At 36.4% G+C, this 63,388-nt stretch overlaps 6 protein-coding genes across 12 annotated transcripts; 1 reads left to right on the top strand and 5 right to left on the bottom strand.

Moving 5' to 3' along the window:
* Positions 1–1,072: 1,072 nt before the first annotated feature.
* LOC103704432 (magnesium transporter MRS2-F-like) lies at positions 1,073–11,503 on the bottom strand. The gene is made up of 6 exons (XM_039132726.1): positions 11,042–11,503; positions 10,135–10,350; positions 7,833–7,961; positions 6,991–7,136; positions 3,090–3,225; positions 1,073–1,656 (listed from the first exon to the last, which is right to left on the bottom strand). Exons 1-6 carry the CDS (start codon positions 11,447–11,449, stop codon positions 1,372–1,374), a joined length of 1,320 nt encoding a protein of 439 aa, XP_038988654.1. The 5' UTR covers positions 11,450–11,503; the 3' UTR covers positions 1,073–1,371.
* A 3,331-nt stretch (positions 11,504–14,834) lies between these two features.
* LOC103704387 lies at positions 14,835–34,344 on the top strand. 2 transcript variants are annotated; one of them, XM_008787650.4, is made up of 11 exons: positions 14,835–15,189; positions 15,267–15,501; positions 15,645–15,792; positions 16,443–16,547; positions 18,193–18,350; positions 23,896–24,058; positions 25,451–25,587; positions 25,794–26,481; positions 28,736–28,848; positions 31,161–31,416; positions 33,846–34,344. In XM_008787650.4, the coding sequence occupies exons 1-11, from the start codon at positions 15,021–15,023 to the stop codon at positions 34,152–34,154; spliced, it is 2,481 nt and encodes an 826-aa protein (XP_008785872.2). In that variant the 5' UTR covers positions 14,835–15,020; the 3' UTR covers positions 34,155–34,344. The 2 variants fall into 2 exon arrangements, with proteins under 2 accessions (XP_008785872.2, XP_008785873.2); XM_008787651.3 differs by lacking the exon at positions 14,835–15,189 and having other exon boundaries at positions 15,393–15,501; positions 15,635–15,792; positions 33,846–34,268.
* LOC103704431 (pentatricopeptide repeat-containing protein At4g08210) lies at positions 33,938–38,666 on the bottom strand. Of its 3 annotated transcripts, none has more exons than XM_039132714.1 (3): positions 36,045–38,665; positions 35,131–35,379; positions 33,938–35,060 (listed from the first exon to the last, which is right to left on the bottom strand). In XM_039132714.1, the coding sequence occupies exon 1, from the start codon at positions 38,387–38,389 to the stop codon at positions 36,320–36,322; it is 2,070 nt and encodes a 689-aa protein (XP_038988642.1). In that variant the 5' UTR covers positions 38,390–38,665; the 3' UTR covers positions 33,938–35,060; positions 35,131–35,379; positions 36,045–36,319. The 3 variants fall into 3 exon arrangements, with proteins under 3 accessions (XP_038988642.1, XP_038988646.1, XP_038988651.1); XM_039132723.1 differs by lacking the exon at positions 33,938–35,060 and having other exon boundaries at positions 35,067–35,379; positions 36,045–36,240; positions 36,318–38,666; XM_039132718.1 differs by lacking the exon at positions 35,131–35,379.
* A 5,075-nt stretch (positions 38,667–43,741) lies between these two features.
* Positions 43,742–48,152, bottom strand: LOC120112821 (pathogenesis-related thaumatin-like protein 3.5). Its single transcript, XM_039132702.1, has 3 exons — positions 47,807–48,152; positions 46,514–47,183; positions 43,742–44,047 (listed from the first exon to the last, which is right to left on the bottom strand). The coding sequence occupies exons 1-3, from the start codon at positions 47,859–47,861 to the stop codon at positions 43,918–43,920; spliced, it is 855 nt and encodes a 284-aa protein (XP_038988630.1). The 5' UTR covers positions 47,862–48,152; the 3' UTR covers positions 43,742–43,917.
* Positions 48,153–50,406: 2,254 nt separating this feature from the next.
* LOC120103746 lies at positions 50,407–55,119 on the bottom strand. 4 transcript variants are annotated; one of them, XM_039132698.1, is made up of 3 exons: positions 54,958–55,119; positions 51,300–51,779; positions 50,407–50,755 (listed from the first exon to the last, which is right to left on the bottom strand). In XM_039132698.1, the coding sequence occupies exons 2-3, from the start codon at positions 51,753–51,755 to the stop codon at positions 50,603–50,605; spliced, it is 609 nt and encodes a 202-aa protein (XP_038988626.1). In that variant the 5' UTR covers positions 51,756–51,779; positions 54,958–55,119; the 3' UTR covers positions 50,407–50,602. The 4 variants fall into 4 exon arrangements, with proteins under 4 accessions (XP_038988626.1, XP_038988628.1, XP_038988629.1 ...); XM_039132700.1 differs by having other exon boundaries at positions 51,300–51,776; XM_039132701.1 differs by having other exon boundaries at positions 51,300–51,776; positions 54,971–55,119.
* A 2,165-nt stretch (positions 55,120–57,284) lies between these two features.
* LOC103704383 lies at positions 57,285–59,841 on the bottom strand. The gene is made up of 3 exons (XM_008787644.4): positions 59,035–59,841; positions 57,934–58,119; positions 57,285–57,829 (listed from the first exon to the last, which is right to left on the bottom strand). Exons 1-3 carry the CDS (start codon positions 59,524–59,526, stop codon positions 57,539–57,541), a joined length of 969 nt encoding a protein of 322 aa, XP_008785866.2. The 5' UTR covers positions 59,527–59,841; the 3' UTR covers positions 57,285–57,538.
* Between the last annotated feature and the right edge of the window lie 3,547 nt (positions 59,842–63,388).

Below are 63,388 nucleotides of genomic sequence, written 5' to 3'. Positions count from 1 at the left end.
TGCAAACATATAGTGGGTTATATAAGGATGCAGGGCTGCTGATAGCCATGCCAACCTTAATAACATCAGCTGAAGTGGTGAACGTTCTATGAAACAGGCATTGCGCTTCTAGAGTATGGTTTCCCTACTCTAGGCAGTGCATCCAAAGCTGGATAATTTTCGCGGGACTGCAAAGGTTTCTTTGATGTGAAGAACTCCATCAATGATTTCGCACTCAAACTTTTCAATTTTCACAAGCAAGGTTTGAAAATTGAAAATTAGTAGCCTTTCAATCTCGGGCATAGATATGGAAGCAATGCACAATTTGTTCCCCGAAGAGTCCTTATCAGTTCCAGGTCAAATAAAGCAACCAAGGAGTTTCTAATTTGTTGTAGCTTAGAACCAGAGGCGAAATTGTGATTGTTTTGTTTGCCATTGTTGCATCTGGGTTATGACTAGAGTCTAGGAACACTCGAGGAAGGCTACCGATGATCTAGTAATGGATTGCAATCCACAATTTTGCCATATCCTAGAAGTACAACCTCTTTTGAATACAGTCTAGGGCTCAAGTTCCTTTACAAACGTTGAGCAGCTTAGTAGATGCGATAATGTTCCACTGTGTATATGTGAGGAGAGATTGATATTTATCTGCTTTCCTTGAAAGAACTTGCTTGAAACCAAATAATTTAGTAACAAGTGTGTTTTAATTTGGAGCCCTGCCAAAAGAAGATGTGAAATATTGCAGAGATTAATGGATAACTCTTTTGTAGGACAATAATCTCACCTTTTTTTCATAGATAAGCATCTCTTGGCAAGGGCAAAGAATTCCGACATCTAAGAAGCAACAATCCTTTTCGCCATTTCAATAAAATTATAGAAAGATTTGATTCTGAGGACAGAAAAGAAACTGATTTATAAGAAGGATTTTGACACTTTAGGATCACATAATCTTAAAGCTGGGAAATGTCATGATATGTCACTAAATTTAGCATATATCACAGCCTTTTTTTTTTTTGATAAAACATATATCACAGCCTCAACAAAACAGCATGAAAACAAATTCAAAATATTCAAACTTTCAACAACGAAAAACTAAATCAATGAACAGCAGAATAAAACACAATCATTAATTTGAAGTCTCACAACAAGCCCAGTAATTACATCCGTTAATTATACTACTTAAATGTTCAGATACAACACAAGGTAAAAATTTATGAACCTATATAATCCTTCATCATTTTTCTGGGAGAAACTGTAATTGAACCATCAATCATCGGACAAAGAGCTTATTTTTTTAATTGGCCATCCTGTTGGTGTTTCCAACACGGTCTCAAAGTTACAAGTGAAAAGCACCTTCTGTCTGAGCTATATGCTCCCTCAAAAACTGTGATATTATTGCAGTAGTCCACTTTTCTTGCCCCATCCAATAGCAAAGACATATAGAACAATACAGCCACCTATGGTGCCAAAGGTGGTCTCCCAGAATTTGATGGAGGGAGCGGGAGCATTAAAGAGATCAATTTGGATATTCATACCAAATAAACCGACTACTACAACGCCAGCAGTGAGTACCATGGTTGCAGTGCTCAGCATGACTCCCATCTGCAGCAGTTGATTCTGTTTCTCATCCAGCATGATGTTGATATAATCTTCAGTGTCATCGACATACTCCCTCAACTTTGTGCACATAAAAGACACATGATTAGATGGTGATTAGTGAAACATACTAGCATTGCTTAAGGCCATCGGCCTGTAACTAAATCTGCAGACCTAAGCCCGTTCTAGGTTCATATAACTATGGATTTGGTGTGGATGTAGAGGCAGACCCAAGAAGCATCTCAGATCCAGGATTGGGTCTAGCAAAAGTTTAACTAGGATGCAAACCAACCCATCCATATAATTAATTAGGGTGTAGACTATCTTTTATGTACTGAAAATGACCCAGATCTGGACCCAACAGTTTACTGGGTCTATAATGTATAATTTTACACTTGCAACCTTCATATTTCACATAAAATTGATTAATTATGCTTTGAAACCACATCACTTATAAATTGTTTTGAGGGCCTGAAAGGACTATAGCTTGCCGAATAGTGAGGCATTCTTGGAAGTGGATCCAGACCTGCTCTGAACCCGAAGTAGACCTAATGACCGTAATGTTGGGTACATGTTTTAACATATCCAGATCTGAATTGTTGAAATCAGTGTCCCTTATAGAACCGCTCATACCCAGACCCAGATCTGGCATGACTCTTGAATGAGTATGGTTTGGGTTAAAATTAGAACTGAGCTCCCTAGCAGGTCCATGTCTGAGACCAGGTTGGAGGCACATGAATCCAACCTGAATAAACAGCACCCAGGCATTACCAACTTTAGAAAGGACTAAGGAGAAATGTGATTTTTATCACATTTTGAAAAGTTCCTACAGAAAAGCATGTCAGAGCAGTGGTAGTGTTCAGAGTTGTTTTATTCTATATTGATAATGGACAAACTTCAGTACTAGGTTCTATGTACTTCTCTGAGAAGGATACAAAAACTGAAGGTAGTCTTCTTGGCTGACAATCTGCATTATCTTTTGTTTGCACCATAATTCTTTCAAATAATCATTACTTGAGAATGAGAAAGAGTTCAAAAAAACATAATAATGGATTAGAAACCACCATTTGTATATGCATGAGCTTGTGCATGCATACACAGGACATAGCCCCTCGCGGACAACATCTTAACCTACCTCTAGCTAACCTGATTCACTAGCAAAGCCACAGTTGAAGAATGATGAAGCCATGCCCAAACACAGACCAGGAAATAACATAGCTAGGACTTGGAATATCATCTAAATGGTGATATCGTTTTGCTGATCACAGTCATTGGAGAATATTTCTAGGACCATTAGCTGTTCACGAGTGATAGATTCCCATAAACAGTGTCTTTAGAAGACACCAAAATTTCAGGTGTTATCCTATGATCAAATACTATCAATAGTTTTTGCACAATTTACCTTCCGCATTTCCTATCTCATGAAGCCTGATGGTGATTATATCAAACTTTTAATGATATATGAAAATATAGCAAGATACTTAAATATCATAAAAAGGGGAAGTACTACATACATGGGATAGTTTGTTCAAAGTGCCATCAATCTGCACAAAGTAAGCCTCTAGAAGCATCTCCAATTCCTCAATGTTGGGTTTAAAACAGCCTAAACTTCCATGGCTATACTCTGTCTCGTCTTTGAAATCTTCATCCCTGAGTGCATATATTATTTGATGCGAGGAGCTTAAGAACAATGATCAAAAGGCATATAATGAAGAATTTCACTGAAATAAAACTACAGTAAATTCTAGGAAGAATCTTCATAAGGATGTGCTTGGATTCATAACCAACAATTTCAACACAGATCAGTAGGGAGAAATTTTAGTAGTCAAGCAAGTTAATTTTTTTTAAAAAAAAAATAAATTACCAGTTGCACTGAACTAATGCAGCACAGAACATTGAAGAACGAAAGATAGATGAAGAATCAAAGTTGCGAGCCTTTTGGACAAGCAACCAATAGTAATATATACATATATGTGACAAGCAAAGAGTCAAGTTGTCCTTGCATCCCTTCCTATTTGCTTCAAACTTCAAAATTACATCTAAGAAGTGCAAAGCTGTGAACCTGGAACAGCAAAACCAATATTGATGACTACAAACCCTAGAAGAAAATAACTGAGTTACTCTTGTACATTTTATTTAACGTAGACAGGCACAGCCACACTGGTGGTCACACCAGACAAGATTGATCTAGCAATTGAAAAACGCTATTGCAATTCCAATCCAGGTCATGGTGCACCAGCATATTCAAAGCCATGAGATACATCAAACCCTTGCCCGCTGAGTTTAGGTTGAGTAGATACTCAATAAATGAATAAAGCCAGGTCTACATTTTTTTGTGGCTTGTAAGGATTTGTTATGATGATGAGAGTCTTCCTGCTTAAAATTGTGCTCCATATCTGACCCTATTTTGATGCGAAAGGGCTTGGATATGATGACAGTGATGAGTTTTCAAATTTGTACAGGGTTGGTTCATGCCAATTTTGTAAGAATTTGCCCACATTGTATTAGATATGATCAGAAATACTACTTTACTTACAAGCCAGTTCGAGTTTTGTCATTTTTGTGTGAGTGGTTAGTACTAAATACCCTCCTTTGTTTAAAGGTCACAGGGTCAAACATCATTGAGATCTTGAATTTATAAAGTTATCATAAGTGTGACACTAAGTCAGCACTTTGACATGACAAACATGGCATGGAGGCTCCCGAAGTTAAACTTTTAATCATGACTCTAAACTTTTGGCTGGGAATTGTATCCAGCCAGTAAATATAACCACACATACAAACACACACACACGTATATATAATGCCTTATGTATAATAACGCAAAATGATGAGCAAATGGAATCTCATATTGAACAAATGGAATGACAGCCAACATTTAACTTGGGTGGGGGGGGGGGGGGGGGGAGGGGGGTGCGTGTCTAAATTGATAAGGCCATTCCATCTATAATTGAAGTTATTAAATTAGAAATGCATGCTGCACAATGAAGTGGTTAAATTAGTTTCCTATTGAGCTACTATTTACATAGCAAATCCATATGAACATCTGAAATCTATAATTTGATCCATATATGGCTGGAACTAACCCAATTATATAACAGCACAACATATAATCATCATTAAAAAATTCAGTTGTTCCTGCTTGTTTCAAGACCACTCACATCAAGAAAAAAAGAATTTGGACATGGACATATATGCTAAATGATAAGATTTTTTTAATATATATGAATAGCCACTAAAAAGGATAAACCACCAGACAGATCATGAGCAACAGGTTAACAGGAAACCACAACTTTAAAAGGTAAGAAAAAGCCAATCATCTGTCATCGCTAGGTATCATCTCAATGTGGATCTGATTCTCATTCCAAGCTTTCTGGTAAGAAAATGTAGTTTATTCACAGGCCGCGACAGTCCTACTCCAAAACAGTTTAGGCAATAAATAATTACCTCATCTTTATATCATTGGGATGTGAGTTCTTGTCCTGAGCCCGAACGACTGTTGAAGGAGGCTCAACAAATCTATCAGATCAAGGGGGAAATCCTCCATAAACAGGAAGATCTGGATAGAGGAGGAGGTTGGCTTTGGAATGGAGCCCAGTTCCTAAGGCATAACACTGGGGCCGATTTTAGTAAAGAAACGCTCCATAAGATCCTTCAGGATCTGGAAAAGGAGGGTGCAAATAGCACCTACTTTCATTCCTTCCACAAAGCTAAAAGAAGGGATTGGGAAACCATATTATTTCAGCCGCAGCAGTCAGGAGAGGTAAAGTCAAAGGCAATAAAGATAGAGTTACCCAAGACTAACTTACTATCCTTTGCATGAGACTGGGTTCTTAGCAAAGTGTCGCTCAGCTCAACTGGGTCTCGCAATCAAATCACTGGAACTACATCCCCATGAATAGGACTTGAATTGAATTTGCTGAGACAGGAAATGATGCTCACTCTCCACTATGGATTCTGCTGCCAATAGGCCGCCTTCGATCTGCTAGCTCTACCTTTTGAAAACGAAGATGACGGACAGATGGATGAATGGAGAACTACACTAAAGAAAGTAGCCAGGCCAGCCTTTGCTAAAGGAAACAGGAGAGAAGATGCTGGTCATGAATGGGGCTCACCAGCAACAAAGAAAGGTGAGCCAAGGACTGATTGGACGACAATCAACCAGTTGTCTCTCTGTCTTTCTTATGTTCCTCTCTCACCAGGTCTTGAATTCTCTCTCTGCTGCTTGTTGTGGGAAAGAGGTCTGAAGGCACAAATAAGGGTCTGTTTTGTATTGCTTGCATTTTTGAAGGGTAAATGTTCTTTGAAGATAAGCAATTCTTCACTTGTTTGATGTTTAGTAAAAGATAATCTGGACATATGTTTTAAAATCTATCTGGTCTCAATAGGGTTGAACCTGATTTTGGTAGATCTGAATCCAAATTTATTAAGATTTCAATTTGAACTAAGAACTTCAAGATGACCACAAAATCCTATAATTAGGTTTGCTTGGGTCCACAATGAGTTGATTAAATTTAAATTTATCAAATTCATGTCCGCTTCCAATATGTCTACCATTAAGTGAGAAAATTCATCATTTCTTTGTGGAAACTATGCAAGTGTTCCATATAAGCATAAGCCACAATCTAGTTCTTCTAGCTTGTTCTAGCATCAGATTTTTTGGCTTTGGCTTCAGGAATAATCATTTTGTATCAATCATTACCGAACACAACATTTTTTCTTAAGAAGTGACCTTTTCTCAAAACTTTATAAGTTGTAGAAGTGCTTTTCTTAAGCAACACAGGACATACCCAAGCCTGTTTCTTAAGCAACATAGGCTGTAAATGCCATCTCATGACATCCTGTCAACTATTGTTACATTCATATCAACGAATGATATATAACTTACTTCGGTTCAAAAGAACAGTCTGCACTCTTTTGTTCCAAAAGTACCATGTGTGACATGCTAATGACTTAAATAGTCCAACTCACTTATAATTTTATGATTATCATCAATGCACTCTTTTTTTCATAAGAAGTTAAAAAAAAAACTTTATAAGATGTAGAAATGCTTTTTTTAAGGGAACACAAGACACACTGCAAGATTGTTCCTACGATTATACATTGTAAATGCCATGTCATGACATGCGGTTAACAATTATCACATGCATATCGGCAATTGATACGGAACTAATTTCTGTTCAAAAGAACAGATCATACTCTTTTATTCCAAATGTACCATGCGGAACATAATAATGACTTCAATAGTCCAACTAGGTTGTATGATTATCATCATTGAAAAATGTATCAAATTATGACAGCCTTGATTAAAAACCCTTTTGATGATAATACTTATAAAGCTTTATAGAATGTATGACTGCAATACTCTTCTTTCATGCCATTTCCAATTTACTATAAACAAAACAATACAGTTACCTATCCTCCTCCACTTCAAATGAATCATGGTCTATATCAACTCTTGATGAAGATTCACCAATTCGTTGTTGAGCAAGCTTCTCTGATAAATACATCTCAGCCATATCCATGTCATCATCTAGTAATTGTTCAAGTTCATCCCTCACCTGTTAAACATATAATAACAACTTCTTTCTTAAAAAATGATATATAAAAAGTCATAAGAGAAGGAAACTGAAATAATTATAATTTAGCAGCCAGGAAAAAAAAGAGAACACAGCGAAGTAGCAGTGTTACTCAGACACTTCAAAATCTTTTCTTTTGATGTGTCTGGACAGCTGGAGACCTACACACTTCATGACACTCTTTCACTTCAAATCAGCAGATTATAATGTCATCATGGTTGGACGACAACTTTTGACCTTTATAAATTGAAGTTTTCAAGTCTAACAAAATATTTAGCAAAGGATTTATGAATGCTATCAAATTACATGGCAGTTGGTCCAATAAGTTATTCATCATATACCTACAGTAGCACATATTCTAACATTCCAATATAATATAGACGTGTCCTGGTGTCCAACATTTTGAAAGATCATGTGTCCGACTCTTCTGGAGAGTTGACATTCATATCATGTCTAGGTAACATTGCAAACTAGACACTGGTGCTTCACCAAGCCAATTACAGCATTAAAGATAATGGGCTCCCTTAAGCCCAAAAATGTTGAGCTCAAATAGAGAAAAACCATCACCAATTTAGACAAGCATAACTAGATATCTGGTCAGGTTAAATCATTAACTGTTCTAAAATGTTGCTATATTGCAGATGTTGCATTTAACTCTATAAGATCTTGACTTCTTACCTTCTGCACACGCCCTGAAATTGTAACCAAACGACTCTTGATTTGTCTAACACGCTCAAGGTTAAGTGTACTGATTTTTGAGGTCAACTCATCCAAAGCAGGATATGCTTCTTGCTCTAGAGTCGATGTCTGAAATAGAAGAATCAGTAGTTCAACAAATAGATATGGAGAGAACTGTATCAAAATAGTGCTTGGCAGTTGCATATAGATATCATAATATTAAAAAGATAAAGTTAAAAAGTATATGGAGAATGAATGGTTAAGAAACATATATGAGATAGATAAAAAATTAATAGTCTGCATAAATGAGATAGATATAACAATTTAAGTGCATCAAAACTGCAGTATTATTCTAGTAAAATAAATCGATAGATGCTTAAGCTTCTTCTGAATGTGGTTCAATATCAACTGGTAGCAAGTGCATGATACAGTAGAACAATAAAATGTTTCAAGGCTCCCATTAAATATATGAATAAAACAGGGATAGAAAAACTTGCTGATAATACATATGGAAGAGAAGTAACATGTGCTAAAAGCAGGTATGGCAAGAATAGTAGGTTCCAACCACAGTGTGAGCCACTACAAAGTCAATCTCAAGCATATACGTATGTATCTTGGCATAAAATTGATTGTTGATGCTACTCAAGCAAAGGCAAAATTACATTATTTTTAGAATATATGAGGAAGATTACAGCTTACCGTTAATTTAATAATATGAATGAAAGATTTAGAGAAATAAGGTTATTAAACTTTGCAGAAGAAAAAGGAACATTGGAAATGCAAACGCATTGAAAAGTGGACACAGAAAAAAATGGAAAGATATTTCTACAGCATTAAGGGATCAGGACATGCCTTTGAAATACAAACGAAAATTCTTTAAGGCAAATAAGGCCTGAAATATTGTGCAGTTCAGAATTTTTAGTCACTTTTCATGTTCCAAGCATAGGAGCAACAAGAATGTCATGGTGCATGTTCAGTGAAAACACACAAAGATGGATGAAAAACGAGCGCATCAGCATCAGCATGAAGCCTCATCAATTTAAAAAATATGTCAACAAATCTACTATCATTTTGTACTCTAAGGATAAGGGTTCGGATATATTAAAACAGTTTCAAAGGTGGAGGAGATTTGTACTTGTTCCTTCTTTTTAGCAGAATGGTGGAAATCCACCACAACATTTTATTGACATATGAAATAAATTAGGGGCTAAAGCCAAGAAAGGAGAGATCGGAAAATAGAAGGACAAATAAAAGAAGAAGAGAAGAGAAGAAAGGGCGAAGGTGGGGAGCCCAAAACCAAGCAATCAATAGTCTAAAATAGGCCAACCAACAAAACTGAACCCAAAGGAAAGCATACAAATGATCCCCACCCAAGCCTGCTACAAAAACAACTCAAGCACAGCTAAAAATACACCCCCTAAGCCCAAACAACAACTAGCCCAACCTAACAGGCTCGCTACATTCAAATTTCAAAATATAAAGCTCTTGACACCCGACCCCAAACACCTGACGCATGTGAACACAATGTTGGCCGGTTTGAACTAGTTGAACTAGGCAACATGCTGAATTGTGTCATGACGTATGCCGCACAACCATTACCTCCCCAGCTCCAATGCGTTGATGTCATTGCCAATCGTCGTGCCTTCCCTTTGCCTAAACTGGCACAACAGCCACATCTCTAGCACCGGGCAGCTCCATCGCTGCTCGATGCTCTTCCATAGTATCTTCCTTGCAAGTGCCTCCAACACCAACTTCCACAAAGGGCCAAGGAGCCCAAAGGAGGAAAACCTAAGGTCTATATTTATTAAAAAGGTTTTTCTTCCTTCCCCTAAGCAAAAATGTGGCAAGCCACCCCACATTTCATTGATAAATGAAATAAGACAAAAACAGAAAAGAAGAAAAGAAGAAGAAGAGAAAAGAAAAGAAAAGAAAAATAAACAAGAAAAGAAAATGCAGGAAAAGTTACGACTAACAAATATTATATGACCCCAGTTAAGGATGAGTTGCGTGAGGATTCACTTAACTGATCCAAAATATTTGGCAGTAGGTTTGATAATTTAAGTCAGTCTACCTGATATCTTAAAATAAACAGAAACAAGGTAAAATGACATAGGGATAATGTGCCAGACAAAACTATAGTGCAACTAATATCCAACATGACAAACATTTTAGATGGGTAACAGCTACAATATGACAAGTCCAAATGTTCCAAAAAAAATATATTATCATGCACTAGTCTAGTGCAATCAAACAGCAACATAAATCAGAAAGAATTCCTTGGATTACGAGGCAATTCACATACCTCAGATTCAAGGCACCTGCAAGCAGACTCAAGGCAGACTTCAAGTGCCCTGAACTCGAAAGGTAGCACCTTAGTTCCACCATGTTTGCATGCATCCATTGGGTTCGTAGGGCTGCCTTCTGGAGTTTCACCAGCTGACATATTATTCTGTTTAGTTATTCCCATTGATGCATCTTTAGCCATAGCCTCTCCATCCACATCACTGGACTCTGCAGCCTTTATATTGAACATTAATAAATAAGTGCCAATTTTGTTGGTCCAACTTTCATTGAAGTGAGAAGATTACTGTAACAGGTTTTGAATTATTATGTCCAATGCAGTAAGCAAGGTGTCACTTCATCTGAATAGTCAGAAACCATTAACCAAAATAATTTACAGGCTTAGTTAACATACAAACAGTCATTGCATGTAAATAGGTTCTTTACGCTTGCATCAAAATCTTAGGACAAGCAATTCATGAAGAACGCATATTTGAACTTCCATCTCCGAGATTTGAACCAAACAAGCTTATCTGATATAGAAATATCAAATAAGATAGAAAGATCGTATAGTGTTTGATCATTCATACATAATCAAACTGCTACTGCCATATCAAATAACAAATGTATAACATCCAATTTTTAAGAAAATGAATATTTGAACAAGCGTACTTCTCAAATTAGACAGCAATTTCGTGCAATATCTTCGATTCCTCCGATAAATTACCAAATAATTTAAAAAGGTAGCCCATTTGTTTCCCAGAACGGAGTAAAAACACCAGAAAAAATCGGAAGAAGAACTTGATCATATTTTCTCAGTCGTCCACCAACAAGTAGAACATAATTTTGATAGGTTTTAAGAAAGGGAGCTATCATCTTATAACCAGCAGACAATCATGATCTTTTTCTTTAATTTTCCTAGGTGATACCTGCTGGGGAGCGCCGTAGGAACTGGAGACCCGGGATTGGAGATCCTGGACGAAGGGGGCGACCATGGGATCCTTGGAATTGGGGATGAGCACCTCGGTGGCGGTGATGATGGCTTTGATGTGCTCCAAATTGATCACGATAGCCCTCTCTCTCCCCAGGATCGTCGACGGGTAGGAGAGCAGGGGATCCAGGACCCTCAGATCCCGCGCCGGGAGCCCCGTCCGCCGCATGATCGAGTGCTTCCCGACCTCTTCGAGATACGCTCCGCAGTCCGAGACCACCAGCCACGCCCGGCTCGCGGTGCCCTTGCGTCTCCCGGCCGCCTGTTGCGCCGGGGGCGGCGTGGCGCCGGCCGCCGGAGGTCGGTGGTGGAGCTCGTCCTCGGGCGCTGCCTTCGGCGACCTCATCGTTGCTCTCGTGGTCTTCGTGAGGAATCCTCTGCGAAGCGGAACGTGTGGCGGGGCGGCGATTATTGGAAAATTTATACCCTGCACCACGCGCACCACGTCAGCAGTGCACAACAGGAACAAAACGAATTAGATTCGCGGGGCAGCGATCGGAACCGCGCGCCTTGATGATGGGCCCACATAAACCGAGAAGCGTGATTGGTTGCTTTAACGCCACGTGGTGCATGGTGCAGGGTATCATTTCTCTATTAAACGGTGAGGAGGCACGTGGATGATTCTATTTTTGGACAGCGTGGATGCCCTTTAGGGTGGCATGATAACGGTGGCTACGAGATGGGAACTGGTAATGGTTGGACTGGGTTTGATAAGATGCCTCCATGGGCACAAAAAAAAGATACATAATAAATGCTTCCTCCAGAAGAGGGTGGCTCCGGTGACGGAGTATTGACGAACTGGGATTCCGGAAAAATGTGATAGTAGGAAATTTTTAAATTTTTGATCTTAAAATATTTAATTTGAAAATAAAATTTTATTTTTTTCTCAAATAAATTTATATTTTTTAAATTTTAATCCTTAATGGCATTAAATATAAGTATTTTTGCATTTATAGATATTCTATTTTTGCAAGTTCAAGTTGAGCTTCAAAGGTAATAGATTCGTGATCGCGTGCATATATGCTCGGTTGGTCGGCTGTATAGTGCATATGCACGTAGTAGGGCATAATATGTGTGGCATATTTTACCATACATCTTTTATAACTTAAATTTGAATTTTAAAATAAAACTTTAAGCATTACATATGAAGTCTAATTCTTTATTAAACTTCGAACTCATAATGTAAACATTACACTAACTTTCATTTCGAATTAAAATTTGAGAGCACCAGAGCTAGCACTGATGGGCCATTAAGGCTTTTTATTTTAAGAGAGCTGTTGAGATCTTTATGGACCTCTCCGATGGTTATTTGTACTAAACCTACAATAAAATTTCAGTTTTTGGTCTTCGAATTTCATATCATGATCCATTCAGGGCTTATGCTACTTGGTCTAAGAAAGAGGAAATCCCCACTCACTTTTCGTTTTCCACTCCTTCCAATTTATTTTTTGGCTATTCTTTCTTTTAATCTTCCTAACATTTTATTTGGGTAGCCGGAGGAGTTGTTGGGTACTCCTATGCAATTCCGCTTATGTGAGAAGGATCAGGCTAAGCAAGTTCATTGTATTTTGGGGATGATTTCACCATAGACCCTCAAAGAGGGTATTGTATATTATAAACAATAAATTAGCTTTATAGACAAAGAGAAGAACTATTTTAAACTATAATGTAAATGCTAATCTAATGAGCAAAGGTAATAATTATTATCCTTGCTTACTTAATACAAATTTATTTGATTTTTTGTTGCTTTTTTCTTTGATTACATCATCTTTTTCCCCATTACAACATAATTTTCGATAAGAAGTATGCCAAGCAAATTTAAACAAAATAGTAGTAAAAGTATTACCAGCTACTCTATGTTGGTTTGATATATATTTGTTGTTTTAACTCCTTTGGCTAGATTTTTTTTAAAAAGAAATTTCTTTAATAATATATATACATTTATGCTACCAATACCTAGTGCTTATTTTATAAATTTTTATTAGAATGCCAGGGTTTACTATTGTATTTGATCTTGAGATCTAGATCCCAATGTACATGGTTTCGCTAGTGTTTCCATTAATTCAAAGCATTCAGTATGCAACATAATATGGCAGATATTTTACATCTAATAATTTACATTAAGAAGTGCCCTCGGCTGTAAAAATAGCTTGCTAGCTTCTGAAAAATAACAAGATCTCGCATAAATGCCATGGAATGCTAGATGGTATAATGTTATACGGATCTATGCATTTGACCACAGTTATAAATTACTATAGGAATCAATGGCAATAACTAAGGTTAAGAGCAACCATGCAAGCCGTGCAAATCAGCATTAAAAAGGCATGGTTATAAAATTATTATACAAATAGAATTCTAATAATCAAGTTTTTTTGGTTGCACTATTTCATGCTAGCCAAATAATATAGATACCTTTTGTTTATCTACTTATAGGTTCAATTATTGCAACCAATAATGCTATCTATATAGGGCCCATTTGATGGATTATGCTGTATAATATACTAGAAGGAAATGACGTTTTGGAGGGCAAACCTTTTTTTTTGGAATGTTTATAAAACTAGATTTGAATATCTAACTATTATCTGTTATATTTTCCATACACAACATAATGCATAAAACTTTAGAAGAACTATAGATATTAATATTCTATATATATAGCTCTCTCCTAATTATTCATAATGTCGTGATAACGTTCTTATGCTGGGATTATGGATGTCTTGCATAGGCAATCTATTCACAATATTTCGTTTATTCTATTTTATTTTTTATTATTACTAGTGCTTTAAGATTAGAATAGCCTAGTAGCTAGTAGTTGACAAAAATTAGAAAGAACTATATAATGCGTTCTTGCTTGTTATGATTGCTCTTCCTAGTTCTATCTTTAATTGTTGAAGATTGATGTCATGCTAACAGTTCTCCATATAAACAGTACTTGCCAGGGATTGCTGTTGCAGTTCACTTTATCCAAGTATCTTAACTTCCTATCCTCAGCAACATTGTGTTTGTATAACTAAGTAATTAGATTTTGTTGACTTTTTTTTTTTATTTTTTTATGAAAGAGAGAAAGTTAGGAGAACCTAACTTATAGTCATTAAAAGTAAAGAAAAAGATCAGTATATACATTGGTGACTCAAGTTGGATAGGTTCCAACTCAGAGAGCTAGAATCTAAGGGAGAGGTTGTTAGAAGGTTAGATTGTGGAGTAAGGATAGGGAGGAAGAGCACAATAAAACTTGCAATTGGCTATGGGAGGTGAATTCTTTGTACAAGAATATAATTCAACTAGTTTGTGCGAGGAGACTTCAAAGTTGAAGAGGTAGTTGTTTCTTTGCGTGCATAAGCACTAAAAGAACACTGACTACTATAAGAAACTAATAGGTGAATCAAATCCACCGTAGACCTAGGATGAAAATCATCATAATTTTTTTTTTAATGTTTAATAGCAACACAATCTAGAATGATTTCATCTTAGTTCTAAAGTGGATTTGGTCCACCTAATAATTTTTCAGCTGCTGAGTTGTTCCATGCTGGTTTAAGATCTCTTTTATTCTTGGAGGCTTGTATAATATAGAAGGGACGATGGTTTATTCTGCTACAATAGAAGGGACATTCTTCAGGTGTAAGACTTGTATAATATAGTTTCTCATATATAATATATAGCTTCGATGGCAAAATTTTATCAGAACTTTACGGTGGCCGTTATTTGAGCCGATCAGTAGGGGCAGGAGTAGTAATAAGAACTTTCTCGCCTCTTCTTAGCGCCGTTCTCATCAGCCGCCACTCCCCCATCTCTCTTTTCCTCTTCTCCTAAGAAGTCTATAGCGAGCAAACGAAGGAAGATAGGAGAAAGGAGCCCCCTTTCTGTAGGGAAGCAGGAGAATAAGTAGAGAAATCGAGCTAAGAGAAGCTACGGAGGATATGTTCACTGTTGTGCCGCCAACTTCTTCTTCCTCCTCCTCCCTCCGACCCTTTCTCCGAGTCCAATTCCCTGCCAGGAGGTCGCCGGACCGCCGCCACGGCCGCCGTCTCGACTCCGTCCTCCAGTCCCTAGGCGGCGGCCGGTGGAAGCTCACCGACATCGACCCAGGTGCACTGCTTCTCCCTGAGCCCTAAAGGCGACGCCTTTCTCTTCTTTGTTGCTTATTTTTTTAGCGCTGCTGGTAGATGTGGTACGAGAGAGGCTGAGCTTATGGCTTGGCAAGGCGCAGTCGCTGATCACGGAGGTGGCGACGCCGCTTGTGAAGCCTGGGCAGGGGAGGAAGCCCGCCCTGGAGCGTCAGCTGGACAACATGGCCGTCCAAGAAGAGAATTTTATGGCCTCGGAGTTGACTGTGGAGCGGAGGACGCCAAAGGGGTATCTCTCTTTTGCTGCCGTGGTCTCCATCGAGCAGTTTGGGAGGTAACGGCAAAGACTTTCTCACCAATTTTGCAACTTCTTTCGTTTCTTTGGTGGTCTTGGTAACATGGGTGGAATCTTCTTCACATTTTTTTGTAATTATTTCTGTTAACTGTGCTCTCTGATTGCTCCAAAGCATGGTGCAGGATGATTGGATTGACAGGGAGGAAGATGCAGAAGATTTTTGAAGCACTTGCTCCCGAGCATGTTCAATATGATGCCCGGAGTTTGGTGGAATATTGTTGCTTTAGGTACTTGTCAAGGGAGAGCTCTGACTTCCATCCCAGTTTGAAGGTCTGTGAGTGCCACATAGCTTAACATTTAAAACGAATCTATCCTTTGCATGCACTGGAATGTAAACATTGTGTGCATTCTCAAGCTGTTACATTCTGTAGGTTCACTGCATATATTGTGTCAATGAATACTTTTATCAGCTTATTTTTTTTCATAAGGTAACTTGAGTGAATTGGCTGTGCCACTTGAATAGTAGTTCTCTTTTGAGAAAACAGATCAAACGATTTCGAGAATTTGTAATATAACCAAAAGGCAAGTTATTAAAATATAGGGATTGAATGTCAAGTATTATGGATGTCTTGAAGTCAACATGAACAGAGGGAATCCTTCTGTTTTGTCGAGACAAGGTTCGAATCTGGGGGCAGGAAAGGGATGCCAATGCCAACTGCTGCAATAAGACCAGTTGGATAGGATAAGATTTTTGCTTGGAATATTTTTCCATATTTTGTTTACGATAGACTGGCATGCATGCGGGAAACTGTAGAATCACATCCAATTTTTCAGCCATGATTTTTATTCAGTTAATTTAGTAATTTATCACATGGTCAACCTAACATTTCTCCCAAGTTTTGCGCAAAGCCATTAATATAACTATTGACTATGTTCCTGATTGTTCTTTCTGGGACTTATATTGGATTGTATATCTACAGGAGCTTGCATTTCAGAGGCTTATTTTTGTGACTATGCTTGCATGGGAGAATCCATACACTGGAGATGGTGATTCACAATTTTCACTAGATAATTCTTCTTTGCAGGTTAGTTTACATTTCTCCATGTTTTTTCAAGCATCATTACATATAAGCATGTCTTCTGCGACACATGAGCTGCTATTAGTGATCAACACCAATTTGAGTGTTGCAAGCACAGTTGTTTCAAATCATATAGTGTAGGGATATCTCATTAATCATGTTACCTGGATTGCTAATATTAAGTGCTACAGTAGTCACATATGTTTGTAATATGATATCGATGATCAGGTCGTGGCCTAAGTGTTTAGATGGATGAACTGCTGGATGAACATAATTGCTGCCCCGAGTACTGACTTCGACCTTCTAGAAATTTATTATACAGATCAAAGTTATCACATATAATTACATCTTCTTCATCTAAGATGTTTACTGTATCATGTTCTATACACACACACACAACACACACATACACACACACACACACACAAACACTTGCTAATGAAGGAATAATGCTTACCTTCACTAACAAAGGAAACAAATGGTTTGTCCCCTCTTCAGATTATGAAAGTTAATGTGCTTTGCTTCACGAGATACTATCAGAAGCCAGAAGTTAATTGTAGACCTTTAAGTTGTTTTCTTTTTTCTTTTTTCTTTCCTTATAAATCTTTCATGTAAAATATTTTTATATTATTCCTGACCATATTTTTTTATTTTTGGAAGGAAATATTTTCAATTATAGTAATCCTTTGCATATGCAAGTAGAGTCATATCACGAGTTTCACTGTCTGCCTACTAATGACCTTAAAACACAGCTAGAAACCAATACAAGTAAAATAGGGTAAATTATGAAAGCATATACAATTCTGTGTCACCTTAGTCTGCATTGAGATGAAACTAATTTTGTAGACTTAAACATTTCTCAAAGTATAGTAGTTTACATCTTAGTGGACTTTGTGGCAGATGAAAATTAATTAAAACCTATTAAATCATTCTATACTTTGATCACGTGCTGTTATAGGATTTTAACAACTATCATTGATTTTAACAGAAGTTAGCGATAACAGTCGTTTCCTTCAACTTCTAGACTATCACAAATTTAGTCAAGTAAAATTGCACTGACTTGATTCAAAGAATTTGCCTATGATAATACGTCTTTGATTGTTTAATTGGGAAAAAAGACTTCACCTACTGTTATTTCTCTGTCTGGTTGAGGGCCAAAGAAGGGTTAAGTAGATTAAAGCCCCTTTAATTCAATAGTTCCACTTTAACCCAACAAATGCTGGAAAACTAACAAGCTCATTCTGAGAGCAGAGCGCACATTCTAAAAGGTTGGTAAAACTACTTTTCCACCTAAACAGGATTAAACTATTCCACCCTACAGGATGGAGTAACATATTTCACAGTAAAGTAGGTTAGGATAAGTTAAACTATTAACTCCGGATTATCTTATTCTGCAACCAAACGCAGCTTAGTAGAGCTAATATTTCTTCTTTCATCTCCTCCTTTTCTGCATCCCTTTGGATTCTTAGACTGTATAAAAATATATATGAAGTTGGGAAAGAAAAGTCACTGGATGAGCAAGCTGAATTTTCCAAGTCTCTTGTTTCATATTTGAATTTGATAACATAGTTCTGTGAATTTGGAATATGTAATAAGATTATATCAGATTAATATGTGTTCTTAAATGTTGATGCCTTTTTTTACCATTTAGAGGAGACTGGTTGGGGAGCAGGCCTTCGTTCGAATTGCTCCTGCTATTGCAGGTGTTGCTGATACATCAACTGCACATCATCTTTTTAAGGCTCTTGTTGGAAATGAACAAGGACTCTCTTTGAGCATGTGGATGACATACCTTGCTGAACTTTTCAAGTAAGTATCCCTTCATTTGGTCCAAAATTTTGCATCTTGGTTCATATATATACACTCATTTCTTGGAATTCCTGTATTTAGATGTATTTAATTTGCAAGATTGGTGTTCATCATGATTCAGTTCTCTTAATAAACATCAATCATGGAAGTGATGTATTTGGATCTTGCAAAATTTTTCATTAATTGGTTGTTTTAATCAATAATTATAATTTGTTGACCAACTAGCTTATTAAAAAAAACAAAAGTTCCTTTTGAAAGACCAAAAGAAACAACCTGGACTGGAGAAATGAATCATTTCAGAATATGGCTTCACAGCTTTACTAGAAGACTTTGATTTGAGAGTTTTATGATTGACCGAAGAAAAGGATGGACTCAGCTGACCCAACCAGTTTGGGATTAAAGCTTAGTTGACTTGTATGATGGACCTCAACTCAGTATTAGCACTTTGCAATTTGCATGTAGGAAATCTGTCTCAATGTGCATTGGTCTGGATTCCTGACCGAGGCCAATTGGCCAGTGGAGGCCTACATTGGTGTATTTAGGTAAAGTTGAAAATCAGAACATGTATGCAAAAGGAGAAGAATAAGGCAAAGCAATGAACTAGACATGAATGGAAAAATATGTGATGATATTTGAAGCAAGTATATGAACCGAAGATTACCTCAATAGTCATCCCGTCCATTTCAAACTAGAGGTTCCAGGTTTGAATCTTGAGTGGCATATACTGAAAAATCCAAACCCAGGTAATTCTAATAGAAATAGATCTTCCTCTCCTTCTCACACAATAAGGGGACTGGGAGGGGGGATATTTGAAGCAAGAATCTGAAACCTGCCGAAGTGAATTTAAAAGGAATAAGGCCCTGTTTGGGGGAGCTGTTGGCAGTAGAGCTATTGGAAATAGAGCTGTTGGAAGTAGAGCTGTCTGAAGTAGAGTTGTTATAAAAAGTTGTTTGCTGTTTGGTAACTATATTTCTAAAGTGCTGTGGCGCTTTAACATGTGTTTGGTAAACAAACTGAAAAAGTACTTTTGTGTGACAAAATGACCATAAAGGACATTACTAGTATTATAAAACAGAGCATAATAAAATATAATATGTATTAATACATAAAAATATGATATAGTATAATATTAATATAATATAATATAATATTATTATAATATAGTACTATAATACTGTGTACTATAGAATAATAATTTAATATAATATTAAATTATTTAATATAACATATCAATATATTATGGTATAATGTAATATAATATTATATTTATAGTATAATCAATAATAAATGTATAAAATATTATAATTATTAGTGTAAATTCATTTTTTATCCTTCTGATGACCATTTGCAGTTAACCAGCGGCAGTCTCGACGGAAGGAAGCCAAGACGGACGCACGTTGCCGTGGGCGGACGCCGCCGCTCAAAAGGGCACCCCATGATTTCCAATATCATCAAAAATATGAGCATAAATTAATTTTCCATAATATAACATAATATTAAATTATTTAACATAATATATTAACATATTATGATATAATGTAATATAATATTATATTTATAGTATAATACATAATAAAGGTATAAAATATTATAATTATTAGCATAAATTAATTTCTCATAATATAATATAATATTAAATTATTTAACATAACATATTAATGTATTGTGATACAAGGGGCGATCAAGCTCCCGGCGGCGCGACGACGGGAGGATGGGCGACGAAGCCGAAGAGAGAAGCTTTGAGGAAGAGGGAGAGCGGTCGGGGAGAGGGAGAGGTGGTTGGGCGAGGGAGAAGAGACGGAGGGAGTCAGGGGCGGCGACGGGGGAGAGGGAGCAGCAGAGGAGGATGGAGAAGAGGAAGACGATGTCGGAGGCGGCGGCGGGGGAGAGAGAGCGGCAGAGGAGGAGGGCGTTGGCGACAGCAGTAGGAGAGAGGGAACGGCAGAGGAGGAGGGAGAAAAGGCGGAGGGCGTCGAGGGCGGCGGCGAGGGAGAGGGGGCGGCGGCGGAGGAGGGAGAAGAGGGGGAGGGCGTCATGGGCGGCGGCGGGGGAGATGGAGAGGAGGGGGATGGGCGGAAGAGGAAGAGGAAGAGGAGGGTGATGGGCGGAAGAGGAAGAGGCGGTGGATGGGCCACTTTGGGAGGAGAAAAGGATTTTTAAATGGGGGTACTTTTGGTAAAATAACAGCTTTCCGACAAAGCTGAAAACAGCTTTTGGGGGAAAGCTACAAATTAGAGCTTCCCCCCAAAAGCTGTTTTCAGCTTCCCGCAAAAGCTGAAACAGCTTTTCTGAAATTTTACCAAACATCTTTTTTGTTTAAAAGTACTTTTGGAGGGCCAGAAAGTGCTTTTTGGCCCTCCAAAAGCTCCCCCAAATAGGGCCTAAATGATCATGTAACAAAAAAACTCTAAACGGATACAATTAATATAACAGATGCTTTGTATATCTGAACACAAGGTTTCCAAATTCACATTATTATGTGGTAGGGGCCAGGTTTCCTCCTAGCAAGATTGCAACTCTCTTTTAAATTCCAATGAAATGAACTGGTTATGTTGAGTAGTACTTAAGTCATGACAAATTAAAAATTAACTCATCGCTCTATATAACAAGGATCACGGTTTGGATTATACTGTTTTGTAGAATATGCATTATTGCAAGGTATGTCTCATAATAAAGAGGTGAACATCATTTACCAGCTTGTCTTGGTGATAATGGTCTGAGCAATTGCAGGTTATAGTGATAAATCATGCCATGGGCTGGCATGGGTGGTCCCGCATTAGAATAAGTTAAAATCATTTTTCAGGCTCCTTTTAGTTTGATTTATTTAATTCTATATTAAGTTGGTATTTTATGAATTTGAATAGTATATTGTCCTTGTTTATGCTATGCCTTCATCTAAAACCTCACTCCTACTGGCTAAGGACCGGCATAGGGCACACGTTGCAATACTTCCACAAGTGAACTGGGTTGAACCTATCCAGACCACTCTAAAATCTCCTCATATGGACCCCCTATTGCTTCGAATCAAGATCATAGGTGTTTTTAAACTTTTCTTTTTGTTATGGTTCCAGCGGATACCGTGTGTCGATAGAGTATTTACTGCTTGTAGATATATTGTTGGCCAGCAAACAGTATATAGCTCTACCAAGATTTTTGAAACCATGAATTTGAGTAACAATTTGATTTGGGCACAGTTAAAATCGGGATTGTTTGATGTGGAAGATGTACTATGCTTGCTTGTAATGATGCATGGTATGCCATAGTCCTTGCTCCCAATTAACTAATACTTTAATAAAGCGATTCCTCTCTTATATTTCACCATTCTTATTTGTTTTATGCACATGGATATGGGTTTCTTACACTTATTCTAGAATCTTTTTTTTTTTTTTTGAGAGAGAGAAGAAACATTCTAGAATTATAATTTTGTAGGCTGCAATTAGTGTTGCATGGACATGGACATGAGAATAAAATACCCACGTGTCCAAAAATCTGCCATGGCAAGAGGTAAAAAAGAAAAGTAATTTTAACTAATATATAATATATATAAATATTGTTTAAAAAATAGTGAAGATATTATTTGTTAAAGTCTTTCCATGTAAATGGTTTTCACACAAACTTCCCAAGTAGCTTAAGGATTTTAGAAAATGACACCTGTAAAGTTTTTTTATTCCTGCATTTTTTTATCAATCTTTAAAGAACCAGAAGTTAAATTTGAACTTCTTGTTGGAAGAGTCTAACTTTTTGCCAATTTCTAAAAGTTGCAGCAAGAAAAATTTGAGTGTCCAATCGTCTGACAACTATCCAATTGGGACACATATCCGTTGTGGTTTATTAAAGCTAGATATGAGTGTCCAGATAACAGAGCCTGCAATATTTAGCTAGTTAAAATGTAAACCTTGTGTGGAAAAATAAATATACCTTGACAAGTAATAGCATGCATGATTTTCAAGAAATGTACTTTCCATGCAGCTTAACTGTTTAGTAGGAAAGTGCTTAAAAGCTGGTTCAATTCTTTTTCTACAAAATCGGGAAGCGAGTGAGAAACATAAGGGATATGCACAGAAAAATACACAAACATGTTCCTGTATGAAAAAGAGGGGAATGCTTCCTACTTTGGAAATATGTCTTGTTTCCCACATCCATTTCCCAGGGTTGCAACTATGCTAACATCTAGGTTTTCATTTTGGTACATCACTTTAGATTTTTCAGACCCAAAACTTAAAGTTGACTTAACCAAAATAACCTTGACCATAATTAACAATGTCCATCTCATCTATTTGCAGTTGGCATAGGTTATACATTGCCATTTATTTGTGCCAGGGGCTTTATCCTCTACCAAAGCAATTTTTTGCTAATCCCTTTTCTGGGATTGTGTTCGTGTATTCATAGGTCTTCCTTTTCTGGGCTCCTCCCTTTTTCCCTTCATGCAGCTATGGCATCATAATCCATCTCCATCACTTCATTCACAATTAGTGTGTCGTTCTCCTAACATCAAAAATTTTATCAACTCTCAAAGACTACATCATCCATGTTTTTCAGGAAACCCATCTGAGGATTCTTATGTACGTTGTCCTTACAGATTTACCCAACATTTGAAGCTAAGTAAAACTTTTATTTTGCTGTTGTTTTGGATTTTAAAAATCTTTGATTTGAAATCAGAAATTTGTTCTAATTTCATTAAATTTGTCCAGTGGTCTTTGTTCTTTTACATACTAGATCTAAGATATGGTGTGAACTCCTGGGCATATATTTTATAAGGGACCTCAATTTACATTTTATATATTACTAAAATAGCATCCATACATTTTGTTTGATTCAACCAATGTCCTCGAGTTTTAGACCTCTTCCTCCATAGTTTCATCTCAACTTTCACCCTTGTGTTCAGTTCATCTGTTATTATAGCATTGTACAGATCTAGAAAATTCTTGGAATATGAACAATCAGATTATCTATGATAGGATCACTAGTAGAATCTTATCAGTGTCAGTGTAGTTACTTTCCATTCTTGTTACATCCTCTCAAGCATATCTTTAATGGTTCTGAAACAATAATTAGTCTATGCCTTCTGTCATTAGCACTCATCAAATATTCTCCAAACTTTTTTTTACTTGGCAAAAACCATGCATAAGTATCTATTCTTCTTTGTATTCTTTCCATCAATTTCCTTGAAAGGAAAATAGCTTCAGTTGTTAATGTTTTAGGGTTATAGCCAGTTTGATCAATTGAAGCTGTTGCCACTGACCATAGATATTACTCTGTGGTCAACTCCTATAAATCATTTGACTCATAAGTTCCATGGTGGTTATGACAAATTTTGTAGGTTCCCATTTTCTTATATCTAAAATTGATACAAGATGCTTCTATCCTATTACAGATATAACCACCTAACATTTTGTTCTACTAGAATGATTTGTTGCATACTTGTTTTCTTAGTGACCATTTTAAATATTAAATTTTGTATCTTGTGTATCATTTTTTATATTCAATTTTTTTCATCATGGTGCTTGGTGTAGATCTTTGCTTATAGACTTTAACTATTGTATAGGGTACATCAGGGAAGGAAATCATACCAAACTGGAGATGTTTTGTTGTCTGATGAGCAACTTCTCTGCATAGGTTCCAGTAGGAAGCGGCCTGTTTTAAAATGGGAGGATAACATTGCATGGCCTGGAAATCTGACTTTAACAGATAATGCACTATATTTTGAGGTATAATTGTTTTTCCTCTGTGGTTCTAGTAGATGTGCTTGTTTCCTGGCCATCTGACAAACAGTCATGCTATGCTTGTCATTTATGCGTATGTATTGCCTAGGAGTTTCTCATTGCAAACCTATTCTGTAAGAATGCTCACTTATAAGTGTAGAAAGCACATGTATACACTTACATGGAACTCACTTCTTGTAAGGAACTATCCTAATGTGAACATGCTATGGACCCATGTACAGATGCTATGGTAAATACATTTTATGTATATATTCAGAAAAAAATAAACTGATAACACAGGATGCCAAGTGTTAAAGTGTCCTCAAGCGTCAACACTGCATCCTCCAAATATATAGGCATTTGTTGGGGGGTGGGGGTGGGAGGAGAATTATATATGCTAACAAATGAATTATGGAATAGCCATGAGTGCACAAGTTATTTAAGTTATTTGGTTTAAGAGAGTCAAGATGTCTTGAGATACTAAATCGGTAATTTATCATGATAACTTTAAATTATAACATAAGGGCACTTCACTTATTACTCGTATAATTATAATAACTTTATAGTTTATACTAAAAACGTAAAGAGAATCATCTTGAAATATCCACCCACATAAATTTAGTAACTTTATATTTAAAACACAAGGACACTTCTCTTAAACTGTCCATAAAACCTTGATAACTTATATTAATAACATAAAGACACTTTGCTTGAAGTTTCCAGCACTTGAAATTAAGAGTCCCATACATGACACTCCAAAAAGAAGTTTCCAATTGTTGGGCACATGCCACATCCACATGCCCAAAAGGTCTGACACTTCCAAAAACCTGAAAAATGAAGTGTCCAGGTAACATAGTTTCTATGTTTTGCTACATAATGATTACTCGTACTTCCACCAATCGAGTTTTGTTTTGTTCAAAGATTTTGATTTGCAACTGCTTCTTGATAGGGTCCTTGCTAGGAAAAGTTGTTATTATTAAAATAATGTTGCTGACATAAAACAATAAAATAAGCCTAGCTTAAACAGGTAGTAGCTATTATATTTTAAGTTTTTCCTGGCAGAAACATTTACTTGGAGTTAAGAATATAGTTGTTGCGTTGGTTTTCCTGAAGAATCTATCAATGGCAATTGATGCTGGATCTTGCTGAAAGAAACAGGAACATCCATGTACTAATAAAAATTTTAGCTTGTCGTTTCACTGCATTTTCTTATTCCAGTATTTTGTGTGCCAATAAAATGTTTTGTAGTTAGCTATGATAGATCACTTTGTTCCATCTACCTGCAACCATGCGGTGATGTTACATGGTATCTGTTCTTTTTCTTCCGTTCATGTATTTCGTTAACTTGGTTACTATAAATTGCCCACAACTGCTCCTCCTTTACATTGATATTGGCAGGCCATTGGACTGGCAGGTACTAAAAAATCTATCAGACTAGATCTTACACATCATGGTTCACGTGTTGAGAAAGCAAGAGTTGGACCATTTGGATCGAAACTTTTTGACTCTGCTGTTTCTGTTTCTTCTGGACTTGAGTGAGTGTACTTAACAATTTCTATTCATCTTGTGTTTCTGTGTCTATCCTATTTGCATGCACCAATCATCTCTTTGCATCATGACTATGATTGGCTTGGTTGTATGGTAACCAACATCATCAGGATGCTATTTTGTTGTCTTATATGTATTGATACATTATTTGCTTGGAAGTGCATAGTAGATCTGATGGTTCAGTTTTGATCAGGTCAGGAACTTGGGTATTGGAATTTGTTGATTTTGGTAGTGAAATGAGACGAGATGTCTGGCATGCTTTTATTAGTGAGGTCATTTCATTGTATGATTTCATACGAGAATACGGACCCTCTGATGATGATCCATCAATTCATCATGTGTATGGTGCTCATAAAGGAAAGAGGAAAGCTATTAGAAGTGCAGCGAACAGTATTGCAAGGCTACAATCACTTCAGTTTATTCGAAAGATGTCTGAGGATCCAGCTAAGTTAGTTCAGTTCTCGTATTTGCGAAATGTACCTTATGGTGATGTTGTTCTTCAGACCTTAGCAGTAAATTTTTGGGGTGGGCAATTAATAACAAATTTCAAGCAAGCAGACAACCAACAAACTCAATGGGTGAAACATTCTGAAGATCCTTCTGGTGGCAATGCTCATGTGTTTGACATAGATGGAAGTGTATACTTGTGCAAGTGGATGAGATCTCCAACTTGGACATCTGGTTCTTCAGTTTCCTTTTGGAGGAATTCCTTAGCTAAACAAGGGATTGTATTGGGCAAAGACCTAGTTGTAGCTGATCTGAATCTTGTAGAAAGGGCAGCATTGACATGCAAAGAGAGAAGCCAAATGGTCGAAAAGACTCAAGCAACAATTGATGCTGCTATGATCAAAGGAATCCCAAGCAATATTGACCTTTTCAAGGTATTTTTTCCTACTCAAAAAACGTTCTAAATTCGGAGATCTATCAGGGTTTATGATGAAACCATGTTGCATCAGGACTATTTGTCAGATAGCATGCATTACATATTAGAAGGTCAAGTGTTCAAGTTAAAAAATCCCTTCAAGGACTTAGCGTGTCAATATCTGTGCTCTAAATCCAGCAGATTATCTATAGATAATTATCTATCACACCTGCTTAAAGAGTTCAACTAAATCTGGAGTAAACATGTTAAGAAGTCTAGGATTGTCAATGGTATTTTATTTTAGTTCATTGAAATTTTCTTCTGAGCTAAAATTTGAGTGTATTTCTTCATCATTTTCAATTCTGATCTCTTGCTTTTTTGTTGTGTAAAGTAATTTGTGATACAATGATATATTATGAAATAGAATAAGGGAGAGTACAAATTCATGGCTTATCTTTTTTCAGATGCATGAATACAAAGTTAACATGGCCTGAGCCATAAAAAGAAATTTAAAAAATAAGAAAATATTGGGAAGAAAACTGGGAAATACATATCTCCATCAACACTACTTTCACAGGGGCCACAAAATCGACTGATTATCCTGACTCCATCTATGTTGGTTTGGCTTCATGAGGCAAATAACAATCCATCAAAGTTTAAGAATGTTTTATGCCCAATTTTTGAACTGATGTCAATGTTCAATTTTATTTTCTCCTACTTGACTATGTTACCTAGATACTTCATTTTTTAGGTTTCTAGAAGTGTACCAACATGACATGTCTGCGCGATTTTGAAGAATTGCTAATGTCAGGAAAAGTGTCTGACGCTTGGCACTTTTTCCTTTTGGAGTGTTATGCAGGGGATTCTTAATTTCAACTGTTCTGCACTTTAAGCTAAGTGTCTCCACGTTTTTAGTATATATAAGTTATTAAGATTACATGGACACTTCAAGCGAATTGTCCTTAATATAAAGTTATCAAGGTTGCATGGACACTTTAAGCAACGTGTCTTTATATTTCTAATATAAAGTTATCATAATTATATGAACATTGCAAGTGCCATTATATTTCAATATAAAGTTATCGCAAACTATATCAATTTAGTATCTCAACACATCTTAAGTAATCTTAAACAGAATGACTTAAAACAACTTGCACATTCATGGTTATTATATTAATTTGTCCGTTAGACAGCACATATAACTGTCCTCACCCTTTTTAGTTCTCTTTTTTTCATAAGCATGCAAACACAAACATAAAATTTATGTATCTAGTCATAAACATGTATATACATACATAAATCAATATATGTATGTGTCTGTGTGCTTGTGCCTGTGCCTAGTTTTTTGGAGGCTGTTCTGTCTGACGCTTTGACACTTGGCAAGTGTCTAGGTGACACTAGGACTCGGTCACGACAACTTTGGACTGACAAGGGCTTTCTACAAAGCATATAATGCTAGTTGGTAGGTTGTAAACTTAGTCATTCTTAATTATTCATTCCCCTAGAACCTATTCTGCAGATTAGAGTATCATATCCTTCTCCCTTTGTGCATCTGTTTTTTGTTTTTTGACATTTTCAGGATTATTGTATATTCATTTGTCTATATGTCTACTTATTTATGGCTGCATGTATGACTGATGAATGAAGATATGCATTCTTTTCCCCAGACAGGTAGCTGTCCTTGCATTCATGTGATTCCCAAGTCTGGGACCATCATCAATAATGTTTTTTTTTTAATGTAGAAAATATTGGAAAATAAGTGTTAGGGATCAACTGAAATAAACAACTGCATGTCAAGTGGCTTTGTGAGATTTCAAATGAAAATGAAGTCTTAGTAAAACTCAAGGGGCTTTTGATATCCGAGTGACTATATTGTTATTTGGATCACTACGAAGAACAGATGCAGGCAAAGAAATCCAAATTTGTTACAGAAGTAGGAGGAAAGTTTATGGGCTTATGGACTGGTGTATGATGCTCAAGCATATGCAGAAATATTTTTATATTTCATCTTTATTCACATAATGAGAACTTTCAAATTCTATTTGGTATTTTTAATATCATCCTTTTTATCAAGTGGTATTAACTTGTTCATTGTTGAAATAAAGTGCCGTTTTCTCTAAATGGAATCCTACCTTCTAAGCTCCTTCCATGTTCATTGTTGAAATAAAGTGCCATTTACTCTAAGTGGTCCTAGCTTGTTCATTGTTGAAATAAAGTGCCATTATCTCTATATCACCAGTAAGATAATTTATTCTTTTTTTTTGGAAATTCAGGAGCTTATGCTTCCATTTGTGGTTGTTGCCAAAAAGTTTGACAAACTAAAGTGCTGGGAAGAGCCACGACTGACTATTACTTTTCTTGTATTTGCCTATACCATTATATTTAGGTAAGCAGTTTTATTTCAATGCTTGATGTTTAATACAGTCTCATAAAGAATTCGGATCAGAAAAGAAGGCAAATAGAAACATTAATTACTTCTGGGTGACATTGCACCATTTATTTTCTTGGACAGGATCCCTCATAGATGGGATCCCCCTTTTCCACATGACAATTGTCCGATGGAATTATGTATCACACTAAATGTACATTCGGAAGTGCTGTTTCTGAATATCTGCTGTATTTCAAGTTTGATTGACAAAATTTATTTGCTTTTACTTTAAAAGATTTCACTCTAATAGATTTGGTGTTTGCTAGGATATTGAAAATAGTTGTAGAGAACTTATGTGGAACAAATGTTTTTGGATCAAGGTCTCAGATGGCTAATGAGATTTTTAGACTGATGATAAGAGATCTACAATCCTGACTCTCTTGCTTGGAAGTTATAGGCTTGAATGTCAGATAAAAGCTCAATGTTGCCCCTGTCATGATAGGTGTAGGTCTTTGCCCAATCCAAGTTCTCATTGAAGCTCAGGCTTTGCAAGAATTATGAATTTTAACCATTTATAGTAGCATATGTTTTTCTTGGTTGCTTTCTTTTAGGTGTATGTGCTACCACACCTTTTCCATAAAATGGACTATATCCGTCTGCCCTCATTATGTTATTTAGCTAGGGCGCATGTTTACTTCTCAAGGTATTCATCTGTTTATAAGTTTCCAGAGTCAGAAAAACAGAGGCCAATTTCAGTGTACTGGGAGATCTTGTTGATAAGTAAATGACTGTATAAAGGGCTAGCTTCAATATTCCCAGGATACAATTTTCTGGCCTTACAGATACTAGTATGTTATTCTGGATTCAATGTCGAAAGCGATTCCTCTTCTTCAAAAGAAGACCTTGGGTTCCCTGAAGAAGAACAGAACCTTCCAGCGGCAAGCCAGATGCCGCTGAGGAAGGGAAAGATCCTACCTGATCCTCGGCCGCTGTCGGCCAAAGAGAAGGGTAAGGAGATAGATAAGGTTTAAACAGGTCTATCTATGTAGCTGGCTTCCTCACAGCCCTTAGGATAATTCCACTTTTATTGTTAGGGTATGACCTAGTACATCTTAATCATTCGATCTTTTTCCATTAATTTTTGTTGGTCCTACTTCTTCTTACTTATCCAAGAATAATAGGCTGTTCCCATCCATTAATTCCCATCCATCTAATCTAGCAAATCATTATGTTCTACTTCTTGTTTCTGTGGAAGTAGGGTGGTTGGAGGATCTAAACAAGAAAATTAGGTTTGGTTTCTGTTGTTGGTTCACAAATCACAAGTCAACTTGAATGTGTAAAAATAAGGTTAAACTTTGTTTCTATTAAAAGAATTCTTTTATGTGCACATATGTTGACTTCTTTCCTAAAAGTTGGAACAAGGAAGTCATCAATTTATTATAGAATTTATCTGGATTGATACAAGACTATTATAATATTGGCTCCATGGAGATCTGAAAATTGAAAATTGTTGTTTTGTAGATATTTTTAATTCTTCTTCTCCTCAATATTATGGAAAAAGAAGTTTCTGACCCATTAATTCCCCCTCCTGCCTAATCCTTCGAATCAGTTTTTCTTCTCCACTCTGATCTTGTTGAAATGGAATTAAAGTCCCTTCATTTTCTTCTATTGGTTTTAGATTCCTATATCTTTTTCTCCTTTCCCTTACCAATGACTCCTATTTAACCATTATGTTGATTATTCCAAGACAGAATCAAACTTTGTAAGCAGTGGATGAATAATATAATTTACTGAGACAAACTACTAACATACTGTTTCTGTATTTTCATCTTATCAATATGGTACGTATCCAATGATTCCGAGCAAGCAGCCCTTTTCTTATCAAATTTATACAATAACATGCTTTAGTACTTCCATTTCTCATGGGGCAACTCATTTAATTACTGAGATCCAAGTGGAACTCAGAACACAGTAGAATTACAATTTAGGTCCTTGAGACTACTCTTAGAATTTGAGTGAAGAAAGAATTGTGAGCTCATAATATTTATCGGCCATGCATTTATAAATGCCTTTTCAACACCTAACTATATCTGAACCTAAGGGGTAACCATGGGTATCACACATGTAGAATGTACACGTGTTTACAAATACCAAGAATTAATTTCTTAGTTTCAAACTCTTTAGCAATTATTTATCTTCAAAATAGGTGCTGCTTTCTGTTTTGTTTTTGCTTCTATATCAATCAATCATGCTGCTTTAGAATATATCTTTAGTTTTCTATGTAATATTATATGCTATTTTATGACCTTTTCTATGATTCTTCCTGTCAGAAATCTGCTCTCATATGTTTTCCCAGTGAGTTTAATGATTATGGCTACTGCAATGCTATTGCTTAAGGGGCTTAAAGAGCAAGGCCGGTTGGGGAGATCTTTTGGTAAAGTTACAATACATGATCAACCACCCTCGAACACAATCCAAAAGATCATAGCTCTTAAAGAAGCAATGGCAGACTTGGAAACTTATCTCCAGAACCTGAATGTTTCGCTTCTGAAGATTCGAACAATCATCTTATCAGGTCAACCCGAGGTATGTGACAACATAGACCTAATTTCATTTGTAAGTAGCAGACTTGCTTATTGTACAATCTAATGAGGCATCCTATGATTTTATAGGTATCTGAAACCAAATATACCTAATATAAAACTGAATTTCGTTTTAGATTGTTAATGTTCTTGATAGTGATAACTGTTCTGAAACATCTATCATTTCTACCTTTATCACCACCAGCCTTTTGTTACTTCTTTAGACTTTTATAACATTTTGTAGCCAATTGTTAAAAAAAGCTAACCATTAACATTTAATTGTCAATAATATTTGCTTTTAGATTCTCTCTCTTTATAGGTTTGTCAAGTAAGAATTTCTTCTTGGTGGTACTTTACTATTTTAGTCTATTTATGCATTCACTCCTGGCCCTTTCTGCTACATATCTTATGAATGCAGTTATAACATTCAAAAGATCGATCAAAAGTATATAAATACACTATTTTTGTAGCCTAGCTATTTTTTCTATTTTACAATTTAATATAGGGGCTATCCTTCGTTTTTTAATTAAAAAAAATTACAATAGGAGCACCACTGACAGACTGGAAGAAATGATGCTAGAAATCACCCATGCTAAGCTCTTGGGAAACACCATCCAAGGATTTGAACATAACCCTTGCGCCTTGGTGCAACCAGTATGGAGAGCCCACTTTGCAGGGTGAGACTTCATTAACTAAGAGTTAGGAGATTGCATTTGCAAGGTTACCTGGTGCAGCTACGATAATGTCAAAAATGAGAATGCATTAATTTATCAGGCATTTTATAGTATACTTTAGATTTTTTTAAATAAAATTTTGGTTAAGCACGCTTCGGTTTGTTAAGCAAATATTTGATGATTCTAGAATTTTAAAGCGATACTGGGTTTCACTAGATAGATAATCCGCATAATACTCGTGGTACCTTTTCAACCTCACGAGAAGGGGGAAGTCCAAGAGAAACTTCCTTGGAGATATTAATTATTCCAGTCCACTTTAAGTCCATTGTGGAATGGATAAACCTTCAACTTCTTGTTTTCCTACATGATCATCTCGAGGTTGTTGGCACCAAGTTTGAGCAGTGAAAAAGAATCTTTTAAATTATCCTCAAAAATGGAGAGAAGAAATTCGAAGAATGTAATGGACTCTTTATGTTTTAAGTACCTCAGCTTGATTTTGTTCTCCAACATCCTCGATCAGAAATTAGTCTTGCTTTCGTTTGGGGTCAGTCTTTATATCACGTTAACTTTTCATTCTATACCTTCAATAATGATCCTCTCCACTTTCAATAACAAGGTTTTAAGTCCCACCAATGGGGGGGCGCGTCCCAGCCATCCCGTCTTGTTGTTGTGAGAAAATGAGACCGGGACAGGTTCAAGACTCTGAAACCCATCCATACACGAGAGAAGAAGAAAGAGGAAAGAAAGAAAGGAAAAATAAAGAAAAGGAAAAAGTGAAGAAAGAAGAAGAAGAAAAAGGAAAGAAGGGGAGAGCGATGGAGGATATTTACCAGATTTCATGACCGGAACTGCCGCTAGGATGGGGCCAGAAGCGGGGTGCCCCATTCCATGGAGAAACCGGGACAGTCCCGTTCTACAGGATTTAAAACTTTGTTTAATAGAATACTAGATGTATATGCCTACCAACAATAAGAAGCAATAATGCACATTCTCAACAATCTCAAAGCATAGAAGGCAAATCATCATTCCTCTTTCAGCCACAATGCCATTTCTTGGTTATAATAGTTGCAAGACAAGATCATATTCTAACTACTGATTAATAATGGACCTCTACTTTGTGATGGGTTCTAACTCCTAACACAAGCTTTATCGACAATATCAGCTAAAATTTGAAGGATGAAATATAAGAAAGGCCATATCCTCTGGCACCAAATCTGCCTCTCCCTCCAAATAATAACTGTATGAATATTAAATAAATTTTACCCAGTAAGGAAAAGCCAAAAAGGCTAGCTGGCCTTACAATTAGCTGGGAGTAAATGGGAATCTGGCAGCATTTATTCTGTTCATACAAGTAGTAGGATGGTCAGCCTTGTCTTCACTGTCACTGCTTGCCATCCAGCAGTGCATGCAGGACACACAGTCCTAACCTGTGAGAGCCCCCAGCTAATGGTAGGGCTCAAACAAATGGACCAGCTATTGTGGATCACAATAGCTGGTTTTTCCATCTAGCTGCTTCAGCACATCAATAGCATAATATTTGTTTCCAGTTAACAGACAATCCCACAATGGCTGCAAAAAACCTGCATGTTCCTTAATAAGTGCATGCATAGCAAGTTCAACTTACATATGCTTTCAAATTTCAATGTCTTGATACTGTTTAAACATTTGATTTAGCAGCCACCAAATGAGCTTAAAGCTACTTTGGATCTAAGGTTTTTTGAGATGACTTACAATTTGCCGCGTCTGGTTTTTCTTGCAGATAACTACACAGGTTGCCCTTGTGCTGCTTGGTGCTGCAGCTATTCTCCTTGTGGTTCCTTTCAAATACGTTCTTGCTTTTTTCCTCCTTGATATCTTCACAAGGGAGCTAGATTTCCGAAGGGAAATGGTATTGAAATTTAGGAGCTTTATACAGGAGCGTTGGGCATCTGTTCATGCTGCCCCTGTGGTCGTACTACCGTATGAAAGTGATGAAACTGACTCCTCAGAAAGCATTCTCAAGTACACCAATGATTCAAATTCTGAAAGAATGCAAAGAAATGAAGTACTGCCAAGACATGGTGCATGAAATACAGAATAAGTAAATGCCTTGATGTTAAGAATAATGAAGAGGCATGAAGTACCTTATCTGTGGAAGTGATCATGATTCACTAGCAGCAGTTAAAGTATATAACAGACTAGTGTTTTTGTAAGCTAGAATTGATTCATTATTCCTCAATAATCAATGTGATTCAGTTGTCATTTAGTTCTAATCTCCATTCAAGTGATGCAAGAGAACTAGATGTTGATTGTGTACATTTACATTTGAACATATATGGATTTGTAATGAATCACATATGGAATCCATTACAATAACAGATACAAAGATCTCAACACCTAATACACTGAATAATTTGAAATTATAAAACTAATATTTATTAATACTATACGCATTTAGCTCTCAGAATAGACAATACTAGATGATATCTCTAATGATGGAACTAATGAACTCAGATCAAAATGATAAAGCATGGTATGTAAATTAACTGAATCAAACATCAACCATAAACTAAGAAATGATGGCTCAATCTTATCCAAAAGAAAAGGGAAGATAACACAGACAACCATGTGAGAGACCAAGTTTGATCTGGTGGAGGCCTAGTAAATGCCATCCTTTTCTTTGGGGTAATGCATCCATTAGCTCTACCCATGCCAAGAAGAGCCCGACCAGTTGGGAGATGCTGCTATAATATCACAGCAACCTTTAAAGGAAGAAGATGACAACCGGTGCATTTTATTTACTTCAGAAAATGGATGTCCTAGGTTTGTAAATGATAATTGGACTCTTGTATCATACACGAGATAAGTGATAGCATACATAAATTTAGATCATTTCCAACGTCTCTTTAACTATGTATGAATACCACAAAGAACTACCTTGCCTTTTGACTTGTACAAGCTTGGCCCGTGAAATTTCCATTGTGAACCCAGATATCTGCAAAGCACATAATTCTTATTGTAAAAACATGAGATTTCAACTAGAAAGAACAATTGATAATACAGACATGAACACCATGAGATTGCACAAAAGAAAACTCCTTCCCAAGGGCATATCATGATCTGATGTTTGGTGTGGCTTGCTCACAAATTCAGAAACATGGACCTCGAGTGTTCATAACCTCCCTTCATTTAGTGAATCTCAAGCAATAAACACCAACTTTAACCAATTTGGAAGAAAATATTTCACATGTTCATTTGGCTGGTGCCTATCAGATTTTTCACACAACTCTATTCTGGTATCAAATGGTCATTCCCTGCAGGGTAAAAATATTTAAGTTACATGAAAAAGTTAGCATGGAGGTTTAGGAGTCATGCTTGGGATCTTATATTTCAGGCCAAACTTCCCCTTTTAAAATGTGACAGAGATGCAATTTCTTCCTTTGATGTCATGAAAGCAGCATCCTTTCGACAGGTCACACAGGTCAGGTGTCACCAGTTATGTAAGTTATGTCTTCTCTGAATGATAGATGCGAGAAGAATAATATGACACAGAATAGGTTTTTAATTCTTAGTGTAAAAAAAAAATAAAGAAAAAAAACATTGTTGAGAAGATTGATGCACTGTTCTATATCAAGAAAGGGCCAAACCAGAACTTGATAGTGTTTTACAACCTCTTGTATATTTAACACTAGCATTCCTAGGGGAGACTTCCAACTTTTTTTTGGATTATGCAAACTGATGGATAGCACACTCGTGTATCTATCTACAGTTCATGCTCAAGTAATAGATTTACTATCATACTCACAAAAAGAAAGAACAGATATTAGCATCAATCTAAGATGAATAGAGAGGACAAACTAAACCTACTTCTATCAGTCTATGAAACAATCATATGATGGAATAGCTTAAAAAAAACAAAGGAAGAAGGAAGGGTTTTTTAAAAAACAAAGAAAAATGAAAAAGGCTATCAAGGAAGTACCTTTTATGTTCAAACTTCCATAGCCTCATGTCAGGTTCAACTAACCCACCAGATCAAAAATCCCTCAAATTATACTCCAAAAATACTTGAGTGGGGTAGATTTATTTTCTTCCAATAAAAGCTCTTTTCTGTCACTTCCTGATAACATTTGTGCCTCATAAGAAATTTGGGGAAAGCATTATCCCTGATGGCAAAGCTATTTGGCTGTTAATTACTTCCACCAATTGGGGAATGTCATCCATAAAATAGGATATAGCAAGCATAGCAAGATACCTTTAAAACCTAACTTCAATCCAGCTTCTTCCTGCTTCTTTTATGTCAACTCTTTTTATTGCCTCTTTAAACTTAGCTGAAGCATCCCACATGCCCAGGCTCGCAAAAATATTTGACAGGGTAACATTCCCGGATGTATCATGAGATGATGATGGAAGCAAATCTAGTGAAGTAAGTTTTGCAAGGTTATTCTGATCGATCAAACAAGCCCCGAGCAATGAGTTATGTATCACGTCATCAGTTTCATAAGGCATACTAGAGATCAGCTGCTTGGCCTCTTCAACACATCCAGCTCGGCTAAGAATATCTACCATGCAACAATAATGCTCTAAACTTGGCTCTAGTCCATGCCTCTCTCTCATGGCCTTGAAAAACCTGGATGCCTCCTCAACCAATCCAGCATGTCTACAAGCGGAAAGAACACCCAGTATAGTGATCCCATTGGGTTCCACCCCTGATTTCAACATCTTTTCAAAGAGCTCAATTGCTTCTGTTGCTCTACCATTGTACCCACATCCCAAGATCATTCCTGTCCAGCAAATAGTATCCTTCTCTGCTGCAGACTCAAACACTCTAAGTCCATCATCAATATTCCCACATTTTGAGTACATATCAATTAAAGAAGCACTAGTGATGCTTTCTGAATCAAACCCTCCCTTGATGCTGTAAGCATGAACCTGTTTACCACCTAGAGCCCATGCTAGAACCGAACAAGCTTTAAGAACACTTGAGACAATAAAATGATCTGCTTCAATTTTTGTACTCATCGTATCTTTGAATAAAGAAAATGCTAAATAATTTGACCCATGTTGAACACAATCAGCAATTAGTCCAGCCCATGCAATTACATCCTTGTGAGGAAGCCCATGAAACAATCTCAATGCATCTTCCAGATATCCACATTTGGCATAAAGATCAACAAGAACACTGCCAACAACATGATCTGTGTGACATCCATTAGTGACTATCAAACCATGGACTTGAAGCCCGATTCTCAGATTCCGCAGGTTAATACAAACCCTTAAGGCACTCGAAAGAGTAAAGGCATCAAGTCCAATGCCCATTCTGTGGATCTCCGAAACAAGATCAAGCGCCTGCCTGTGATATCTATTGATAGCAAATCCAGAAAGCATTGAATTCAGTAGTGGTAGTCGTTCATAATTGAACCCTTTGTAGCTTGAGTATTCATCATATACCTTTATAAAATCAATCATCTGACCACAGTTTGCATACATGTCAATGAGTGATGACCCAACAAAAAGGCTTGGTTTGTAACCACACTTGACTATGTAGGTATGAATCTGTTGTCCCATTTTTTCAAATCTTAGGCTGCCACAGGTCTTGAGAGCACAAGGAAAGGTGAAATGATCAAGTTTAAAGCCCTCTTTATGCATCATGCTAACATAATCTAATGCTTTCGGACTCTCTAATTGTGCAAATCCAGCAATCATGGTGTTATATGAGACAGCATTAGGTTCAGGAACCTGAAGGAATAGGGCCTCTGCCTCAACCATATTGCCTTCTCGAGAATAGCCAGCAATTATTGTATTCCATGAAGTAGAGTTAACTGAAGAAAACCAATCAAAAACTCTTCGAGCATCATTCAAGCTCCCACATTTTAAGTACATATCAAGAACAGCATTCATCAAAACAGCATCAGACTGCAGCCCAGCTCTCAAAACTTGCTCATGGATCCACTTACCCAATTCGAGATTCCCAACCATACTGCAAGCCTTCAGAGCGGCAGAAAACGTGAAGCTGTTGGGTTCTTCCGTCTCATTACCCAGCATCCAGGAAAAGACTCTCAATGCCTCAGCAGGATTGCCGGCACGGATATGTGCTGAAATTGAGGTAGTCCATGAGACCACATTTCTCTCGGGCATTTCATCGAACAACCTCTGCGCAGCATCGTATAAGTTGAGATCAGCGTACATAGCCGCTATATTATTTGCAACGAAGACATCTCTACAAAATCCTTGTTTTATCAGTTGGGCATGGAGTGATTTTCCATGGCCGATGGCAAGAACTCGCCCACAATGGCGTAAAGCTCTTGTAATTGCCTCAAAATTCATAGCTCAGGAAGAGAATAGAGAGGGGCGGCAGCGCCAACATTTCTTCTTCTTCAATTGGAAAGCTCTCGAATTATCACTAAACCAACCATGGATCTCCCAAACTCAACTTTGTCTCTCTCCTTTTTTCCCCTCTCTTCCTTCCTTCTTTTTTTGTTTAATCTGCGCTGTTCGGTGATTTCTTTTCTACCATATTCCGAATAAATACGTTGTAACGGTCATCTGAGTTAAAACGCGGGTGATGCCGTTGGAACCACCCTTAACAATATTGATATCTTGTCTTCTCGAGGTCTACTGCAAATTCTTTTTTTTTTAATATTGATATATACTGAGTTTATAAATGAACTTTTTTTTACACTGGCCAACTGCAAGTTCTTCTTTGCCGGGCTTTGAACTTAGGTCCATTTGGCAGAATATTTAGTGCGTCAAAAATTACTTTCTAACCTTCCAATTTTTTTTTTTGAATGGAATAAAAATATTTAACAAAACAAATCGAGAAGTTGGAAAGTTGTTTTAGGTTTATAAAATTTTTCCTTTTAAATCAAAATATCCATGATAAAATCATATAATTACATAAAGTATCCCTTTATATTATAATGCATGAAGAAAGAAATCTGCAGAAGTCCCAACAAACAAAAAACCCTAACTGGTCTTGGCTTTTTGCCTTTTTTCCTTTGCCACGTAATCAAGGTATTATTATATTTGATATTCTATTATATCTGATGTTGCACAGACGTATTTTTGGAATTTAGTATTTATCTAAACCAATCTATAATATCTCATTGTGTATGAAAAAAGCAGGAACAAGAAAAGTATTGGAAAGAAAAGAATCGTAAAATCTCACTTTTGCAAGTATAATTGTGTGCCTTTATATTTTTTCAAAAATTAGTTCCTAAAAGTATTATATTAATAAAATATTAATATAAATTGATAATAATTATAATATTTTATATCAAAATATTATATTATACTATAAATATAATATAATATTATATTATATTATAATACATTGATATGCTATGTTATATAATATCAAATTATGCTATATTATTATGCTATAGTATACAATATTATATTAACTATATTAGAATAATATTATATTATATTACAGTAATATTATACTATATCATATATTTATATATTAATATATATTATATTTTATTATACTTTATTATATAATATTATGCAATATTCTTTATGGTCATTTTGTCATACTAAAAGTACTTTTTTTAGCTTGCTTGTCAAACATATATTAAAATTTCATAGCACTTTACAAATGTACTTACCAAACAACAAATAACTTTTAATAAAAGCTCTATTTCAAAAATCTCTACTGCAACAACTCTATCAAATAGGGCCTTAGTCTTGCGCCACAAGGATACATACATGACTAACATTTTATTTTTTATTTTATTTTTTGCCAAAGTCCCATATATTTAAATTTTAAATTGGTGTTTGGCCATAGGTGTTTATTCTCACATTTTATTTCTCTTCTAATAATATTATTTGGCATGAGTAGCATCTTAGCCATCCTCATTTAATTTAAAAGTTTTTTTTTCACATATGTAACATAATCCCTTTTTATTCATAATTTATAATTCGAGAGTCACACTCCAAATTTTACAATTCGAATTGAGGTCTCAACCATCCTAATTTTGTTTTAGATATTCATGTATGTGCGACATGAGCACTGTCAACCTTTATGAGGTGCCAATACTGGTGTAGGTCTTTATGGCTTTCATGAGTTTATTCTCGCATACGTAACATAAGTTTTTTTTTGGCCTTCATGAAGTACTGGCATAGGTAGGACTTTATGGCCTTCATGAGATAGGTTCTATGGCTCTCTCTGAAAGTTAGCTGGATCGAACCTCTATAAAAAAATCCAGGTCCAGGCTCTCATACCTCCCTATAACCGTGCTCGTGATAGGGGACTTCGATCTGAGCCGGGCTTGTTATACTTTGAGGATGATGTTACCAGATACCTCCTCAAGGAAATGAATTTCGTTCTTGAGGCAGCTCTTACATTCCTTAATTGCAGATATGCCTTTCTTATTTATCTTTCTAATTATATTATTTAAATTTTAATTATTTTCAAACTATTTGCAAATATTAGCATGTTATAATTTTTTTTTCCCAACATAGTTTTCCTTGCAATGCCTTGATTGTTTGCCCCTCCTCCACATTGGGAGCATTATTGTCCTTGTTATGCTTTGGATTTGCCATCCTAGAGAACAAAAGAAGACTTAGAACTATAGTTTTGTTAGTGGCTTCTCAAAGGTGTATACAAGGTGACTTCCCTGTTTGGGGGAGCTGTTGGCAGTAGAGCTGTTGGAAGTAGAGCTATTGGAAGTAGAGCTGTCTGAAGTAGAGCTGTTATAAAAAGCTGTCTGCTGTTTGGTAACTATATTCGTAAAGTGCTGTGGTACTTTGTTTTGTGTTTGGTAAACAAACTGAGAAAGTACTTTTGTATGACAAAATTACCATAAAGGACATTGCATAGTATAATACAATAGAACATAATAAAACATAACATAAATTAATACATAAATATACGATATAGTATAATATTATTGTAATATAAAATAATATTATGTTAATATAGCATAATAGTAATATAATTATTAGAGTAAATTAATATTTGGTAATATAATATAATATTAAATTATTTAACATAACATATTAATGTATTATGATATAATGTAATATATATATTATATTTATAGTATAATACAATAATAAAAGTATAAAATATTATAATTATTAGTATAAATTAATTTCTCATAATATAACATAATATTAAATTATTTAAAATAACATATTAATGTATTATAATGTAATGTAACATAATACAATATTTATAGTATAATACAATAATAAAGGTATAAAATATTATAGTTATTATTATAAATTAATTTTTCATAATATAACATAATATTAAATTATTTAAAATAACATATTAATGTATTATAATGTAATGTAATATAATATAATATTTATAGTATAATACAATAATAAAGGTATAGAATATTATAATTATTAGTATAAATTAATTTTCCATAATATAACATAATATTAAATTATTTAACATAACATATTAATGTATTATGATATAATATAATATGATATTTTATTTATAGTATAATACAAAAATAAAGGTATAAAATATTATAATTATTAGTATAAATTAATTTTCCATAATATAACATAATATTAAATTATTTAACATAACATATTAATGTATTATAATATAATATAATATGATATTATATTTATAGTATAATACAAAAATAAAGGTATAAAATATTATAATTATTAGTATAAATTAATTTTTTATAATATAACATAATATTAAATTATTTAACAAACATATTAATGTATTATGATATAATATAATATTATATTATATTTATAGTATAATACAAAAATAAAGGTATAAAATATTATAATTATTAGTATAAAATAATTTTCCATAATAATTTCCCATAATTCGCGATCCAGGGGCTCTTCTTCGTGGTCCACACTCGAGGAGGACCTCAGCGTGGGCCGCGAGGTTGATGATAAAAAAAACAATAAATTGATTTTGGAAGGTATGAAAAAGGATTAAAAAAATTTTCTTCTAAAATGTGGTTCAAGAGATGCATACAAAAATTGAAAAGAAAAATACATTTTCTTACAGAAGGGAGTCTGACGGCTAGGGTTCTTGGCTCTAGCAGATTTTTAGGTTTATAAAGGGACAAACTATGTAATTATGTTATTTTAATATGGGCATTTTTGTCAAAAATATGGCTTTCCGAAAAAGCTGAAACAGCTTCCTCCCAAAAGCTTCAAATTGCAGCTTCCTCCCAAAAGCTGTTTTCAGCTTCCCGCAAAAGCTGAAACAGCTTTTTGAAAAATTTACCAAACACAGTTTTTCATCTAAAAGTACTTTTGGAGGGCCAGAAAGTGCTTTTTGGCCCTCCAAAAGCTCCCCCAAACAGGGCCTTAGAACTATAGTTTTGTTAGTGGCTTCTCAAAGGTGTATACAAGGTTTTTAGCAAAAAAAAGATGTATACAAGGCAAAGAAAGGGAAGTTGGTTGTTCTTTCAAAAAAGAAAAGTTGAGCGTTGACCAGGAATTACCTCTCTTGATTGTCTTCTTTCTCCTTTGAAGCTGTAGAGAAAACGAAGTACTGAAGAAAAAGGCACACAGAGAAGTAGGATGGTTTAATTTATATGGTGCCTTTGAGTGGGCTGGTATGGGTTACATACAGTGGGGCACCTCAGTTTTCCCTTCCTACCCATGCGTACACAGTTGAAGAGTCCAGGACTGAAACTTTTGAACCCTAAGGAATTCATCCTGGATCTTCTTTTAGGCTCTTAGAAGCGGAATAGCGAAAGTGGAAAATTCCTAACCCTCCGTATCCATGGATTAAATACAATAAGCCTGCATTCTGTTTGGTTCAGAATATTTTATTCGAGAGGTTAAGTCTGAATGCTATTTGGTTGGAAAACTGGAATAGAAATAGTTTGGCCAAGTATGGCTGAATGTCAGAAATGTTCTTGTTATATTTTTCTGTGTGCAGTAACGATAATGTTATTTTATATCAAAAAGAAATTAAAATGCTAGACGTGTTATTCTATATTTTTTGTGCTACAATGATGACAATATTACTTTGGGTAAAAAAGATTTTTGAATATTTTAATTTTAACAAATATTAAACTAATCTCCAATTTCAGTTGGGAGAGAAAAGAAGAAAAATAAAAAAAAAAGGAGGTTAGGATGGGCAGTTTTGAGAGAGCGAGACAAGAAATATGTTGGAGTAATTTATTTCAAGTTAAGTGAAGTAACTACACTAATTGCTAGTTTGATCAGGTTAGGTTAAGTCTAGGTTAACCGGACTAAAATTCTATTTTTTTTTGTTAGAATAGCCGGGTTAAGTCCTTTTTTATCCTCCTTTGGTCCGCTTGGAAACATGGGCTTAAAAAAAAGTCTAAGCTTAAGATTGGTTAAAGTAGACAAAACCGATGAATAACACCATAACTAAAATCAACTGTGGTAAATATAATTCTATTGATATGGAAATCTTTCTACTCCATTGATATCTTAAATATAGAGATGGATTTATTCCTCCTCTCACATTATTCAAAGATAAGAGAATAATTATTCTTGTGTTTTCAATGGTGTCAAAAAAAGGTCGGACTTCCTTCATTGGAAAATGTCGAGCTTGGACTTCTTTTGGAGGATGTTAGATAAATGTCCTTAGACTATGATCACGCAGAAAAAAAATATATTATTATTTTTGAGTATATTAATTTTCTACAATTTTATTTTAAGCAATGTTTTTAGCACTCTGCTCCATATTTCAACACCAACAAATATTGAATTTTGTATTTCATAAAGAATATTTTTTTTGAATAAAAGAAAGAATAATTTATTTACAGAGCCCAATCCATTGAATAAATATCAAGTGTGAAGCAGAGGACACTAAAATTTAGGTATGCTCCTAAACTTCACACTCCAAAAAAAAAAAAGAGAGGAAATGATCATTACTCTTATACCCAAGACCACAGACTCACCATGCACAAAAGCATCAGAACGAACCATTTACAAATCAGTAATGCAGATCGGCTCGAGCCGCTGCAAATCAACCTATTATCATGATATGTGCACACTGTTTGTTTCCTGCAAAAATCGAACCATGCATATCTCAATCGATAATCATGTTCGACAACAACGATGAGGAATATGCTTCCTATTGCAACAAATCATGACCAAACATTCTCGCAGATGGAAAGATACTACAGAAAATATAATGAATTCATTAGCTGTAATCTCAATAATTAAGTCACCGTTATGGCCCAGAGTAAGCATTCAACACAAACTAAGTGTCAAAATCTAAAAACTGCAAGCAGATTTAATCATATTACACAGTGCAGCACATAATAACCAGTGCATGATTTTGGAGGCTACTTGGTTATTTAGAAGCTTCTTGCCTTGGAAAAATCATAGACATATGGATGCACATACTTATCATGCTCCCAAAATCATTCAATCTGCTCTTTGCTGCAAAACTTTGGCTCGCAATTCCACTTTTATCGTTATGGACTGGTACCAAGATCGAGGCCTAGGCAAGCCGCGCTTAAGATCTCTATTTCCTCTTTATGATTTTACAGTTTAGTTGTAGAGACATTTACTCGATGATCCTTGATAGATATCGCAACCTCTATGTACGGCATCCCTCCAAAGGCGAAAATGACAATATATAAGAACCCAATTCTAGGATTTTGTTCTTTAAATTTGGAGACAGAGATATGGAACTTTGTTTGTGGAGTGACCCCAGGGTAGGACAAAAAGGAGGCCTTCCTCATCCTCTTGAACCTTGTGGGGCCGGATGAAGACAGAAGGTGTGGTAGGGCTGGAGCTGATGGAGTTGGCCACACGGTATGTCAAATTGGCTTTACAAGTCAAGGAGACCCAAAGTGCTATGATTGAAGCCCTAATTGGACCATCAGCTCTTGGTAGGCTTCCAAGGCTAAGATTCAGATGGATTCGACACTCTCCCACCACCTTTCTCTTTTTCTGTGGAGCCCATATATGTTTCCATGAACGCATGCCCTCAGAAGTCACCACAAACTGGACGCATTCAAGCATTTCCATTGATGGTAGGCAATGAAAGATGATCATCACCAGCAAATTTCCAGCAAAGAGTGAGGAAGACCCAAGAGATTGGAGGGCAAAGGATGGAGAAGTGAGAGGAAGGTTGTGTCTATGACCCAACTGAAAGAATTCTGATACAGTGAAAAAGCTACATTTTTTCTTTTATATGGGTTTCAGCGTTTTGAAAACGATTTATAGAATAATGACATGATCAAACAATGTTTTTTTATATAATAATAGTGGTCGATATTGGGTATAGCAACAATCATTATTTTATTTTAAAAAGTTTGATAATGAAAGATTTGACCAAGCAATTAACAAGCACTTAGATGACAGGACGTTTTAGAGAGGATGGTATTGATCTCATTACATTCTTAACATTTGTACAGAGTGCTTGCTCTGATGGTATCGCTCCTTTCTTAGGAGAGTTCGGTTTTGACCCTTAAAATGGATGGGTATATAGGATAAACAAAAAATAAAGCTTAAGATAAGTCTCTCTTTTTAAAAATAAAAAAAAAACAGATTTTTTTTTGTTCTATCCTGCTAAATGTCTTTTTCAGAATTTTTTTTTTGGCAAACTATTTTTTCTTTTTAAAAGAAAGAAACAAAGATGTATTAGCAAAAAGACAGAATAAATTTATTCTACTTTAACCCTGGCAAAAACTATTCCACGTTTATTTTATCAAGAGAGAATAAATTCATTCTATTCCTTCATGCAATATGAGAAGCCAGCAATGGAAGCCAAGAAAGAATAAATAGAGCAAAATTAATATAAGAAGCAAAGCAACTCCTACTATTTATAGAATTCTGATGCAGTGAAAAGGCTACATTTTTCTTTTATATGGATTTCAGCGTTTTGAAAACGATTTGTAGAATAATGACATGTTCGAACGATGTCTTTTTGTATAATTATAGTGGTCAATATTGGGTATAGCAACAATCATTATTTTATTTCAAAAAGTTCGATAATGAAAGATTTGACCGAGCAATTCACAAGCACTTAGATAGTTAGATGATAGGTTTTAGAGAAGATCGTATTGATCTCATTACATTCTCAACATTTGTACAGAGCGTTTGCTCTGATGGTGTCGCTCCTTTCTTGGGAGGGTTTAGTTTTGACCCCAAATTAAATGGATGGGTATATACGGTAAAAAAAAATAAAGCTTAAGATTAGTCTCTCCTTTTAAAAATTAAAAAAAAAAAATCAAATTTTTTCTCTTTTTGTTCTATCCCGCTAAATGACTTTTTCAGAATTCCCTTTTTGGCAAACTATTTTTTCTTTTTAAAAGAAAGAAACAAAGATGTATTAGCCAAAAGACAGAATAAAGTTATTCTACAACCCTGACAAAAACTATTCCGTGTTCATTTTATCAAGAGAAAGAATAAATTCATTTTATTCCTTCATGCAATATGAGAAGCCAGCAATGGAAGCCAAGAAAGAATAAACAAAGCAAAATTAATATAAGAAGCAAAAGCAACCCCTATCATTACCTGCCGGCGGCGCAGAAGGTGATGATGTAATCCCCCTGGCTGCACGTAAAAATACTGGTAGGATCGTCGTATGCATAGCTATAAGCCGTCGGGCAAGACTCCTTGAACTTCTTGGAGTAGAACGTCGGCTGGCAGGTGACCGGATTCCCGTACACTCCCCTGCAGCAGTACTGGTCGGTGTCGAACACGTCGCACGCGCTCCGGCACGCCACCGTCTTCCCGTCCGCCTTCACGGCGAGCTCCGAGGGGCAGTTGTTCCTCAGGTCGCTGGTGCAGCCGGCGGCGGAGCAGTTGCCCCCCTTGCCGTTGACGGGCGTCACCGTCATCGGCAGGTTGAAGCCGTCGACGAGGCTGACGTCGTAGAAGTCCAATGAGGCGAGGGTGAACTCGGCGAGGGTGGCGGGGGGTTTGCCGGCGGCGCCGCACTTGAGGGTGGTGCCGCAGGCGCCGGTCTGGCACGAGCCGTTGCCGGCCTTGTCGAAGTTGCACCCGGTCCGGCCCCAGATCCGGCCGGACCACCCGACCGGGGCGTTGAACACCACGGACTGGCCCCGCCGGAGGGCCAGCCCGCCCCCGTTGAAGTTCTCACCCGGGGTGATCGCCGGCCAAATCGTCGTCATGCAGTCGTTCACCAGCGTAAACACTCTTGCCCCCTCTGCCCATTTTGCCCCTGTAAAAAAAGAAATTAGAAATCTAATTAAGAAGAAAAAGGAAAATTGTAAAGATAAATATAATATAAATAACTCTTTTGCTTTCATTTCTTTATCTAAGTTAATTAATAAGAAAAATAAAAAAAAAAAGCATGATTTCATCAATAAGTTCTCCACATTTTTTTAACCAAAAAAAAAAAGTTGGAAGTGAACGAATAAATGAATAAAAGGAATTTAATGCAATTAATTGAAGCCTATTCAATAAGAATATTGAGAAAGTTACAAAACTACGAAGCCAAGCAACAAATCAGCTAATTATGATACCAAACTACAGAAACCATGATCACAGAGAGGTATGCTTATTTATATTTGAAATAAAGAAGAGTGCTGCTATAGAATGCATGGTTGTAGCCACCAAATCTATGACTCCGAGGCTCCAAGGATATGTTCCCGGGAAAAAGTACTGGCTAGGATAAGAAACTCATCAGCAATGAAGCAGACACAGGAGGACATCTCATGGAGCTTCAAGGTACTATAGAAGAAGAAGAAGAAGAAGAAGAAGAAACTAGCTCACCCGAGAGACCAGAAGCAAGAAGAAGATGGCTTAAGATTGAAGGCATACAAGGGGAAAAAGGACCAGTACCTGATGAAATGAATAAGAGGACTGTCAAGAGAATTCTTCTATGGGTGTAATCCATCTCCCTTCAAATAAATAACACCTCTATATCCCTTTTTCTCCAACGATAGGGAGAAGATATAACTGTAACTCGTAAATAATATATGCAGCACAATACAGTATAAATAAGGCGGAGAAGGAAGAATACGTGGGGATCGATTAAGGGATCAACAGGGCTACCTTTGCTTGTGGCAATGGAAGGGGAAGGAGAAAGGGGAAGGGGAAGGGGAAGGGGAAGTAGATTCCTTTCCTTCTTGCTTTGTTTTGCCCGTTGCCGCTTTGGTCCCGTTTCCCTTCTTGCAGGTTCCTTCGGATCCTGTTCTCACATTTGTTTATTCTTTTGTTTTTGTCTCGTTGAGCTTTAAAGAAGTCCCAGGTCCCTGACGTGCCCACGGCTGAATGGCTGATAAACAAAAATATTCTTACGCGTTTGCATTCTAGAAATAGAAAAGCTTATCAGATTTTCTTTTGTTCTTTCCAGGGACTTGTCGGAAAACTTACAATATCTTTGGGTATGCTTCTATATACAAGTTACCTACGGGGTTGACCAAATAAAAATATTTTATTGGTTAACATCAAACAAGCCGGTCCTATGCAATCTAAGATGGAAGTATTTCCGAGGTTGGAAATTGTAACCTGATATGGTTGGGTTTACACATAGAAAAAAGAAGATAAAAAAAAAACACACGGCTGGGTTTCCTTTGGACTGGTTGGGCTTTTTACTTTGTTATTTCACTTCTTTTTTTTTTATATCATGTCTGATAAAATGTGTATAAATTCCTCCACCATTCTTTAACACCATAAGCTCATTAACATAATGCAAAACCTTTTGTGCAGTAGCTAAATCCTTCTGTTGAGAAATATCATCAATTTAGGGTAAAAGCGCAACGAGCAATCTAGACAAATAATAACAAAAAAAAACTCGGGTTAAAAATAAATTAGATTTAAGGTCTTCAATCAATTTTTGGGGTAACAAAATTATCTTAAGTGTCTTTTCACTTGAACCAATCATGTCTATACAATGCACCAAGAACCCAATAAAATATCAGAAATATTAAAGCTATAGGAATTTTGGAGCTCCATTTGTCCCTAAAAAAGTCATGCCTTTTACCAAGGAACTCCAAGAAAACAGGGGGTCTGCTTTCATGTTTCTCACTCGTATTCTATGATGATAGGTCAATGTCCACACTCTCCCAATACCTCTCCCCATCTATCAGTGAGCAGAAAATATGTCCAAACTTCTTATGTTAAAAAAAGATAATAAATATATATTATTTCCTCCATAATTTCCACTTTTTATAATTTCCACGAATCCCTCAATGGCAAAGCAACGCATACACACACATACCCGGGAATGGATGAGTTACATGCATCACGCATTCTCTCTGGTTAGCCATGACAGAAACAAGCATGATACACTTAAATACCAAATAACCAGTGTCTGCTCACTGCCAAAAAACAAAAAAGAAGGCTATTTATCATGGTTTCTTACTTGGTAGATTGCAATTATAGCTCTCGATTTCTTTTTTTCTAAATCGCATGACATTTGAATTGCTGGAGAGCTTAAGCTGGATTAATTAGTTATGTAAATTAGCCATACAATTGTTGAGTTAGGCTTGGAATTTGCCTGTAAATATGCTTGAATCGAGACAACTTCCCGATGTCAATTTTATCCATTTATGTTCCCCTTTTCCCGACTTCAAAATGTAAATTACGATGCTGCAAGTCTGTAATACTAATTGAAATTTACATGATGCTTATCCTAACCACACATTCAATATCTTTTAACTTAAAACTTATATTAATTTTAATATTAATTAGACCACAAATTTTGCTATTTAAGATCTTAATAATCAAGTTCTTTCTACTATTATTTAGAACATTTTATTATTACTATATTACATGTGATATATGTTCCAAACTTTTCAGGCCTATGTTGTACAGGAAATGGCACACCTAAATATTTCTTGTATGATTTCGTATCTTCAACCATTGTTCCCACACAAGAAAGATGAGCTCCATCTTTATTAATTGCAACCATGTTTCTCTAGACATACCTTTTCAACACAATATTACCAAATCCCAGATCATGAGCAAAAAGAAAAACCCTCTCGCTATTGCTCAACTGAGCCCACAAATTCCTATCCTTTTAGATATTCCTGCAATAAAAGCGGATCTAAATAGATCTGGATGAGCAATGGCAACAAACACAGCACCACAGCCACAACCAGACATCGCTTGTGTATGTATCAGAAATATCTCATCAGCAGAAAATTAATAAACTGCGGTTTGGAAGCATCTCACCGACTGAACATAAACAATTTGTGAACAACTTAAATAGTTGGTGAATAATATTTTGTTATGATCACAAAATAATATTTCATTCGATCCTTTGTGCAGTAAAAATTTAGGAATAATTATTAAAAAAATTGAAAACTCAGCTAGAATAGTCTCACTGTCATGAACGAACTCTATAAAGACATGCAAATGGAAGACAACATGCTAAATGATATCATCCACATTCCCTGTTCTACCAACTATGGAGCAAGCATCAAGAGTTCTGAATCTAAGAAAACACTTGAGAAGACACAGTTTGATTGATTGATGCAATATGTAACATCGTATTCTTCTATATTCCTAATAAGCCATAACGTAACTATCCAACATAATAGTTCCATATCCATATCAACCGTACAGATGCTTCAAGAATTCACTCAGAATGATCCATACAAACTATGAAATGCCTTAAATCAACAATAGTGCTCACTCATCAGCGAGTTTAACACCATAATGGCGAGCCAAGCAGGAGGCAGCTCCATCTTGCATGATATTTTCTATCATCTCAAACTTCTTGAAGTTAGACTTCAGCAATTCTGCCTGCTGCATTGCAAGCTTCTCCTCTTCTTCCAGTTGAAGCTGCAATATGCAAATAATGAAGGATGAAAGGCATGGATTAAATGAAATCAAAAAGGCCACTCTCCATCACATACATTTGAAAGCAGTTTTATCCCTACCATTGAATCAAACAGCAACCTGAAGATTTCTAACAACGATAAACAACCAACTACAGAAAATAATCGCCAGTATAAGAACAAGAAAACAACCTTTCCCCAATAACTGAGGTTGGTTATGACACTACAAGTGATTCAACCCTCCCACAACCTTGTTTTTATTTACTTATCTGTATTCCAATACAGACTCCGTGATATTGTTAATTAGATATATAGAAAAATATCAAGAATGACAGAGAATTCAAACAAGTCAAAATCCACAATTTTCTAGCTAACCAGATGGTTACCTTTATCAATAACGAGTGAATTCTAAATTGGATACTTAGGAACCTCCCCATCACCTAAGCTAACACAACATGGTCAATGCTCCCTTAGATAGATCCATGCATAAGAATCTTCAACGAAATGGATCATACTATGAATGCTAACTCTTAAACACAAAATATTACCTTAACCAAGGCCAAAGTTTCTGCCTGGTGTCTCACGACCATTTCCTTAAGCTTCTTCGCCACCTGAAAATCTGGATCAGACGGGTCCACCCAACGAACTTCTATCTTCCTGTCAGGTGGTGCAGGGCGGTCGGCAAACATCTCTGCCCTGGCGCGCCGGGCCCTGATAGGCCTTGGCATCCCAGACATCATGAACGGAAAGTCGGTCATCTCAGTGATTATGGAGTTAGCCTGCTTTGCATCCTCCATTTCCACCAGAGCACACTGTGGGATATTATAAGGTATTGTGTAGTTTGGGATAAACTCCACATTGACCACATTACCAAATTGACCAAGCGCCATTTTGATGACAGCAGGTGTAACCTTATGAGAAAGATTGTCGAGGAACACCGTCCTCCTCACTTTCTCCTCAAATTCAGCATAAGCCTTCCTGGCCTCCTCTGTATTAGTAGACATGTAGGTTGCTGTCTAACCTTCCTGCTGAACAAATTGAAAATAGGAATGCAAGGATGAAATGAAATATAGAGGAATTATAAAAGGACATGAATGCTAAAAATAATAGAAGCAGCTCAAGCACAATATGGATCACACAGAGAAGGCCACCTTCATTCAATGTCTAAAATAGTTGGTCAGCTTTAGAAGAGAAAAATGAATGTCCATTATCAATGGGAACGATAAGCATTTGCCTAACAATGATGACAACGACATCGAATAGTGAATTTATAGTATTCCACTAGTCCACTCAGAGACAAAATCACACTATAAAGGAAACCTGTCTAGTAAAACATTGGTCCGAATCAGTCTGATGCTGGTATTAATAAGTGAAGCTTCACTAAGAACAGTACAATCAACATTATGGAAGGATAATAAAAGATATTATCTGCTTGTTACTCAAAGAGCAAAATTCAAAGCCGAGACTGGAATATAACATTAATGAATGATTGCATTCTAAGATATCAGAAACAACACAATCTTCCAACTATTTCCCCCGTCTTTATGTCCCACCAGGGTTCATCACTCCCTTTTGAAATCACAAATCAGATAGAGACATGAAAGTGGAAACACAGGAAAAGTCTGGCATCGTATAGGAAGAAATTTGGCCTATCTAAAATATACTGTGCAGGAAAAGGATAAGAATAACAGGTTCCTGCATTCAGAAAGAAAATATCGATTTTGCATTTACCAAATAAGCCTGCATTAAAATGGGTCAGATATAGTGTCTTGAATGTCCTAAACTGATGACCAAAAAGGTCATTTTTTTACATAGGCAGGCATTAGTTTCAAGTAAAATAGACAGTGGTGAAACCTTTGGTGTTTTCACCATAGAGGATGGGCAGAAATAAGGATCCAATGATCCAAAGTTTATGATGTTCCTAGAAAACACAATGGGAAAAAAAATATGGTGAAAACCTAGACATAGAACAGAAAATAAGAGTGCTGACCAGCATAAAGAGGAAGAAAGGTTAACTACATCAAATCATCGGCATAGAAGAACTCAGCTTCAGCAGAGAGGTTGAAGTTGTCAGCACATCTCAAACATGAAGTAATCATGTTCAGGAGTTCATGAAAATGTTCAAATTTCTAATGCAAACCTCAATCAGGTACATACTCCACAGAATGAGAGGTAAATATAGGCCTTTAAGGGACCATCCTACAGAACTTTCCATTATGTTTTAAAGGTAACAGCTTCACTATCCTTGTATGGAGACTCCTAAGCTTATTCGATGCTGTTAACTCAACAGCAGTTTTCTTTCACCTACTTACCCTATTTCTGTTGGTCAAAATCCTAAGTCCTGAACTTCATAACCAAATTATAGAAAACCCTTGCAAATCTTGAATCCCTGAGATCTAGCTTTAACCTTGTTATACCATCCAGCTATTCATTATCAACAACACGTCACTTATAAAATAACAGGTCCATGGAATATTTCTAGGCATTATATTGATTAACCAAAACGTCCCACTTCAGCAGAGACATAGATGATAAGTAATGGATAGACTTAATACGGAAATACCTTCCATATTTCAATCTCCATTGTCCACAATAACCTATACAGGGAATTCGAGTAGATATGTCACATATGCTTTCCTTCAGAATGCATTTTAAACCTAAATAAGTCCATAGATTCTACATCATCTCAGAAAAACCTCAAACAACACTTTACATTAATTTTTCAGATTTCATCATGCATCAAAAGGAATCGGAAACTTAACTGAATTCCTCTAAAAAGGAAGACACCTATAAAGAAAGAATCAGATTCAAGGCACAGAGACATGCAATAGAAGAACTCTAACCTTAAACCATCAAAATATATATTATACATGAAATAACCCACAAGTTTCATCACATCAATTTGGGAATTGTGCACCTTCTTGGAAGAAGAATATCAGCAGTTAATGAGTGCTTTCATCACTCCAGCAGTAAGCTAGAGAGGAAATACTAGGTAAAGCTTCAACATAATTATGCATAAAAATTGTTAAAAACTCTCAGAGAAAACTGAGAATTAAGTGGACATCTTTTGATTATCAACCAACATAAACTTGAGCCTTATTGACAATTCTAGCATTTAAAATCATATCAAAGAAGCAAAGTTGTTTCTGAAAAACATATCTAACCATGTGTACCAACTATCTACAATAAATCCAGCCCAGGAATAACATGAATTCATTGAATTTTGGGTTGAGTTCAAAGGATATTGGGAGAGATTGCATTAACTTTTTCTATGGGTGGTGCCACGCTATCCTGGCATGTCACAAGTAAGATTTCTATACTACACCATCCTAATGACATCTCCAAAATTCTTGCCAATAAGCCCTGAAAAATGTAAATCAACATTTTCCAAGCCATCTTTGCTTTTTCTTTGATCTTGCTCAATGAGCTCTCAGAAACCAATCACAACAAACATTTACCATGTAACCTCTAGTAATTACAAGAAAACTTTCAGTTAGCCCTTCCAATGACAGCAACATTGCCAATAAATTTTTTTGGAGAGATCAGCTCCTGGATTTAACATAAAAAAATTTTAAGAAGTGGAGAAAAATAATGAATACTCATCTGTACCACACATCAAATAAATCATACTCAGCCAAACGTAATTAAACCGCAAACATGCAAACAAATCAATCAACAGCCGTAACCACAACATATGCAAAAAATTGCACGAAAAGATTGATTCAAACTCTAAATTTGAAAAGAATAGCAGCAAAGACTAGTTAACTAGGAAAACATATGCCCATGAGCAGTTCAATCTCTAGAGCTTACCATGAGGCGGATTTGAGAGAAAAATCTTTAACTACATGAACAATTATCAAATATAGCTAGGGACAATTTTCAGTATACCAACTAAATTTTAAAAATTAAAAGCAACAAACGTAATGAAGATTAGCAAAATTTAACTAAATGTTGCTAGAAATTCTAAGAAAAGCCAAATTTTTGATTAAAAATGAAAATTTCACAGCATGAGAAGATGGGTCAGCTTAACCACCCCCTTTCAAATCCCCACACCACAACTCTGGCCTTCGCTTTATCCTTCCCCTCTTTCTTAGATCCCCAATAATAAACAGAAACAAAACAAGAAACAAGAAGATCAAGAAAACCCTAAAAGATCACAAATTTTAGAAACTTCTCCAACGAGAGAGAAAGAAGAGGGAGAGAGACCGTAGAACGATACCCGGCGGCGTCCAATCGCCGTCGAACCTTGAGTTCGAGCCCTCGAGGTCGCGAGTGCAGACCTCGGAGTGTGGAGGAAGGGGAGAACGGGATCTCGATACCGAAATGCCTTCGCGCTTAAAAACCCCCAGATCCCAAATGCCGGACCCCCCGACCCGAGTTCAAGTTATTGCTTTGTCCAAACCGTCCGGTTCTCGTGAATCTGGATGCTTCGAACGCATCTCCGGTTCAACCTGCGGCTTAAATGGCTTTCTAAAATTCAATTAGGACTCGTTTGATTTGCACAAGAGCGCATGGTCGCCAGTAAAATAAAAAAATTATATAGAATATAAAAAAATTAATGTTTATCTACTGAGAATTGAGATAATTTTTTTTTCAAAAATATTATTAAACTTTTAGATAAAATGAGGTAAAATTTTTTTCTTTATTAAAAATATAACATGTATTTTATACATTTTTTTTGTAAAAAAATAGATGCTCAACCACATATATGTCGCTATGAAATGTACCACTTTTCTATTATCAACTAAACATGCGAAATCACTTTTTTGGATATTATATAACCAGATAGTAATTTTTCAAGAAAAATATCTCAGTGAAAGCAAATTCTTTCCGCAAACCAAATGAGCCCTTAGTATTTTCAGTGAGAATAAAATAGGTTGTTTATTTGGATGTAGATTGAACCTGTTGATAAATCAAACAGATCATATAATTTAATTGGCCGGTCTAATTTAATTTCTAAAAATATTTTTCTAAATGATATATTTTTTCGACAATATCCAACCTAATAATCTTACAACTAATTTATTCAAGAAAATAGCCTTCTCCAAACTTTAAGATCCCATGTGAGGATCCAATTAGCCAATTAATCCAACACCCACCTCAAGGAAGCAGTTTGCACCACTGTAGCTATTATGATTCTAACCTCCAGGCACGAATAGTTTATCCCCCAGAGGAAGTCACCGTAGTCTTACAAGCCTATGTCATAAATGAGAACAGTTTAGGATTTGCCGCTGCTAAACCGGTTTCCAAATCAGTGATACGTTGGTGCATGTTGTCAAGCCCATTGAGTGTTGTCATGATCGCTGAATGAATTGCGCAATGGGTTCGGGTTGGATCTTTCATGCCAAAGGATAATTAATCTTCTTTCACAACCTAGATTATTGGATCTAACCCTGCAAAGATCTCAATCATCTTCATTCATCAACCTGCATGACCGTGAACTTCACAGAAATAAAATCAAAGAATAAATCAGCCAACAAGCAAACAGTAATCATGGTTACAGAAACATTTGGAATACACTTCAGATTTGGACTCGGATCATGCTTTACAGCTTCAGAAAGAATAAATCACTATAAACACGAAAAAAAAATAAAAGGAATCGAACCTCTGTCGGGAGTCGGGACTCACCGGAGTCGGAAGTCGGGAGGAGGCGCTCGGAGCCGGAGGAGGCGCTCGGAGGAGGCGGCGCCCGGAGGATGAAGAATGGCGATAGGGATTCGGGAGAAGAAAACCCTAGCGCTGTGATTCCAATTTAGACCGCTCCATTTCGGTTCGGGATCGGTCCAGGTTCAGTAAACGCAAAATAGACTCAAAAACATAATGAGTCGGGTCGGGTCTAGATTTAGTAAACCCAGATCTGACTCAGAAAATGGTTCAGATTCAATTTTAGAACCCAATCCAAACCCACAGATCTTAAAATTTGGATCGGGTCTACGCAGGTCGGGTCGGACCTGATCACGGATCAACTCGACCCATTTGCAGCCTTACAAGCGGCCATTGTACGATCCAATGGTGTATTTGTGCAAAGAAAAATAAATTCTTCCTTCGCACAAAAGATACAAGCCCTGTCCCATGAGAAAAAGAAGGCCACGTATGGTGCCGGCTACATGCCTAGCTCCATCGATTGGAACATGATAATCGCCGTTCGGTAAAGTTGGAGCCTCAGTCTTCACTACATAAGCCTTGATCGCCGCCTCCTCTGAAGTTGCCGGGGAAGATGAAACGCCATTGGTCGGCGACAATGGTGGTGCCCTCTTTGTAACCTCATTTTTTTTTATGAGAAACAGTGTGAACTAATATATAGCTTGATGAATGATGAGTACCGGTATATACCAAGCTGATTAATTATGTTGTTCGATCGAATCGATATAACCTTATTGTTTGGACATTCATGGATGGCGTGAAGTGTAGAATCAATTTGAGCTCAGTGAAAGCATAAAGCCACGTTCATGGAGAAATAGAAACAATTTGACTGCCTTATGAGATAAAAAGAGCAATGGCGTAGTAATCAATCATCAGCACCTCAAAGAAACTTTAGAAAGAATTAATAATGAGATAAACATTGATGTTTTTTTTTTTTGTAGTACATGAGATGCAAATTAAGCTTAGGAAGACAAATAAATGTATACCACTTGAAATCTCCAATCTGCCTTCGATCTTTAGCTGTCTCTCTTCCCACTTGGCATAGAAACAAGCATATATGTCTATGGATCAACCGAGGAATTAATCTTTCATATTTGGTACTGTTCTCGTTATTCTCTTGCTCCTTACATGGCTTCATCCGTTCTCAAGAGTATTGACAAGATTTCTTGAGGGAGACCAGAGTGTTGAGCTTGGTCTGGTCCATAACAACAGAGCAGTGGACCCCTGTATAAAATTTGGGCTTCACCAGGCGCCCCAACACATAGGCCCTTGATCTCACCATGAAATTAAGGCTAAGGTGCACCGGGACACTGTTGTTGGTCTTCCCAGGGGAATACATCAGGCTTGGCCCTCCTCCATAGAGTGGAATCTTGCTCCCCAACACCACCACACTGAGAGTTCTATGGCTCTTCCTTGACTGATAGAATTTGTTCATCTACAAAGATAATGTGAGAGAATTGCAGGCAGTCAAGATATGAATGAAGAATGGGCTGATTGTTCTGATCTCATCAGTTGAAGGATAGAGTTAGATATGCTTACATTCCCACTGGCCAATGTGAGTTGGTTGTAAGTGAGATCAAATGGTGTTGAGGTCACATGAACACCAAAGAAGGTCCCGGTATTTCGGAATGAGAGCTTCACGGTGGAGTTCAATGTAGCCATGTCGGTCGGCACCATCGATGCATCAGTTCCAGCTTGAATGATGAAGCTCTCAAATGTGATGCTCTGTGAAAGGAAGAAAGAAGAATGAACTCTGTCAACCAAGTTATGGGCACAGAATCTATAATTGTGGCCCTAGATAGAACCCAATTTTAGCTTGTTTTTGAGTGCCTTGTATTGTAGAATGCCTTCATGTTTGATTGCTACTTTATGTCCACCATGTCACCAAGTGCCGGACTATCAATATTGAGCCTACCAAATTGAAATTTTTTTGATAATCTTGTGTGTGTGTGTGTGTGTGTGTGGGTTTAATCCATCAACCTTTAGTGTAATTTTTTTCAATTTAGACTATTTATTTGAACGTACTCGAAAGATTGATGACTAACAAATGCTGAATTGCTGCTGCTGTGTCACTAATCAGAACACCACAAGTTTAGTAAAAAGCTACGAGCCCATATTTTTTGTGTCATAACTCATTTTCTTTTATTTTTCTTAGCAGATTGGATCCAAACATATATGGAAGTGAACATTTTCATCAAATATATTTTTGATATTCTGTCTTTCTTTGAAATATAACCATTTTCTAGTTAACTGAAATTTAAAAAATCAATTATTAAAGAATAAAACATATCCTCTCAAAAAAAAAAAGGCTTTTGGATCGTGAATATAGCCCGGAATAAGCTTAGTCCTGCCGCAAAAGATTTAAAAGAAAGAATAAGGAAAGAATAGATATTCTGATCAAACCTGCTTCTTTGAAAATAACTATTCCAAATGACTAGAATAACTTTATTTGTATTTATTTTTCTTTGTTCTGTATTGGCAAAAGGAAAAAACCCTCTACGGTTAATCCTGCTAGGAAATGAATAAATAGATAGATAAAAAGAATAATAGCCGGAAGAGAGTAAGGAATAACTATTGAACATGAATATCCCTTCTCTAATTCCCGAACCAAAGGCAGAATAGGATAAACGGGGATTTTACCTTCATGGTGATTTTAGGCCCCTGCGATCTGCTGGCCGCCCAAAGGATCAACGCGAAGAAAGAGAAAATCACAATGAAAGCCAGGAGAAACCCAAGGAAGTAAAGCTGCCGTCGAAACCTCTTCCCCTCCTCCTCATCCTCAAGGAGGCCTTCCTCCTCTATGACCGTGAACTCCTTCCATGTCTTCTCGCTCTTCCGGCGGCCACCCTTACCTCCATCATTGCTCACAATCTTCCCAGAACCACCAGGCTTCAGTGCGCCGGAGAAGCGGCTCGAGGACGAGTCGCGGGAGTGGTGCCCCACCGAGGAGTGGGAGTGCCGTGGCGAGGCCATTGGGCTGAGGACCGGCGTCGAGTGGAGCGACGTCGTCGTCTTCTCGCCATCGTGGGAGTCCCTCGACGGGCTCTGGACGTAGTACGCAGGCCTTCTCGGGGATCTAGTCGGGGATGACGGTGCCAAACTTGTCACCTCTGAGTCGGTCTTGGCGTGCATATTGGTTAATCCCTCTGATCTTGACCACCACCACCACCACCACCTCCACCACCACCACCACCGTCTTGTTATCTTCTTCAACTCTGCCTCTGTTCTATTGAATCAACTTGGCCAATCAAGTCTTTTGAAACCTCCTAATGATTAGAGTGGAATAAGTCTTTTTTGCTTATTCTTCCCTGAGTTGTTCCTGTTCTTGGTGCTGGATTAAGACAAGCTTGGAAGGTGGAGGACATGGGTGGACATGGGTGGTTACTAGTTATAACATTGTTTTGTAATCTAAAGAACTGAAGAGCATCTTTCTTTAATTTGGGAGTGGAAGGCTCTTTGGCAAGTCTTTTCTTTATGTTGTCTCACGTTAGAGACAGAGACTTTCACGTCAAGTGATTCGTTTGACAGTTCATTTACAAGCTGGCTCTCCTAATCCTCTTTTATATCTATTGGTTTTATCCCCGTTATTCCAAGCTTCTGATAATGGAGTGGTTCTTCTTTTGTCAAGGTCCAACAAGTAGTTTTCCACTATTCTGCTTTCTCTTTTATCTTTTCAGAAATAGAAAGAGGATTAGAACCTACTAAGGCTTCTCCTTAATGCAGAAGATCACATAAGGTACAAGAAAATTAGTTTTTTGATTAAAAGTTTCTCTCAAATTAACAGAATTAAGCATGAGCCAATCGATAGTCCAAACTTCCATGAGCATCTTCCATAAAATTTTCACTAAATCTTCATATTTACAAAAAATGAACAAATTAGACATTGGCTTTACAATAGAAATATGTTGGGAATTGTCTTGGAGTGACTTTTTAAATTCCTTCTAATGCTTAGAATTCGGAAAACATGCTTGTGTTTTAGTAGCATTGTCTAACTTATACAATGTTCATTGCCATCATAATGGAATGATTCGAGTCTTTTATGCGCATACAATGCTCGATAGAATTGATGTAAATTTTCTAAATCATGCCTCTTTATGGTTATTGATGTCATGCATTTTACATGTCTGAATCATTTGAAATGATTTTCTCTTGCATATCATCTACTAACAGCTTCATCATAATGGCAAACTCAGATTTTGATCTTTAATCCAACAAATCTTGTTTCATGGTTTGAATGAGACGACAAATGTCAGATTCAAGTTTAACCTGATCTAATTAATAATCAAGTTGATTTTTGCACTGAAAAATAATTGAGCTGATTAATTTTGACTCTAAATTTAGATTCATCTTAGTACCATACAGTACTAAGGCCATGTTGTAGCATATCTGTTTTTTGAAGTCAGACATACTAAATGATTTCAATTTTCACTAGAAGTAGTTGTCCAGACAAGATCATAAGGATTTTGTGGATTTGATCTGAATATGCTAGCCAATCAATGGTTTTAAGGTAGATGCATATTTTATTTCTTTTTTTTTTCTAGGTGAGATCGGCAAATTCAGTGTGGTAACATCTGGCAAGGATTTCACTTGATCTATAATGTTGCAACATTCTCCGATGTACAATCTAGATTGATGATCAGATGGCCAAAATAGTAAACCTATTGTCCTATTATAAATATTTCTACCTATTGATCTGCTTGACACTGCATGAGCCTACAGTCGCACGCACGCACGCGCACACTAATATGCCTCTTGATTGTCATATAATTCAGCTGCAATTAGATGAATATTAGTAAAGAAAGGATAATTTGAAGTTGAAGTCACAACTGTGCAAACAAGGCTGAAAGGAGAGTTTCACACTCCCTTTTTGAGTTTTACCCTAATGTTTCGCATGGATAATTGTTTTATCACTTCATGTGAAATGCTTGATGGATCGAGTTCGCATGATTATGCTATTCAGAAGAAGACAAGAAAACTAACATTAGATCATCAAACATTTCACATGAAGTGATGAAACTATTATCCATGCGAAACATATTTGGAACTTGCGAGGTTCGATGCCTAATGTTTCGCATGGATAATAGTTTCATCACTGTATGTGAAATGTTTGATGGATATGATTATCCTATTCAGAAGAAGACAAGAAAACAAAAATTAGATCATCAACTTACAGCTCAAATCTATGCACACAGCATCCACTTGTGCATACACAAATATATGACCACCAACAACACCACAAGAAGTCAACAATCAGCTTCCTGTCCTGAAGGATCCAACCAAAAGTTGGCCACATGAAGTCATGAGCCAAGATCATGGAATTATCTGGCCATAGGATGCAACATGGGAACGTGCCTATCCCCATCCTTAATGATAGATACCTATCCCTCTATGGGACAAAAAGCTCATGCATGCATATGAACCAGTGCCACCTTTTCAAGATCAAATTAAGCACACTTGGGTAGATCCATTTTTATGAAGTTCACACTCAATTCAACTGGAGTTTGGGCATCACATTGGATTCAATAGTTTTCAAGTCCAAAATTCAGGCTTAGGAATGCTAAGGTTAAAACAAGATCTGCTCACTTGCCTACCTCAAATTTCAGGACAATTTTAGCAAGTTTTTGCATTCAGATGCTCTTAGGGTAACTAATGGGCATAAGAATGTACAAGAATTTGTAATAAAATCTCTGACCAGATGACATCAATCCACCAAACAAATGTTCCTTTCCAAGTGGTGAACCATTTCAATGAATCAAAGAGATCAAAGGGACCATAATTAAGGAGGTCGTTCGTGATTCATAACATGGTAAACCATTTTCCAATGAGGCTTTTCCAACTCCAGATTATGCAACCACGAGCAGATAAGTATATATAGTGGGCCACTGCTTAAAATTACCATATGCTATGGATATTTACTCATGTTGGCCAATTAGTTTACTTGATACAAAGTTTTAAAGAAATAGATTCGCATAAATTAGTTCTTTTAATGCAGTAAATTTTTGGTAAAAATAATATGCGACATATGAGAAGGCAAAGATGAGAAAGTAGGATGCCTCTGATAAGGCTCCCCCTTGAACTGATGGTGGCTGCCATTATAGGACTTCTCACCACATACTTCCCCTTATCATCCACTAGAATGAGTGCGAAGCTTTTATTCTCATACTTTGTCCTGGAAACCAACTTTTCCAGCATGACACTGATAAAAAAACCCCTCACAGCCTTAGCACATCGCTGCGGAATCTCCGACATTGATCGCCATCCTCTGGAACTCTTCAGCAACCTGAGGACTTTTAGACATCTTGTTCGCATTGGAAAAGGCAATAGACGATGGATAACTGAGATCTAAAGATGCATTCAAGCAATTGAAAGAGTAGGCACCTAGAGACTGTCTTTATTTGCCAGGTGGTACATAAGAATCTCACCTAGTCTGATGACACCAAAAGGCTGTCCACATTAACTTAATCAGCATAACTTGGAAGCAAGGTATGAATTAATTTGTCCTTGATCTGCTAGGAATTTAGAGGTTTGGATCTCTCATTCACTCTAAGAAATAGTAACCTCTTTTTTTTCCATGTCAGTGGAATGGATCCCTATATCCTGTCCTTTCGGATGCGGTTTAGGCTTGCTTTGCAGGTGAAAGTAAAGGTATCAATGAGTCAGGCACAGATCATTCTAAACAGTTTGATGGATTGATCCATGAAAACAAGATCATAACAAACTAGGCCTGGACTTATATTCTACTCTAAAACAAACATAATTCCTAGTTTTAGTTTTTTCTTCTTGAGATAAATTAATTGTTGTGACAAAAAAAATGGCAAGGATTTCAACAGCGGCAAGAAATATAGTGGGATTTAAAAGAAAAAAAAAAACTAAATTCGAAAACAAACTTAGATCATGAACTCACGGCTTGCACCTGTGCACACAGCATGCACTTATCTACACATATACGTGCACCTACGTACAACACCACACAAGAACCTAGCTCTCTTTTTTT

This window comes from Phoenix dactylifera, chromosome 1, assembly GCF_009389715.1.
Source record: "Phoenix dactylifera cultivar Barhee BC4 chromosome 1, palm_55x_up_171113_PBpolish2nd_filt_p, whole genome shotgun sequence".
In the NCBI taxonomy this organism is placed as follows: domain Eukaryota; kingdom Viridiplantae; phylum Streptophyta; class Magnoliopsida; order Arecales; family Arecaceae; genus Phoenix; species Phoenix dactylifera.
Note: the sequence above shows the minus strand (reverse complement) of the source record. Positions and strands in the feature narration are given on the sequence as shown.

Coding starts and splice junctions, on each gene's coding strand:
- LOC103704383 (XM_008787644.4), bottom strand. CDS start 59,526: ATGCACGCCAAGACCGACTCAGAGGTGACAAGTTTGGCACCGTCATCC. Junction 58,120..59,034: donor GGCCTAAAATCACCATGAAG/GTAAAATCCCCG, acceptor TTCCTTTCACAG/AGCATCACATTTGAGAGCTT. Junction 57,830..57,933: donor TCACATTGGCCAGTGGGAAT/GTAAGCATATCT, acceptor TTATCTTTGTAG/ATGAACAAATTCTATCAGTC.
- LOC103704387 (XM_008787650.4), top strand. CDS start 15,021: ATGTTCACTGTTGTGCCGCCAACTTCTTCTTCCTCCTCCTCCCTCCGA. Junction 15,793..16,442: donor ACTTCCATCCCAGTTTGAAG/GTCTGTGAGTGC, acceptor GTATATCTACAG/GAGCTTGCATTTCAGAGGCT. Junction 16,548..18,192: donor TAGATAATTCTTCTTTGCAG/GTTAGTTTACAT, acceptor TTTACCATTTAG/AGGAGACTGGTTGGGGAGCA.
- LOC120112821 (XM_039132702.1), bottom strand. CDS start 47,861: ATGGATTACACCCATAGAAGAATTCTCTTGACAGTCCTCTTATTCATT. Junction 47,184..47,806: donor CCTCTTATTCATTTCATCAG/GTACTGGTCCTT, acceptor CTTTTTTTACAG/GGGCAAAATGGGCAGAGGGG. Junction 44,048..46,513: donor ACCTTCTGCGCCGCCGGCAG/GTAATGATAGGG, acceptor CGATTTTTGCAG/GAAACAAACAGTGTGCACAT.
- LOC103704432 (XM_039132726.1), bottom strand. CDS start 11,449: ATGAGGTCGCCGAAGGCAGCGCCCGAGGACGAGCTCCACCACCGACCT. Junction 10,351..11,041: donor CCTACGGCGCTCCCCAGCAG/GTATCACCTAGG, acceptor TTCAATATAAAG/GCTGCAGAGTCCAGTGATGT. Junction 1,657..3,089: donor CTTTGAACAAACTATCCCAT/GTATGTAGTACT, acceptor ATGTGCACAAAG/TTGAGGGAGTATGTCGATGA.
- LOC103704431 (XM_039132723.1), bottom strand. CDS start 38,389: ATGAATTTTGAGGCAATTACAAGAGCTTTACGCCATTGTGGGCGAGTT.
- LOC120103746 (XM_039132698.1), bottom strand. CDS start 51,755: ATGTCTACTAATACAGAGGAGGCCAGGAAGGCTTATGCTGAATTTGAG. Junction 50,756..51,299: donor AAACTTTGGCCTTGGTTAAG/GTAATATTTTGT, acceptor TGCATATTGCAG/CTTCAACTGGAAGAAGAGGA.